The sequence below is a fragment of the Primulina tabacum genome, chromosome 15 (genome assembly GCF_025594145.1).
Source record: "Primulina tabacum isolate GXHZ01 chromosome 15, ASM2559414v2, whole genome shotgun sequence".
In the NCBI taxonomy this organism is placed as follows: domain Eukaryota; kingdom Viridiplantae; phylum Streptophyta; class Magnoliopsida; order Lamiales; family Gesneriaceae; genus Primulina; species Primulina tabacum.
Window position 1 is genome coordinate 3,212,458 of NC_134564.1, and position 60,985 is coordinate 3,273,442.

A 60,985-nucleotide genomic window follows, 5' to 3' on the forward strand; every position below is an offset into this window, starting at 1 on the left:
GATCCTTATTTGGATTACTTGTAAACCTACTTAACTTATTTACGGAATGTGCAAGATCTGGTCGGGTACAATTAGTCAAGTACATTAGACTACCGATTATCCTTGCATATTCCAGTTGATCAATAGGTTCTCCTCGATTCTTTGCTAAATGAACTCCTAAATCTATAGGTGTTCTTGCCGAATGATTGTCGAGTGCCTTGAATCTTTCAAGAACCTTTTTAACATAGTGAGTTTGTGACAATATAGTTCCTTCATAATTCCTAGAGATTTTAATCTCCAATATTATATCACATAACCCCAAATCTTTCATATCAAAATATTATTTCAACATTTTCTTAGTATTCATGATCAATTCATGATTATTTCACATGATTAACATGTCATCTACATAAAGGCAAATAATTACATATACATTTTCATTTCCTTTAATGTAGACGCACTTGTCACATTCGCTGATTTTGAAACCATTTGATATCATTGTAGTATCAAATTTTTCATGCCATTGTTTAGGTGCTTGTTTGAGTCCGTATAGAGACTTGACAAGTTTACACACCTTTTTCTCTTGTCCGGGGACAACAAACCTCTCGAGTTGTTCAATATAGATTTCCTCTTCCAATACTCCATTTAGAAATGCTGTTTTAACATCCATTTGATGAATCTCAAGGTCATGCAATGCTGCAATGGCTATGAGAACACGAATGGATGTGATCCTCGTAACTGGAGAGTAGATGTCAAAGAAATCATAACCCTCCTTTTGTCTAAACCTTTTGTCAACCAATCGAGCTTTATATTTATCTATAGATCCATCTTCTTTATATTTCATTTTAAGGATCCACTTGCATCCTAAAGGTTTACAACCCGGAGGAAGATCAACTAACTCTCATGTGTGGTTGTACATTATGGAATCTATTTCACTTTTGATTGCTTCTTTCCAGAAAGGAGCTGTTGGATTTGATAGAGCCTCTTGAAGAGTTCTTGGTTCATTATCTAACATGTACGTTAGAAAATCGGGACCAAATGACTTTTCAACCTTTGCTCTCTTACTGTGCCTTATAGCTTCATTGCCTTGAAAAGGTGCAATCGTAGTTTCATAAAGTCTTTTGTTTAGACGGGATTCTTTCCTTTCTTTACAAGGAAACATATTTTCAAAGAATATAGCATTCCTTGATTCAATTATCGTTCCCTCATTTATATCAGGTATTTCAGATTTGTGCACTAAGAATCGATATGCACTACTATTAGTTGCATATCCAATGAAAATGCAGTCAATTATTTTAGGCCCAATCTTAACTTGCTTTGGCTTTGGTATTTCTACTTTAGCCAAACACTCCCACACTTTGAGGTATTTGTAAGATGGTTTACGTTTTTTCCATTTTTCATATGGAGTCTCAATGTTTCCTTTGAGTGGTATTTTATTGAGAATGCTGTTGGCTGAGAGAATCGCTTCCCCCCACAAGTTTTGAGGTAAGCCTGAATTTATCAACAACGCATTCATCATCTCCTTAAGAGTACGATTCTTGCGTTCTGCTACTCCATTTGATTGAGGTGAGTATGGGGCTGTAGTTTGATGAATTATGCCAGATATTGTGCAAAATTCTTCAATGGAGCAACATATTCTCCACCTCGATCACTTCTAATCATTTTGATTTTTGAACTGAGTTGATTCTCGACTTCATTCTTATAAACTTTGAATGTTTCTATAGCTTCATCTTTGCTTTTCAACAAATAGACATAGCAAAAACCTTGTGCAGTCATCAATGAATGTTATGAAATACTTTTTCCCACCTCGAGTTTGTACATATTTTAAATCACATATATCAGTATGGATTAACTCAAGCGGCGTAGTACTTCTCGTTACCGAATGGAAAGGGACCTTAGCCATTTTTGCTTCAACACAGATCTCACACTTGTGTTGTGGATCCTTTTTAAATGTAGGTATTACATTTTGGTTTGCAAGTCTTTGCAATGTGTTAAAGTTAACATGTCCCAATCTTTCATGCCATAAATTTGAACTTTCAATCAAGTACGCAGAATTTATATCTTTATTTTTCGCCTCTTGGCGGATAACATTCATTACATTCATCTTAAAGGGACCATTATCTTGGTACCCTTTGCCTATAAAAACACCACTCTTTGTTAATACCAATTTGTTCTATTCGAACACAAGCCTAAAACCGGCCTTACTCAACAAAGAGCCAGAAACCAAATTCTTCCGAATGCCCGGCACATGCAGTACATTTTTGAGCGTTACTTCTTTGCCTGAAGTCATCTTCAGCACTACTTCTCCAACTCCTACGACATCAGACGTTGTAGAGTTTCCCATAAACAGTTTCTTTTTACTGATGGGAGAGTAGGATGAGAACATCTTCTTGTCGGCACAAATGTGGCTAGTAGATCCGGTGTCTATCCACCACTCTCTTGGATTGTCCACCAAGTTGGCTTCAAATACAACAGCAGATAAATCAAGTTGCGAAATATCAACCGGTACATACCGTTCTTCGATGACATTTTCTTGCCTTTGCTTCTGCTTTTTATTGTCTCTCTTTGGAAGACGACAATAATTGGCCATGTGGTTTGGTTTGCCACAATTGAAGCAATCCCCTTTGAATTTCTTGGATTTTCCTTGTTTCTTTTCATTGATCGGTCGCTTACTTTTGTGACTCGTACTTGATTCCGCTAGGTTTGCTTTAGCCTCAGTTTCCATCGCCCTTTTATATGTCTTGGCCTCAGAATTTCGGTTGTCTTCCTCGATTCTAAGTCTCACGATTAGATCTTCGAGTTTCACCTCCTTGCGCTTGTGCTTGAGATAGTTTTTGAAGTCCTTCCACATAGGCGGCAACTTCTCGATGAGTGCTGCTACTTGGAAAGGCTCATTCAATAACATTCCCTCAGAAATCAAGTCATGAAAAATAATTTGAAATTACTGCACTTGGCTAATCATGGTTTTGGAGTCGGTCATTTTGAAGTCCAGGAATTTACCAACAACGAACTTCTTGATGCCTGCATCCTCCGTCTTGTACTTTTTATCCAAAGAGTCCTATAGTTCCTTCGCAATCTTGACTGAATAGTAGACACTATAAAGTGTGTCATCAAGTCCATTCAAAATATAATTTCTGCACAAGAAATCACTGTGGTTCCATGCTTCCACAGCGTTTCTTCGTTGTGTGTCGGTATCATCTTCTGCATCTGTAGGTGGATCCTCATTCAAAAAACGAGACAGGCTCAGGGTAGTGAGATAGAACAACATTTTCTGTTGCCAACGTTTGAAGTCGGCACCGGTGAACTTCGATGGCTTTTCACCATGAGCGGGAGCAGTAGCCATAGGAGTGAATGATGTGCTTGACATTTTCAGAATTCAGAGATGTAGAACACGAAATATCGTCTTGCGCTTGTTTGAGTCGGGGTGTGTTCTTCTCGAAATTCTAGTACAGCAACAATTTTTTCAGTCGAGGCAAGGATAAATCCTTTATCCGCAAGATGATATTGCCCGTATACAAGTGTTTTACGTTAACGGCAATCGTCTCTAAGATACAACGATTTTTATCAAGAGTAGCAGCACAACAAACTCTTGATTACAACGAACAAAAAATGCAATAACTTTCAAGTGAGCAGAAACGAAATTTTGCAGCAATATGGAGGAAGAAAATCGATGCAAAAAACGTGCCAAATGAATGCAGGTAAGGGATATTTATAGAGCATCAAAGATTACCTCGAATGGGCACAACCTTTCGTACAAAGGTGCAATCTTTGGTGAATAGACGTGTTGTTTCGATGAAAGAATGCAACCATTAGTGTAAGGACACACCCTATGTATGAATGGACACCCATTCATGTATGCAGTGGCTTGGATAACACCAACTAAGGCCAAGGGACGCGTATGGTGTTTGGAGCATTCAGAACCAGAGGCGCGCGCGCACCCGCGCGACAATACGTGCGGCCGCGCGCATGGTTCTGTTTTGCGCACACAGAAACCAGTGATGCGCGCGCATCCGCGCACCATCATGCGCGGCCGCGCGTTGGCTTCTGTTCGCGTGCACTGAAATGCGCGCATCCGCGCAAGAACACGTGCAGGGGCGCGCCAGCTTCTGTGTTGCATTGAGAGCTTCTGTTCGGACACCAACAAGATTTATTCTTAAAATAAATTTGGTCCAAAAAGATTAATACTGGTCAAAGACCACACCACACCACACCTCACCTCACCGCGCCGGGTCGAGCGGGCGCGCACGTGTGTATTTAATTCACCGAGACCTAGCCTAGTAGCGTCTCCCCCCTTCTAAAAACTTCAGTACCCCTTGGGGCCCAAACCCATAGTCCATATTAGAACTAATAAGGATGAATAACTTTCTCTAGACTTCCAATGTGGGACAACCACATTTCCATTTTATTCACATTTTCTCTAACATCTATTTAATTATCGGTTTCTAAAGTATTAAATACATTGATATGGTCCACTTTATTTGTAGAAACCCAACTCAATTAAGTCTTCTATAGTGGGTCGAACATTTCTTAGGTTATATAAGGTTATGGTCTCTGAGACACAGAGAATAACACATAATATGTATGTCACACGTATTCTAGATCTCTTTCTTTCTCCCATCTCGGGCAAGAATAAAGTGGTCGATTCTATGTTGCTTTTGAAGATTTATAACTCCAATACTATATCAATCAATGCATTCTGACACCCATTTACTGTTATTTATATTTTATGATATTTCGACATGGATTTCTGGCGTGTTGTGATATATGAAATTAATAACAAGATTTATAGATTTATTTTATTCAATTTCCAACAATTGGTATCAGAAACACGTTCAAGTTGAATTACGAAGAAATTTTTTTAGATTGATTGTGGAAATTTGAATTATTTAAGATCTTTGAATAATTCTAATCAATCTTGTGGGAAAATCAAAATCTGAAAAATATGGTCAAATTTCGAAAATCCCCAAAATTGAATTGATCCAAACCCGAGCTTTGAAATTAATCGCGCATAGGGAACCAACTTTGGAAATTGGCCTTTGTTTATTTCCGTAAAATATTTATGGATGAATAATTATGAGATACAAAAATTTTATTTGTTGCATATTTGGCCTCTAAATTTTTTTATTTGGCCCAATTAAATTAAATTAATTTTCTTGTGAAAATTTTGAATTCAATTAATATCTTGTATCTCAAATTTGGTTAAATTTAAATTACATGTTAATAATATTATTTTTTGATATATGTAGATATTGTTAAAGTTCAAAATAAATTGTGTTTCAACTTATGCGAAAAATAGTAGGCCCAAAAGAATATTATTTTTTGGGCAAATTGCAAACAAAATAGATGATTTTAAAGTGCATATAGATTTATGCGAAAAATAATCGGCCCAAAAAAATATTATTTTCTAACCAGATTTTAGGTATAATATATCTTCTTCAAGTGTATTTATATCTATGCAAAAATAGTTAGCTCAAAAGAAGGCTATTTTTTGCCAGATTGCAGACTTAATAAATAACCAAAAAAATTATTTATATCTATACATAAAATAATCGGTCCAAAGTAATATTATTTTTTGACTAGATTATAAACACATAATTATATGGTCTTGAATTGTGTTAAATTTATGCGAAAAATGATTGATCCAAGGGAATTTCATTTTCTTGCCAAATTATAACACACTATGTGATACTAAATATGTGATAATTTGGATTTATCCATGTGTGCAATTGTCGTTCCAAAGAAAAACATATTGTTGGCCGGATTTATTATCAATATTTAATAATCATGATATTTAAATGTATCACTTACAAATTATTATTTTTGTTCAAATATTAAATATAAATGTTGTGCTAGGTATCTTTTATGGGTCCACCACATGCATGTGTATATTTTTGTGATTTATTTAATTTAAATATATGCATAGATTATAATTTATTGTGAGTTTTTGTTTTCTTTTGTTATAACATCATCTATATCTGTCAATATGAATAACATTCCAATGTTTAATGGTTCAAACTTCAAGAAATAGAAATAACATGTTATGATAGTGCACGGCTGCATGGATTTTGACTATGCCCTAAGAGAAGATCGTCTCGCACCTCTGACCAGTTCAGGAACCTGCTGATAAAAAATGTTCTTTGGAAAACTGGCAGTCAAATCACACGAGTCTGATGATTATGAAACATTCTATTCCACATAATATAATGGGCGCAATTCCTGAAGAAAATTATACCAAAAAGTTCCTTACTCAAATAGCAAATCGTTTTGCGGAAAATGAATGGTCGAAACAAGTACTATTCTAACTAAACTTGTCTCATGCGGTACGAAGAGAAAGGGAGCATAAGGGAGAGAAATGTCAAATCTCGTGACTCGACTAAAAGCATTCAAGTTGAAATTATCGGAAGTACATACTCGAACATTTAGTCCTGCCTGCGCAATTTAATCAATTCAAAATAAATTATAATACCCAGAAGGAAAAGTCGACTTTGAATGATCTTACTGTGCAGTTCGTTCAAGAGGAAGGGATATTGCAACAAGATGTGATTGCAAGTGCTCACTTGACATCTAACTATCAAGGTAATTGCATCAATAAGAAAAAGAAATGTATCAATAAGGAATGAAACTCTGGGACTTCATAGCATAGAGAGCAACGTAAACAAGATAAATTGATTATTTGTTTCTTTTGCAAAAGGACTGATGGGCAGGTGAAAAGAATTGTCCCAAATACTACCTATTCACGTTCAAATAAAGGGTTGCCTAAGGAGTCGGTTTCCAACTGATGGTGAAAGATACATCTTACAGAAAATGACCATAAGATTGTTGGTGTTTTTAAAGCTTTATTTAGGAATTAGTTTTTTATTTTCTAGTATTTGATTTTGAAAAACACTTTTGTTTGCATCATTTTTAGACGGAATTTGAATTTAGTTTCATATTTGGACAAATTAATTTTTTTTATCCATATGATAATAAAACTTTTCAATTTTTCGAAATTTAAATATGTCTTATATTGGTTCCTTGATTGATAAGCTTCATGAATTGAACATCAATATTTTAAATGACATCGATGATATGTATAGATGTAATTATGAAATTAAATGCAAATTAAATTTGTTGGTTAAAAATGAGTAAATTTCAACACTGAAATAAAGTGAGTTTTAAGCAACTTGTCCTTAAGTAAAATCATTATAAATTACTAAAAAAAATTGTTATTTTGCCTCCCGACCCCACCAAGGCAAACCCAATCTGGTACACCCCCAGTTTCCAGCTTATAAAATCGCACCATTTCCACTCCTTTTATCCGGCACTCCGCACCTCCAGGTGCAAGTTAGCACATACCACCGTAAGACTGGTATTATCGTTATTTTAAAATGGCGGCTTCACCTTCGTTAACGAACATTAAACTTCCGCCGCAGTCCATCGTCGTCTCATGGCTAGGCCACCGGGCCCTCTCCTCCACTTTCCTCATCAACTCCTTTTCCTTCTCCCGCCGCCGTCGCCACCATCAACCTCGCCGGTTCTCTGTTCTCTCCATGGATGCCAAGCCGACGATTCTCGTTGCTGATAAGCTCGGCGACGCGGGGTTGAAGCTGCTCAAAGAATTCTCCAACGTGGACTGCTCGTACAACCTCAGCCTCGAGGAGCTTTGCACCAAGATTTCGCTATGTGACGCGCTGATTGTGAGGAGTGGCACCAGGGTGAGCCGTGAGGTATTCGAAGCCTCGGCCGGGAGGCTGAAGGTTGTTGGAAGAGCTGGAGTTGGAATCGATAACGTGGATCTGGCAGCGGCGACTGAGCATGGGTGTTTAGTGGTGAACGCGCCAACGGCTAACACAGTGGCCGCAGCGGAGCATGGGATTGCTCTCCTAACGGCCATGGCCAGGAATATTGCTCAAGCGGACGCATCGATCAAAGCTGGTAAGTAATCGACGTAATTTTTGCACAGTCATCAAATTATGTGAGTGCACCATACCCGTGTTTGATTTGGAAGCATTTCTTCAAATCGTTGATCATATAGAATTTTTTTGTTTCAAGTGATTGGAGTAAGGTAGATGCTGTCATAGACAAGCTTCAAACATAATGGTTATAAAAACAGAAGATGCTAATTTCATATAAGAATTACATTTTCATGAATACATATTGATGCTGCACGAAATTCAGGTGACCAATTTATTACGAGAGAATATCCACTATTTTTGCGTCCACATCAGTAACTCTCGAGGTCGCCACCTACGTCACGATATGAGGTTAGAGCTGTCGGGAGATACTCGGCGAAAAATCCTCCAACACTCAAGTTAGCAAACGCCTCAAATATGTACTCATAAAAGCTAGAAACTTTTGGAGCATATAATGAGATAATGGGTATTAATCTAGAAAATTTCTTATTTTTATGAATATTAGTTTGGCATAATTAAAAATTGATTAAGGTTGTAAAGATTGGTATCGGCCATTAATTAAGGGAAATAGGCTCAACAGAGAGCCCATGAGGTTCAAGCCCATGGCCCATCATGGAAGTCTATAAATAGAAGCTATCTCTCCATTTAACAGGGACATTCACATTATCTCATTATATGCTCCAAAAGTCTCTATCTTTTGTGAGTACATATTTGAGGCGTTTGCTAACTTGAGTGTTTGGAGGATTTTTCGCCGGGTATCTCCCGACACCTCTAACCTCATATCGTGACGTAGGTGGCGACCCCGAGATTTACTGGTGTGGACGCAAAAGTAGTGGATATTCTCTCATAATAACTTGGTCACCCGAATTTCGTGGAGCATCACATATCATTGCCGTTCCCAAATCCTTTAGGCATATTTTCATCTTGGCATCAAGGTTAATCAGTTTCATTTTGCCAATTCCATTATGGTGTATCCATCCAACCCACCTGACTCTGCATTGTACCACTCAATATAGCTTCTGTTTCCAGCATTCCTGTAAATAATTTTTGTGTCCAATGCTTAAGCATGTTTGTTAGTTGTTGACTCTGTCTTGGAATTTTCTTAATATTTCATTTTGTGACCAATCCAGGGAAATGGGAGAGAAGTAAATATGTTGGTGTGTCTCTTGTGGGAAAGACACTTGCAGTAATGGGGTTTGGGAAGGTGGGGTCTGAAGTTTCCAGGCGTGCTAAGGGACTTGGAATGCATGTCATCGCACATGATCCATATGCCCCTGCTGACCGTGCACGGGCCATAGGTGTACAACTTGTGAGCTTCGAAGAAGCTATTATGTCAGCCGACTTTATCTCACTTCACATGCCACTGACAGCTTCCACTGCCAAAATTTTAAATGATGAAACTTTTGCTATGATGAAAAAAGGAGTCCGGATTGTCAACATTGCACGAGGGGCAGTGATTGACGAAGAAGCATTAGTTAGAGCCCTGGATGCCGGCATTGTAGCCCAGGTTCTTGCTTCATCTGCGAATAACAAATGATCAATGATGTGGTAATTATTGTTAGAAGTCACTTTTCTGAAAAGCTCGAAGTCATGGAAAGTGGCCCGAGTATAATATTTATACTTTACAATACACTCACATCTTAGCTTACGATTGGGAAATATATGTGCAAATTAATATTCAAGGCGTGCTCCTACATGTGTTTGGGTGTTCGGCAACAAGAGCCCTAAAATAATCACTTAAGACCACTTAAATGAAATATGATGGGGATTGTGTCTGCTGGTTTCGAACTCGTGATCTAATGTCATATTAGAAACTATTTTTCTTAGAAGTTCAAGCTCATAAGAGGTTATCTTAAATAAAAATTTTCTCAAAAGTGTCGTTGCAGGCAGCACTTGATGTCTTTACGGAAGAGCCGCCGCCCAGGGGCAGCAAGTTGGTACAGCATGAGAATGTAACTGCTAGTCCACATCTTGGTGCCAGTACAATGGAAGCTCAGGTTTGCACAATGCTGCTTGATCTTTCTTGATTTCTGAATCTCCCCAATTTTAGTTTTTCATAACTCTTCCTGTTTGAATTAAATATAGGAAGGAGTGGCCATTGAAATAGCTGAAGCTGTTTTAGGAGCCTTGAACGGGGAGCTTGCTGCAACTGCTGTCAATGCTCCCATGGTTCCTGCACAGGTACTCTTATTAAGCACGGTTACTACAAAATTTAGCCCTTTGTTTTTCCAAAGGGACACAGCCACTATCTGATTGAGCTGTGATCCTAATTTATGGTGCTTGTCATGCTTTGTTATTATTTTGTTGTACAAGGAAATGTATTTTGGCCATTGATGGAGATTTTATGATATCGACCTGTCGCTAGTTTTTAATGAAGTGAGAGAGAGAGAGAGTACAACTCTTACTGTGGAAAACAGGACTGCCTTTGTAAACTGTCGAAGTTTCTATCTACATAAATTTTTTGATTGCAGGTTCTCTCAGAGCTGAAGCCTTATGTTACTCTTTCAGAAAAACTCGGTCGCCTTGCTGTCCAGTTAGTGGCAGGTGGTAGTGGCGTAACCAATGTAAAAATCACATATGCTTCCGCTAGGGCCCCAGATGATCTCGACACACGCGTGCTTCGTGCCATGATCATCAAGGGTCTGATTGAGCCTATCTCAAGCGTTTTTGTAAATCTGGTGAACGCTGATTTCAATGCTAAACAAAGAGGACTACACATAGTTGAAGAACGTATTATACTTGATGGTTCACCAGAAAGCCCACTTGATTCAATCCAAGTTCAAATCTTCAGCGTGGAATCAAGATTTGCCAGTGCAATATCTGATTTTGGCGAAATCAATGTCGAAGGTCGGGTTAAAGATGGAATCCCACACTTGACAAAAGTAGGATCTTTTGGGGTAGATGTTAGCTTAGAAGGCAATATCATACTCTGCCGGCAAGTTGATCAGCCTGGAATGATAGGAAAAGTTGGTAGCATTCTGGGCGAGGAGAACGTGAATGTGAGCTTTATGAGTGTTGGAAGGATAGCTCCGAGGAAGCAAGCTATAATGGCTATTGGAGTCGATGAGGAACCAAGCAGACAGTCATTGAGAAGGATTGGAGAAATCTCAGCTGTTGAGGAATTTGTCTACCTTAAGTTGTAAAGATTCATTATTCTTTTGTTGTACAGCACCCAATTTTTGTGAAATACAACACAAGGAAAAATCAACTTCCAATCCAGTGTATCAACAAATTTTGCAAGTATTCCTTGTATCCTTCTTTCTGCTTTCAAGTTTCCATATATCTGCAAAAAGCAAACAGCATGCAATCTTTTATTTAAAACAATTCGCCCTTTTAGTGGTTCGAACTTTTCCTATCCATCGTCAGTCATCACTTATAGCTGGCATGAATAGCCTATCTTTTGAACCACATACTAGTTTCAGTGGCACAGTTCAAGTGTTTCTGCGCATTATTCAGTGCAGGATCATTACGTCCTTGTAACTGCCATCAGTAAAAATTAAACGTATGAGATATTTAGTTTAGAAAATGAAATGGCGCTTAACTAAAAGTTAGGACAACTACATTGTCTTGAACTATAAAACAGGTCAGACATCATGTTTTGATTCATTCAAAACAGTTGGCCATTAACTTCGTTACTTCATATTTCACTGGTAATAAGAAATTACAATATCTTTTGCAACTTCCTAATCACAAAAGCATTATTAAGATACAGTGGCTAAATGTTACCAAGAAGTCAATGACAAACAATAGTTCCCTACTGATGAACCAGAAAGGAATGGGACATGAGCAAGAGTAGTCGGAAGGGACACGGGGCGATGGTGAACAGCCAAATACGCAGCAATACCAGCCGCATAACCAGCAAAAGCAAAGCCACTTACCTGAGGAAAAGAAAAAATAGAGTGGCTCAGTTTAAGGTATGAAAAATTCATTTAGTCTCGTAGATGATACTTGTCTTGCAAAATATACGTTCCGCAGGTACCGAAAGAATTGGACATTCTCCATCCCCATAAATGCAACACCAGCAGCAGATCAGATGACTAACATGGATCCACCTGTACCAGCACAATATGCTACGAGCTGCCAGAATTCAGAATCTTGAACTTATTTTTTTAATAGAGTATTCGGTTTTGCTTGAGCCTCCCTCCCAATTTGGTCTCCCACTTGTCTAAATCTTGAATTACCAAGAAAAGTTAATTAGTTGGTGCCTTAAGCACGGTTTTTCAAATGCGCTTTCCGTTTCAGAAGAATCCCTTTCATAACTGAATTCCATCATCATTTTAACCAAAGCTCTTTTTCCAAGCTTCGATATATAACTACTTCAACTGAACACAATCAAGACACATAACCATGTACCTTCAAATTAAAAAAATTAACCCTAATTTCCATGGATTTTCTTTCAAATTTCAAATTACCGAATAAATAAATAACTCATAAATCAGTTTCCTCGCCACACAAACGTGAGCAAAATTAATTATAACTAGTTACTCTGCATACGTGTGCGCATGTGTGTACAATTTTTTTATAATTATTAAAATGCTATTTGAATGATTGAAATTAAAAAAAAATAAAAATTTAAGTGTTTGTTGAAATTTAAAAAAAAAAACAAAAAATAAAAGTGTAACATTTGTATCATGTCACGCCCCGAAAATCGGGATTGACACCGGCGTTGTTTAACAATCACACAATCGAAACAACAAGCATTTCGTAGCACGGTATAAACCAAACCAGTTTATATATCATAATTTAAACGTAACAACTGTCTTTACAATAACGAAATCCAACGAAAAAGTGATCAATGCGGAAGCGTCTTACAATTCGTTTAAATCAGAATATTCGAAATAAAATCTACTACTATTCTTGCGAATCACCAACCCCAAAACTGTTCGAACTTCTCATCATCGACCTGTTCTTCGGACTTATCTGGGACATATTGTAAGGGGGGTGAGTATTTGGGAATACTCAGCAAGCGGGGGAATATCGAACACAATAAAAACAACATGCATAGATTTCGAACATAAACATGAGTTGCATACATATTTCATAACACATGCATAATTTTTACCAGCCACTGTGATTTATCTAACTTTCTATGGTTTACTGACGTCAGTCCCTAATTTTTACTCCTCTAAGGGGGCGAGGCCGTATAACGGTTATATCCCTCACCGCGTAAGGGTACGTCATGGTTGGGATTCCCACCCATATACAGTCGACTCCTCACAGTGCTTAAAACAGTATGACAATTCGACACAAGAAAAGGAGTAGGAAAGGACATGTACTCGACTGTATTTTCAAAAACCGAAAAATTCACATATGCATAAAATTCGAAACTTTGAGTTTTAAAAACAGCCCCCTTACCGTGTTTGGATGTACTAAAACGTGAATGCTCGGCTCGGAAATAGGGTCGCTTCTCGTTCTTGCTCGGACGGCGCTTCGACTCGATTTCTTGGATGATTTTGAGACGATTTTTGTGCAAAGTTTCGGCTAGGATGGCTGCTGGATTTTCGAGTTTCTTAGCAGGGAATTTCGAAATCTTGTGTAGGGAATGAGTGGGGAATGGTGGAGTATTTATAGGTGGAGGGAAGGGTATTAATTTTGGTATTCAAATCATACCAAAAACCATGACAAATCTCACAATTTTCCTATAATATTCTTTGCTAATTTCGAAAATTCAGCTACTTAATTGGTGAGATTTATTTCTTGATCTCTTTCCTCAATTTCGAATCTAGGTGTAAGGGTGGGGAGGATTTGCTGAATCATGGTCAACCTTGCCGATTCCTTGTGCACGATTGTTGATTTGCTTCCATGTTCAAGGCTTCCTTATTCGTGCATGGATATGCTCTTGTATCAATATGCCATGGCATCCCTAAATTTCGAGATTTAGGCCACAATCCATCATGCATGTAATTATTTTCTTTCCTTACTACCTAGGCTTGCATATCTCTTCCATGATCTTGTATTACTCCTCCCTCAAATTTCGAATTTGTATGCACAAGTGTAGGTATTATATATTGACTTAAATATTCCCAACAATTAATCTCCCAATGTACATATCTCATTATAATATACAAAAATCAAGTCCTACCATTTCCTTACAATTATTTAATCATATGGGAAAAATCAATTATCACATATCACATAAGAGCAAAATTGGAAGAGAAAGTTGATGTCTATTTTTATCTCGCTCAAACTTTATATATAGTATATATATATATTTTATTATGTAATATACAACACGTATGCGTAACACGTGTTCGTAGTCCGCTGTGAGGCCATCAACATTGGGGTTCCTCTCTCCATTGTGAGTGAGCATTATAATACCCACTCACAAAAGAGAGAGAGGTAACGCCTCTCTCTCTTATTTTTTTTAATTTTATTGTGAGCCCACACATTTCATCATCTTTTATTTTTTTTAGGTTTCTTTTAGATTTTTTTATTATTTTTTTAACTTTTTAAATTAATTTTTTTTCTATTGTATTTTTATTTTTTTAGATTATTTTTTTGGATTTTTTTTATAATTTTTAATTTTTTAATTTTAAATTAATCATTTTTTATTTTTTATTTATCTTTTATTTTTATTTTTTAACTTTTTATACTAACAATTGAAAACTAGCCGTTACAAAATATTTAAATAATATTAATATTATTTTTTAAAATTAATAAAATTATTTTATTAAAAGTACATTATTTTTAAAAATTAGAATAATAATTTAAATATTATAAAACATATTTATTTAATATGAAAAAAATTTAAGATGATTAAGTGGAATGTGTGATCTATAAATAATGAGTTTTAATGTTAAAAAAAATGCAAGTAAAATAGATACGTTGTTATAATAAATATGTGACAGTAAACATACGATTTTTTATAAATTGATAAATGTTACGAGTTGACATTTCCTTTCCCTACTTGAATAAATTCCCAAATCCTGATAGCCATTGGGAGGCTTACAGTGAGATGGCGGCAGCAACGCAGATTTCTTCTCCTCTCCGCTGCTACGCTTCAATTCGCGGTAGATTTGATATCATATAGTTTTCGATGCTCCTTGTGCTACCTACCATTCTTACTGTCCCTGGTTACTCGCATTTTGCAGATGGCGGTGGGATGATTCCAGCACAAACTCTTGCCTTTTCTCGTGTCCCGCGCAAAATCGTAACCGTATTTGCTACTGGCTGTCCTCTCTGTAAGATGTATTTGCTTCTTTTTGTCCCCAACAAGTTTTGATTGTAATGTATGCTTGCTGTAACTTTCACAATTCGTATTTGTGTTTGTTGAGGAGAAACGGCAACGATTCTGCTTATCTTTCTCTCGCTGCTTGGTTCAGTTTATCGTTTCGCTACCTTATTTTTAATTTTTTTTGGTTATTTCAAATGCCAATCTTAAATAGAACGGAACTGAATTTTCGAATAGGACCGCTATGATGTATTGCGTGGCTCTTTAATTTAATGTATTTGTTTTGTGGAGAGATAAGAGTAATGGTTTTGGAAAAGTTTTGGCATAAAATGTCAAACAATGTTCCTTTTGAGGTTAATGGTGAAGTTGGAAATAGAACTGTTGGTCGTGGAGCGAGAAATCGCAAGGAGTGATAAAGAACTCGAAAAAAATCTTTGCCGCTGGGTGGATGGTTCGATTTCTTTGTTGACATAGGCCACAGTGGAAGTTTTTTAGAAAAATTTAGACTATTTTTAATTTCTTTTTTGTTTTTCGGTCCGGGGTTCTCTCATGAACACGTAGCTAAATTATTTAGCTTATTAGGGCTATTGTCATGTGCTTCAGTTCAAGTATTATCATAAGAGATTGTGATAGTTTTAGAAAACTCAAGACATAAATCTGGCAGTGGCTACCGCCACTAGCTCCTGCTTAGGCCATGGTGAAGATGGACTTGGTTCAAGGAATTTGAGTGTAATCTTGCTATTGTTTATTTTCTTTTACAGTGATTCAGAAACCATTTTACCAGAGATTTACAGCACAAAATTCAAAATCTGTTTCCATTAGATGTGAGCAGAACACTAAGGAGGGGAATGGTTTAGATATATGGATTGGGAGACTGGCAATGGTAGGCTTTACTGCAGCTATTAGCATCGAAATCGCGACAGGAAAAGGACTCCTAGAGGTATTCCATCTTTACAAATGCTTTTGTTGAGATTTTGAATCTTCTATTGACAATTGCTTGAGTTCGAATTTTCCAATTCCTCTTAGTTATTCTTGGGCACAGAAGGTAGCGGGGCTATTGGCATACTTTGACCATCCTTAAATTTTATATGTAATTTTTTCTATAAAAAATTCATGTGCCATCCCCTCTTCCAGATCTCGGGTCTGCCCTGGTTATGTGGTCTGTATTTTGGTACGAGTAGCATCATATATACTCCATGTAAGGCATTTCTCATGATGTACCTAGTTGGACGGGAGGATGCACACGGTCTTTCAAGTTCATGATGTGAGATTCACTTTTCATTATGTTCTAAGTGACTTTAATTTGTTCTTTACCCTAAAAGAAGGGAAATACTAATAATATCATTTGGCTTTAATCATCAGTATAGCATAGAGTAAAAAGAAACCATAGCTGAGGAGGGTATTTGAAAAGACCAAAGGAAAAGGAAGAGTTGGCATTTTGTTCGGGTATTTACACACCACAACAAGCTTTTGTTCAGGCACATGCAACGCATGATTCTGCGCCTTGTGCCCTTGATGTCTCATTCTCCTCCCCAATCTTAGGAAGCCTAATCTGGGAGAGGCTTTTGTGGAGATTGGGAACTTTTGCTGGTATTATGTATCACAATCTAGGTCACTTGAGCATGCAAAAAAAAACTTTAGATACGGACTCCGCTAGAAACTACTAGTTGTCCTTATTCATTTCGCAATAATAGACTAAAATTGCTGGAAGAGTCCGTTGTGTAGTTTTATAAAACCATGTCCACCTCTTCCATAATCAAAGAAAGGGTGGGAAACTTTTTATGATGGATTGAAGTTCGGTCTCGCTCCCCCAAGTGGCGAATTATAGTGAAATATTGACTCTTCCTATTTTCAGAATGTTGGGCTGATAACACCATTGCCCATAGCAGCATTGACAGTTACAGCACTGGTGGGAGTTCTACTCGCAGTCTTCATCTTCCAATCTGCATCCAACAATTGATCAGTTATATTTCTCTCCCCACTTCCATTTTCAAATCTTTTTCTGTTGAGTTACTATTTTTTGTCCATGTATAATTTACCATGTACTTGCCCATTGAATATGTAAATTCTGTCATATTTGTTTCCCACGTTTATATGGCATTTGTGCGCATGCTCGGGCAGATTATATTTCAAAGTGAAATTTGAAATATTTTTATAGAAAAACTGCATTTAAAATTTGAAATAGTCAGTTAATGTTTTTATATAGATTATTTGTTTATATAGAACACCACCAAAACGTCTACTATTACATTATGAAATTATCCATGTGCTTCAAATCCCAAAGGATATTGTTTCTTCACCTATGTAAGAAACGTTTTGAGACTTAAAATTTAATTCAAGAACAAAAACTAACTCAAAAGAGAGAATTGTTTAAATTTATATATAATCTTTCAATGACTTGATTCAATCGATGTGAGAAATTTAAAACTTCTTGTTCCTAGAAATAAATAATTAGAACGTGAAGTTTATATTATCGGATGGTTCATAAGATATTTCAACATGTAATGGGGGATAGTGGCAGAGCCAGAAATATGGTTCCGTCTAGGTTGGAATTTTAAACTCTAAAATTTTTTAATATTTTAAATTGATCTACTCGAGCTAATATTATATTATTTTAGAATTATACAAAATTTACATATATATTTTTTTAAAAAAAAAATATTAGGCCAAAAGTTCGGGTAAACAACCAGGTGGCTCCGCCTCTCATGGGATGTGATATCATGTTAAAATTAAGAATTAAATTTAAATTAACTCCAAAAATAACTCAAACAATAGTATTGTCCAAGTCCTATATGTCAATTCCCAATGACTTGAATATAAATATTTTTAAAAATTAAATTGGTGATTACACTTAACCCACCTTGGAGGTTCATCAAACTTTTAATTCACCCTTAAATTGAGTGGAAGACGAGGCGGGTCCACCTGAAAATGGTAGGGAAATGTTCGCTGCTCCAATGGCCTTGCAATTGCACCAAATTTGTCATTGCAATGATATACATTTTTAAAATTTTTTACTCATTTTTCAGTGATAACATATAATTAAGAAAATAGTTTAATTTGATAAATAATAATCGAATTGAATTTACAAATTTGTAATATATATTGAAGTTAATTTTATAATGATTTAAAAAATATTTAATTAGCGAAAAAATTATTTAGCCCATATAATAAATACAATATTATAATTCCTAATTCAACATTCAAAAACATTAACTTAACTGTGACTATATAATTGAGTTGGTAATTATATGTCTAATTCTTTAAACATTAATTAATATATCAATTCAAATGATTTATATTTTAATAAATATATAATAATTAAAATAAAATTTTAAATGTTATTATAATTGCATTTATTAATTATATAATATTAATATCGTGTAAATATATTAAATAGATATTAAATATATCATAAGAAAAATGTAAGTAAAATTTAAAAAATATTCTACGAATATTCCTTTTAGTGTGACATTTGAAATAAATGGGTAAAGACAAATGTTGTATTTGGTGAAAAAATAAAATTATTTTAATGTAACATCTGCACTAAAATAGAAAAATCGCAAATGAGGTTGTTCTCTGGCTGGGGAAATCAGTAGGTTAGTGCAAGTTTCAGCCTTTCGGACATTAGAGGAACAATTATCTAAAAAGTGAATACCAAAACATTGTATCGGATTTTCAAATATTAAGCTCCAATTTTTTTAGTTAAATGTGCATGAACTGAGAGTAATAATGGTGATAAGTGACCTCCTAGAAAGTTCTCGTGCGTCAAGCTGTTAACGTTATGTAGTTTTATCTGGTTGATTAAGTATGTCGTAAAAGAGTGACTTCAGATTTTAACGGATAATATTTACTCTCACTTGATGACATGACCGATGGTAAAAAAAATAAAATTGATCACTAAGGGATGCGAGACATCACCAATAGATAGAAACATGTCTCCTTGGACTGATGGGTCTGACAGTACGACCCATTAGCACTTAAGTAGATGCAATCTGCATTGCCAGAAATATAATAAAATAAAGTTGCATCTTGGCTAACAACTATAGGTTTTTGTCTAGTTGTATGCGCTTGATCCTAACAATTGATATCCGAGCGAGGTCATGAGTTCAAGTATCTCAAGAAGCATCTTTATATATTTTTTGGGGGTGAAAGTTGAGTTAAGTGTACACGAGAGAGAATAGTACTACGATGTGCGACTTCCTAGGAAGTTCTCGTGCATCAAAATACTGACATTGTGTCACTTGATCTGGTCGGCTAAGTGGACCGTAAAAGAGCGAACCGGACCTTAACGGGTAAAGAGAGCCGGCGGTAAGAAACAAGATAAGACTGATCTATAATGAATGTGAGACAACACCAACAAATTGACACATATTCCATATACTCACGGGCCTAATAACCCGGTCTATTAATAATTAATTAGGTGCACTCTGTATCATCACATGTATAAAAAAAATAAAATTATTCATTGATTATCAACTATAATTTTTGTTCTTGTGATGAGCGTTTCATCCTAACATATATTTTCAAAATATGAACAACATAGTAAAATGAAACAAATAAAAAGAAAATTGTTTATTTCTTTTAGGATGGTTATGTTATGCTTATGCATTGAAGATATATAAAATTAATTGAAAATTAAATTATTATGGTTTACAAACAGAGCAACAATATCGGTATTATATATATTTTCTGATATACATATGATGACACAGTTATCTTGACACTTACTTTATGAATTTTTCTTGGATTCCTGTGAACCTCCGACATCCCTTGACCAATTTGCAACTTTAATTTTAATTTTTATAAAATTCATTTATTTGAAAACAGCTTTCCTCCCACCATCCTTTTATATTGTGCAATTAATTTCTAGTGAATACTTACTTGATTTGATTTAATTCATATCATGCCATGCGCATGTTATATTATGATATCAACCCGTTTTAAATATAAAAGAAATTTACGTATTTTGAACTAATTGAAATTTCGTATCATGTCAATTGTCTAAACATATTTAATCCTATGTATCATAAACCAAACATTTCGATTCGTTGTACGAGTATTCAAGAAATAACACTTGGAGAGACTTTACTCAAGGATGTGGATTAAGGGTGGTCACGACTCGGATATTTTGAGACTTTTCAAGTATTTATTTTCGAATAAGAGTGTTTCTTGTGAGACAGTCTCACGAATCTTTACATGTGAAACATGTCAACTCCACTGATATTAACAATAAAAAATAATACTTTTAACATAAAAAGTAATATTTTTCATAGATGATCTAAATAAGAGATCTGTTTCACAAAATACGACTCGCGAGACCGTCTTACACAAGTTTTTGCCTTCGAATAATAGTGCGGATAGCTAACGGATATGTTCTAATATTTCGAGTTGAAGTGGAACTGAGATAAATAATATTAATTTCCGAACTTGTTGTTTGAAGGAAAGATTCTATTAGGAAGGGGACAAACTGGGCGATTCATCTTTATTTTTGTTTTCTAGAGATAATAATAAACGATCCGTTTAATTTATTTTAAAATGAATCCAATAATACAAAAAGACTGAAAAATAATTGTAATTAATAATATCTCTACTCAGTACTTACACGACAGATATTTATATATAAAATATAAATAAAAATCTAAAGACATTGACTTTAACTGACCCTCTATACTTTGTGTTTCCCACCATAAGCCTGCTGGCATACTGACTTAGGTTTCTGCAATTTCGAGCATAGTTCCGAAGAAACCGGGCAATTCACCAGGCAATTATCTCCCAGACTACCGGAAACCGGTCCCCCGCCAGCGAAAAGCGCCGCCGGAGGAGACCCATTCAGATAATTCCCGTCCAGATATAGCCTCTGCAAATATTCCATCCTGCTGAACTGCTTCGGAATCGGCCCTCTGAAATGGTTGTGGCTCAATGCCAGTGACCGCAGCATCGGGTATTCCGTAAAATTCACTGGCAGAAGCCCCTCGATTTTATTGAAATTCAGATCAACGGCCACGAGATCGCTACTGAAGCCCGATGGAGGCTTGGCGACGAAGGCAATTGTGAAGGAATTGTTTGATAAATTTACTTGCTGCAAAGAAGGCAAGAGGAAGAGCCAAGAATCCAGCGTCCCGGAGAACAAGTTATTGCTCAGCTCCAACACCATTAACAAGGCCAGCCCGGAGAAAGAATATATGGGTAAGTACCCGGACAATGAATTGGATTTCATTGCTAACTCCTTGAGATTTGGCGGAAGTATGGGGATATTTTCGGTGAGATTATTGTAGCTGACGTCGAGGTTGGCTAACCCGGTCAGAGAATTCATATCCGGCAACGTGCCGGAAAGCGAGTTGCGGGAAACATCCAGGGTTTCGAGGGATTTAAGATTCGTGAGGGAAGAAGGGATTGAACCCTCGAAGTAATTAGCTCGAAGGATCAAACTTTTCAAGTTGAGAAGGGAAGAAATGGAGGAGGGAATGGTGCCGTAGAAAGCGTTATCGCTGAGGTCGAGTGTGATGAGTCGAGTGAGCTTGGATACGAGCGGGCTGAGGGTTCCTGAGTAAGATTGCGAATCAAGGGTGAGCTGGATCACTCGGTAGCCGGAGCAGGTGACGCCGCAGGTGAAGTGCGTGGTTCTGGGGGCCGAGCATGGGTCGGTAGAGAAGTTCCAGGTGGCGAGGCAGGAGGTGGGCGGGATGGAGGCTGGTTTTACGGCGGACTTGAAGGCCATTAGGGCGGCGATGTCTCCGGGGGAGGTGGTTGAGTCAACGGTGAAAATGGAGAAGATGAAGAAAAAAGGGAGGATAAAATGGTTAGGCATGGTGAAAATGGAGAGGTTTGGCCAAGTGAGGAGTGCCATTTCTGGTTTAACCTTTTGGAGTTGGCATTGGTTCAAAGATTTTCATCAAAAGATTTCATATTATATATATTCATATTATATAATATGAAATCTTATCATGCTTTTTAAAATTAACATCATGATAATTTTAGCAACAATTATTAAATTTCATATTTCAAAAACCGTACAGTGTATCTTTCACATGAATGTTTCTTAAGAAACCGAGAATAGCGAGTTTTTGGTTTCCCAAGTAAGACCTTATACTAAATTATTATTATTGTTCAATGATTTTAGTGTTAATAAAAATATTGTTAAGATTGAGATCTGAACTTAATATAATCTCAAAAATTAACTCAAGAAAGAAGATTATACAAGTCCATATATGTAACTCTAAAAAATTTTATCCAACCGACGTAGGACAACTAACAAATATGAACAATATAATTATGATAAGTTTTAATATAGAACCGAGACGAAATCAAATGTTTTTTCGTGATTTGTTTTACTTTATTTATATATAATGTTTGATATGTTTAATTTTTATTAATTCGTGCAAACGTGACTTGTTTGAACAAAATATAACACTATTTGAAATATCAAATATAGCAGAAAATTTCGTAACAAGATCTTGGTAGAATCCAAAATTAGGTTTCTATGATTATGAGATATCTAAATTTCAATGACCCTTTTATGATCAAAGTGTGACAGCAACAGTTTGGTGTGACGATCAAAAAATTTTCACATGCTTAGAATTAATAATTTTGACATGTGAAGTTTATAATTGAAAATTTACTATTCTACAATTAAATCCCTTTCAACTCAACTTTTTTGGAAGCAAAACAAATGTTTCCCTATTACTTGGCGTGACCAATATTTGAAAAAATTTCAAGTTGTCCATTCCCCACTTCAATGGATGTATCTTATCCTTTAAAATGTAATTGGAACCCTTGTCTATGAGGATGTTCAAACGATTAATAAAAATTAACCAAGATGTGCAGAAAAGATATATTCCAATTATTAGCCAAATTGAGATAGTCAAAATTTTATATAAATGTTGGAAATTAATCATAAATGAAGAAGACATCACTTTAAGCCAAAAAGCATCTAGCTTGTGGTTGTCGATTCAATTATTTGACCTTTTATAACTAGAGTATGTTTTTTGTGATACACTATCTTTATCTGTGAGATGAGTCAACCATACCGATATTCACAATAAAAAGTAATACTCATAGCATAACAAGTAATATTTTTTCATAGATGACCCAAATAAGATATATGTTTCATAAAATACCACCGGTGAGACCGTCTCACACAAGTTTTTGTCTTATAACTTTGATTTTAGTAAAATGATTGATGATCCACCTGATAACGTGAAGTTTAATTCGTGTTATCCGATGGTATCCAATGATTTTCAGACAAATCCTTCACACGGTAAGATCTCATTGTATACATATCGACCAGTTCATAAATGTCCTGCTGAAGAAATATATTAGTAGCATTTTGAAGCCTACTAAATTCTCTTGAGTCAATCATTCAAGAAATTACATAAGGTGTGTAGATTAATATCAAAGTAGAGCATTCAAAACGGGTCAACGAGACATGACGGATCACCATTTGGGCTGGTTGAGAAATTGTCAACCCATCAATGTTTAGTCATAACATGTGGGATGAGGTGGGACGTTTTCTATTTGGGAGGGTCGGGAAATTGTCAATCCAACTCGTTTATTGATGGGACGTGTCAATTTTACGAGCTCAATCTATTTTGGCAACTCTAATTAAAATTGAAAAATGAATCTTCCATGAAGCGCAATGAAATCACATCTTCGTCCAACAAAAATGGTAACTTTTTTTTTTCTTTCTAAATATATTTTGGAATTATTATATGTATTAGTGATCTTGAGCACGTTTTGCATGTTTGTATAATTGATTTTTTTGTATATGAGTATTCCTGTTTTTAAAATCTATAAATTAATTTAAGATACTAAAAAATAAATAGGGAATATTTTAGAGATTCTAAAAAACATACCAAGTCACTAATTTGTATCTATTAAATCCAACTTTAATATACAGTATAAGATGAAAATGATAATATGAATATTTGAGATAGAATCAATTCCTTTAATTGATATTGTGCACACTTGAACGCATTGAGTAAAATTGCAATTTCAACAATGTAAGTTTGCGTTTTTGCAATTTATGTTATTTGACAATTATATTATTATATTTGTGTTTTGTGTGTGTGTTTTTGTTTGAAAATTTTAGTATTATTCCCAACATGGCAATTGGCGCTGACATGATATCGACGTAACCTATACACAACATCGATAAGACATTGACATGAAAAAATCCCATGGAAAAAATGAAAAAATTGTAAAAATATATATATTTTGAAATTTGATGATATCGATAATCATCGTTTAAAGAAAAAAACGTACATGACCAAAATTATAAAATTTCATAATATATTGGTTAAAAATCAAATGATAATTCTTCAATCTTAAACCTATACGATATGTAAAACTCATTTTAGAGTGCAATATTCAAATGTATTCTAGTTTTTTTTTAAGTACCAAGAGTACATTATTTTTAATTTTTTATACAATATCGTGTTTTTTTAAAACGATAAATGTTTAATTTAATATGTACATTATATAAATAAAAAAGATAAAACATATAAATTAATACTATAAGAATTTTGTTTGGTTAAACGTGGATGAGTGATAATTCTTCAATCTTAAACCTATCGGCTGATATTGCGCTACTTGATTTGGTTTGCTAGATGAGCTGATTTTCTTATATGACAGGCGAAATCACATACTGGAAATTTGAATGTAGGGAAAGGAGTTATGCTAATTTTTAGCGGGTAATACTGTCTTTTCTGGGGATAAGACTGGCGGTAGAGAAATGACAATTTTGATACCTAAGGGATATAAGAAGCACTAGTAGATAGAACCACACGTCTCCAAACTCATGAACCTAACAACTTAAGTCATTAGCACCCAAGTAGGTGCACTCTGCGCTATCATGAGCATAAGCAAATAAAGTTGTGTTTTGGTTAAAAATTATAGCTTTGGTTTAATGGTAAATGATTATCCTAACAATTGGTATCAGAACGACGTTATGAGTTCAAGTCTCCTAAGAAGCATATTTTTTATACTTCTTGGGGTGAGTGTTGGATTAAACAAGCATGATTGAGACTGAGATGGATGAACTTCTGAGAAATTTTCGTGCGTCAAACTACTAATTTTGCGCTGCTTGATCTAGTTGGCTGGTTGGGCTGACTAGATGTTAACGAGTAATAGTGTATTTGTAAGGACAAGGCTGACGATGTGGAAATTATAAGAATGATATCTAAGGGATATGTGACAACACCATCAGATAAACACGCACATCTCTTGACTCATGAGCCTAACATTCTGATCCATTATCACCAAGTAGGTGTAATTTGTAATGATACTAGTATAAGAAAAAAAATTACGTCTTGACTAACAATTATAAATTTTGACCTAATGATAAGTGTTCGATCTGGTGTTATTTAGTTTATTTTTGTTATTGTTGATTGATCATCTCATAAATTATAAAATAATTTCAACATAAAGTGTACTATATTAAAAATTCTTAATGGGTAATCCAATATTAAAATTTTAAAATTTAATACATTTATATTTGTGTGTATATATATTTATATATAAAATTTATTAATCATGATCAATAGGAAAAGAATATTTAAAACTCATAACTCGTGAGAAGCATCCTTATCCAAGTAGGAAGAAAAGCAAATGATTCTTGATTCCATTTATTTAGTTCTATTTCGTCCACAAAATTAGTGAAACAGAACAAACATATCGGCACCACACAGACCAACAATGCTATCCAGCCTACTCCAAATTTGGAGTTTATATCTTTATGAAAAATTGAATATTTATATCGTAATCATAACAATAGAAAAGGTTAAAAAATTTGAATTTATTCCAATTTATTACCCTCAAAAGTGAGTTATTATTTTCAAATTATAAATTTAAACAGCTTTGACGATTTGAATTTTGATGTATAAAAGTTTTCCTTTTCATGGAATCTAAAATTTATGTTCATCTTACTCAAACAACAGATATTAAGTTATATGGATAAACATCTCATAAATATGATTTCAAAATAAAATTCACAAGTTTAAACTGCATCTAAGGCCAAAATCTACATGTTCTTGAAATTAATATCCTGTCCTTTTTTTTTTATCCGTCTGTCATTTAATATCTAAACTATATGAACAAAATTTGTTTGGGACTTCATTTGAAATTAACCGTTTTCGTTGAGTGATCCCTTGCTCTCATGTTCGAGTATTTGCTCGTTGTTTAGGCCCGTGAGTGAGATTTCTGCTCGTTGCAGTCCTCTCCAGGCTGGGGCATAGCCAAGATTCAAAATTACCTGGGGCTGGCTACGTCTCATGCTTATAAAATAAACAATTAACTAAAATTTTAAATAAAAAATATGTAAACATTGCCTTTATGAAAATATAGAACAAGAATATTTAATATTTAATACCTTCAAAAACATGGAGCTAAAACACTACTGAAGTTATGCATTTCGATTCTTTTTAGAATAAAACTCATTAATTATTAAATCGTTATCAATTTTTTCAACCAAATCTCGTTCGATGTAGATTACCATAGAATCTCCGAAAAACTCTGCTTCCATCTTGTTACAAAGAGCTATTTTAATAAGTTTCATTGCTGAAAATGCTCGTTCTGTTGTTGATGTAGAAACGGGAAAAGTTAAAACAAGACGAATCAACATGTCAATTAAATAAATATATAAGATTCGATAAATAAGTAAACGATGTAGATTAAAATGTATAAATCACCTGTCAATCAAATCGTAGGTTCCTGAATTATTTGTCTCAATTAATCTTCGACATAATTCAGAAATAGTTGTTAAATTCTGAAATCTTCCATGGCCAGCAATATCAAGTCTATAGTGACCAATTGCATTCTCAAGTGATGCAAATATTGTGAATCGAAATCAAGATAATAGAATTTCTCATCAAGTCGATAGATATGATCAACATCAAGAAGCTTAAAATTTTCTTTAGGTTCCAAAGCACAACTAAGTTTAAGAATTCAATTGTCTCATCCTTGAATATATTATTAAGCTCTTCAACTTGAAAATCTATTGCAGCTGTAAATACATCAAATCGATAGTGGTGCTCAACTGTGATTGAATCATTATGTTGACAAGAACGGCCTGTACCGGATTTATAACAAGCTTCCACGTGAGGTATCTCAATGTCATACTTGACACAAACTTCTTTCACATGACTAAGTGGGAGATCAAATCCTTAAATTTTTAGTCATTGAAATATAATCTATTCCACTTAAAATATCTAGAGATTTCTCTTGCAATGCTCGATAAAGCAGATTTGTTATCCTCATTATCTTATTCATCAAGTGTAATATGAATATGAAATCAAAAGACTTTATCGCAATCAATGCACCACTAGCTTCACCACGAATGTAATTAAAAGCTCCATCATTCACCATATTTTCTAACACGGTAATCACATAGCTATACATATTAATCATGCTACAAAATGAGTCGAAATTAGAACTCCAACGAGTCTTTCCAGGTCGTAATAAATTTCCAATTTGATTACATCCTCTATCTGTATCACGTTCACCAGTAGCGCTACCATATGCACAACTTCAATTCTTTGAGCAGAATGTAACTCACCGTGTCGTTTAGGAGATGCATTGATGAGATTACAAATGGAATTCAATTTTGAAAAGAATAACCAAATGGAGACCTCCTTTTCAGCAGCAGCAGTTAATGCTAGTTAAACCATATGAATATATATATTTCACTATCTCAAATGACGGAATTCAAAATCTTCGCTAACGGCTTTTTTAGTGCGATCTATGGATAAAAATTTCTTAGTATAATTTTCGAGCTACATATAAATTTTAATTACATGCAATAATTGACTAGATCAACATACACAAGTACTATATGGATGTACATAATATGCACACGAGCAATCTTTCAAGAAAAGAGCCTGCAATCCATTCCAAGAATCACACATATTGCTTGCACCATCATATCTCTGTCTATGCATGTTGTGGATATGCAAGTCATAACGACCAAGTGCATCAGATATTTCTTTCTTAAGTATTGCAGCAATTGTATCTGTCACGTGTACAATGGCAAAGAACCGCTCTCGTAAAAAGCCTTCAGTATCTACAAATCTTAATACAATAGCCATCTGCTTCTTGTTAGATGCATCTCTTGCTTCATCAACTAAAATGCAGAATTTTGCATCCCCAATTTCTTTACGAATCTTGGCTCTCACTTGGTTGGAAATGATATTCAAGACATCTTTCTGAATATCTGGTGAAGTATACTTTGCATTATTAGGAGCTTTCTCTAAGACGATGTCCCCAATACTCATTCATTTTTCCTATAAAATCTATCTGCTCGATAAAATTTCCATGATTATTAGAAGATGCAGATTCATCATGCACTCTAAATACGCATGCTTGCAAAGTGAGCCATCAAATGCTTACAATAGTTGTTGTAAGCCGCAACTTGTTATTCTGTTTTTCTTCTGAAGATTGTGCATTTATCACTTTGTCAATATGACGAGGTATATTCATCAAATTATCAAGATATTTCACAGCATTGTTATGTGGTGAAGTATTGCATTTTATATGCTTAAAAAATGTGTATCTATCGTCATCATTAACTCGCTTCCAATATTTGAATCCTTCCATTATAAATGCAGGATTACGAGGATGCTTATGTTCAAACAAGAAGCTCGGAAAACAAAATGCAGTATCTTTCGAATGAGAGTACTCTAACCAAGTAAATTTTTTAAACAAGTGACTTTGGAATTGTCGATTTTGACTTCCAAATTTGGTCGGTGGATACTCTTTCTTAATTGGTTGATATGACCTCATCTTGATATAAGCTCGTCTAATTTCATCCATTTGATTAACAGGATATTTCCATATCGGAGTACGTAATGCCAGATCAGGTTCAAGAAAACTCACATCAACATCAATTCTAGGAGATTTGTTAAGTTGTTGATCACTGGGATTTGAAACATCAATATTGTATGGAGAATGGTCCTGACTTGTCGATGTCTGCTCTTGTTGTTTAAAAAATGAGTCGATTTTCCTTTTCTTCATTGTCGAGTTTCTTTTCTCCTTGGTGCCGTCTATACCATAAAATATCACTTTAGGTTAACTTATTATGGCTAATTGAATCAGATCAACATTACCTACACTAAAAAATTGTTATTTTAATCCAATAAATCTCGAACAATTATAATTATTTCAAAACAATTCCGAAGTTAACATTTGACAATCTTAGGAATAACACATTTAAATATAAAATTTTTACAGCCTTATAAATTCGAAAATCTCATTTACATAATTCTGAATTTTTCAAAAGTTTCTACAAAATTCCATAAATTCGCGTTTATATTTTCTATAGCATGTAAACATCCAAATAATAAATAATCAACACTAAAAATCGACAATCCCCAATATAAAAGCTGGAAATTTGAAATAAGGCTCAAATACATTCCAAAAAATTATCAATACCACCAATCGGCTCAAATATAGTACCTACAATCAACAATTTAATATATATCAATTATCGGAAATCAAAAAAACCAAAATACCCAAATTTCGAAACACAAAAATCTGAAATTACCTTTAAAATTTGAAATTTAACTTAGAACAATAAGAACGAGTTGTAGAAAGTCTAACACTAAGATTTTCTCATGATTTTCGGTGAAAACGGCGACCAATGGGCGATTACTGATTTCAAGACGACAGAGAAATTTCGAAAATTTGGTATTAAAAAAAAGCTTAAGCCGTGGGATTTCCAAATCTACAATCGATTTTTCAAACTGGTGGCGACCGACGATGAAATTATGGCCATTTCAAGTAATGAAAATTGTGATGGTTTGAGAAAAATAGAGATGACGCAGACAAGTGAAAGAGGGAGAAAACCAGTGTTTTCTTATAGTGCATATTTTCCCTAAATATCAGGCTTACATGTAAAAGGCATAACTAGGGATAACTCGAAAAAGATAATTAGATGTGACATTAAATACATAATATATATCAATCTGAAAAATTGATAGGAAAAAAAAAAACACACGTTTTTCTCAAATTTCAGGAACTTCCACTAAATTTAGTTTCACCAGAAGCCAATATTCTTTCAAAAAAATAAATGAGTAGTATTGCTTTCGAAAAAAATTTCCTCGAGGATTTAATGTCAGTTCAAAGAACCAATTGCTACTTTTACAATATGATTTTACATTTTTACTTTTTACAATGTCCTTGCAACATTAACAACTTCGAAAAACAAAAGACGAAAAAATATAATAGAATCCGACCTACCGAATACTCCAGATGGTGAAATAATTGAGGAAAAAATTACAATACTTTTAACAACAAAGCACAACACAAATTCTTTGGCTAAGCAGAACCAGATCAACGAGCAAAAGCTTGTCTTAGTAAGGTGGTGGAGGATAAGGTGGCGGAGGATACAACCCTGTCATAAAAAACCATAAATTCCATTACGTTTACGCTTTTTCAAAGGAACGCGATTCTGCACAAGTGAAGAGCGGAGAAATCTTACCAGGAGGATGATGATGTGGAATGTGCGGTGGTGGAGGATACATTGAATGCGATGGCCCAGGGGGATAATTTGGAGGATAAGTAACAGGTTGATGATACGGGGATGGGGGATATCCAGTTGGATTAGGAGGGTAAGATTGATAAGAAGCTGGTTCTGGGATACTTGTTGGAGGATATGGTGGCACATGTGCAGGGTAATGAGGGGCTTGAGGTGCTGGCATACCCGGGTAAGGAGGAGCTGATGGTGCCGGGGTTTTGGCTGGTTTCTGAAAACATAAAACATGATCATAAGCTTCAGATACTGCAATAATTTCCGGGTACTTGCACGAAACAAAATGGAATATAGCTTACATTGGCAGTAGAATAGTGCATTATTAACTTAATTTCTCCAGCATGTCTGAAAAGGAGAGATTACATGCATCAGGTGTCCAGAAATTCATTCCAAATACATGATAAATAATCATGTAGATGCAAGCATCTATAGGTTCTTGTTTTACATATCATATTACAATCATAATTTAACAGATTTTGAAAGATAGAGATTAGAGTGGCAATATCACATCGATAAAGATCGAAGGCCAAGAACAACGTAATAAGTGGAGCATATTGTAAACCTGCAAGCACTAAAAACAAAGCGAGCCTCCGCCAGAAACTTCCGATGAAAGTTTATCCGAATAATGAAAATCAAATTTCACACTTTAGCTTTAAAGAAGTCAAAAATTTCTGAAAAAGATACATCCATCTCACGGGCTGGTGGCACTGGATGGAGGTGGCAACTATATACAAGCAGTGCTAAACATGATCAACATAACATTCTTGGAGAAAAATCAAATCTTCATTCTAAAAAGATTCACGAGGATACTCGGACATATGAGAATGGAGGATGTTGGTAAAGAAGGAAAAATATTCTTTCACACTCCGGCCTCGGCTTGAGACTCGAACAAATTGTAAAGTAAAAATGGGAGTCACGCATGTGGACAGCAAGTATAATGTTAATGAGTTTATGGAAGAGAATAATCACCCACTCCATCTTCAAGAGACAATTCACATGTTGGCTTCCCAACGTAAAGTTACAGAAGTTCTGCCTATGAGATTCATTTGGCAGAGGATAATGGGCTTAAACAGAAATCAACTTTTCAGTTGACGAGTAGGCATGTAGGGAGGAAGAGATGCTCTTGGTTGTACATTTTGGATGCTAAAAACTATATTCAATCCAAAAGACAAAAGAAGTATGGTATATGGGGAAGTTGGTTGTCTGATGCGGTATTTTCAACAATAATTATCTAAAAATTCATCATTTTACCATGCTTAATAAGACGAATATAAAAGAACAGATAATTAATGTTTTGTGTGCCGATACAATAATGATAATCGACTATGAGTACTTTGGAGATGTTGTGTCATTATGCAGATGCAAGATTCCTAATTATACAGATTCACCACAATGCTGCAAATGCAAGTTTCAATATAGTCTTAAAGAACAAACACAAGCAAAAATTTTACATGAATATAATAAGCTCAGACAAAGTTCTTTCAACCAGTTCATAAAATACACAAGCTCACTCGCAATGCAGCAAACACGTCTCATAAAGCAGCCTCAAAAAGCCAACACCAAACACGAGCAAACAAACGATTACATGGACACAAGATCACACAAAATGCTTAAGACATAAATCGAAATGCTGCAGTTTGTTTAGTGGGAATTATACCTGCCTTTCTTGTCCTGAAGAGGCCATGAGCTGTCGTCATAACCATTGGATAGAACTTTCTGTAACAGAATCCTAAACACACCCAATTCAAGATCAAGCTAAGAAAAAGACTTCACAGATATTCAAAAGAATCATAATCAGACCCACACAAGCCATAAAAAAGAGAAAAAAATTTACTTTCCGCTGCCGATAAAATCATCATAAGTCAGAGTATTGCTGTTCCATACAGAAACATTGATCTCCCGCAAACCTTCTATCAGCGTAAGCACGAATTTCTCTTGAAAAGTCGGACTTTTCCCTCCATCTACATAAAATTTCGCCAAAATTAAAACAAAAAATAGCAAGCTAGCTGTATGTATTACACGAAATCGGTGATGTACCTGTACAAGTACGAGTACGAAACTTGGTGCTAGCATATTCGACACAGACGTAGGGATCTTGCCTCGAAATCCATTCAGTATCTTTCAACTTGGTACAAGCAACAACTGCCATCCGAAACATACCCATAAAGCAAGCAATTTTTTTTACAAGAAAACCTCGGATAAAGAAGAGAAACAGTACCGGTGACCTCCAGGGGTTGACCTTGGATCCCAGAAATCGACATCGAAGAAGAGATGATGATGGTGGATTCTGAGTTTAGAACACGAACTTGGCGTCACCGCTTCTGACTTTATAGATATTTTACTTACTATTTGTTGAAGAATTCAGAAATCAGTAGCTGACCATGAAATGAAACATTATTACATTGTTACATGCGTACAAATGGTACAATGCTGCGTGGAAACGTACTCAATTCAGACCAAAAATTATGTTTTTTCCCGGATAATTGTTTTCGGAGACGACTAAATTTTGGATTTTGATTTTCTACTGTGTTGATCTAGTTTAATTTGATAATTTTTTAAATTTATCTCATATGATATGATGTCCACAAGATGATCATGTGATCGATCTTCTGTAAAAAGTGCACATCATCAAGTATTGTATTTTAACAAACAGATGATATATATATATATATATATAAATTCTTATATAAGCAATCGTTAAAGAAAGCTATAAATTCTAAGTTTTGTCAAATATTATAATTTGATATCTACTTGTTTCTGAATAGTTAGGGTACCACGTCGGAAGTTGGTCTCCTTATTTTAAGCGTTTATACCCAGTAATGCTACAAAATTTTAGTCTCTAGATCATCAACAAATCATATCAACTTCTATTAATATGTTAAACATTTATATGATCTAATTATATTGAGGGCAAAAATTTGTGTGAGACGATTTCACGGATCGTATTTTGTGAGACGAATCTTTTATCTGGGTCATCCATGAAAAAATATTATTTTTTATGCTAAGAATATTACTTTTTATTGTGACTATCGGTAGTGTTGACATGTCTCACAGATAAAAATTCGTAAGATCGTCTCATAAGAGACATAATCTTATATTGAGTTATGTGAGAATTTTAAAAAACATATAATTTAAAATATTAAAAAGGAAAAGAACAAGCTTTAGGACGAAACGAGTTACGCGTATTGTAGTTGCACACGTTATTGGCATTTAAATAATTTCCTTGTAGGGCAGTAGAAGAAAGTATCTCCACTCGGTATTGTATCTTGTTCTTGCATTTGAATTTCCAGAGATTTTAAACGTTTATTTTTTAAATGAGTTGTTTGTCTATTCGTGTGAATTGTGAAAATGTTTTTGATATCGTGCGCTTTATTATACTAATTTCAATAACAAACTCTTGTGAGATGATCTAATCAGTCAATTTTGTGAGATGAATTTTTTATTTGAGTTACCATAAAAAAATATTTTTTATTGTAGATATAAGGTAATACAGGGAGCCACAAATATTGGGCTACCCCGATTAAAATTTTAAATTCTGAAATCATTTAATGTTTTAAATAGAGCCAGCTGAGTTAATATCAAATTAATACAAAAAATTTCTAAAATTAATAGTTAAAAATTTTAAAAATTTTGGGCCACCCGAGCTTAATAGCTCCGTCTCTAAATATGAGCAATGTTGATCTGTATCACGGATAAAGATATGTGATATTGTCTCATAAAAAATTTATTCAAAAATAAACTGTACGGAAGAATATTTATTATTTTAGTTCAATTAAAGGAACAATGTAACATCTCTGACCGATTTTATAAAATAACACAGCGAAAAATTAAAAATTTACTTAGAGTGAAGAAGGATTTAAAATTCTCTTACCATAAAACATTTACAATCAAAAGTATATACATGATCAATCAAGTGTTACACCAAAATACGAAATATCATTTTTGATCATGTCAAAATGCTAGCAAAATAGCCTTCTTCCTTCTATCTCTATGCATATGACCTCGGCTCCAATCAACGTCCTGGTCCGTCACTCTTATCTACATCATATGAATAACTGAAATGAGTATAAAACTCAGCAAGTGGAACTCTTACATAGCAATGGATACATATCATACTCTGTAAAACATGGCTTTGAAACCATTAAATACCATCAACTCTGAAACATAAATATCATAACATGAATAACAATAACGATAGTATTTCTCTTTTCTCTGATGGATTGATATCTAAATAGTATCTCTGTCTCTGTATCTATATCCCACCGATATAAATCGATACTCTGTTGGGATATAAGCCTATGGTCGTTGATCAACTAATTGCATGCAATCTCTGACTATGTATCTATCAATCCATAAATCATTTGAACTCTCTCTTTGGCATTAAAACAAACACTTTGCATACTCTTTTCTTTTGTATTCCCTTTGACATAATTGAGACATAAAAATGCCTCTAATATACAACAAAGTGTATTAATACATAGCATGAATCAAATGGAAGTGAATAACATGTTAAAATCATTGAAACACCATACATATATTATCATGTGAGCACAAAGAAATGAATTCCACTTACAACCAACAAGAAGCTTGATTCTAATCTCTTGGTACAAAACCTACAACAATAAACCATGTATTGCACCATCAATAACCCAAATAATCAGACAACCAAACCATTAAATCCATAAAACCAACACCATCAACAAACCCATGATTTCTCCAACACCAAAATCCAAGAATAAACAAAACCACAAGCTTACCTTAGCTCTTAAACCCAAAATAACCTTGTTCTAACTTCAAAACCCAACAAAAAGCTTGAATCAAAGGCACCAAATGAAAGGAAATGGAACCCTAGCTTTCCCTAGAGCCAAGAAATCGAGAGTAAGGAGAGAAATGAGGACAACTCTTGTATGTATAATACTTAAATCTCGGAAACACGCTTTCACTGTTCATCTACCGCGGGTGCGCTGCGCCTTGCACCGCGGGTGCGCTGAGCTTACTGAACTACTTCCGAAAATTCAAAGGCGACGACCGCGGGTGCGCTGCTCAAATGACCGCGGGTGCGCTGAAGGCTCTGCCCAAACACCGCGGGTGCGGTCTCTTTTCCAGTGCGGGTGCACTGACCCTTCTGTCCAATCATCGCGGGTGCACTGAAAAATGGAGTGCGGGTACACTCTCTCCGTTCACCAAGCTTGGCTATTACAAACAGTGTGTTTAAATTGACTTTGAAAATTATTATTATTATTATTATTATTTAGATTTAAATATTTAAACTTAAGTATTAGTCTTTCGTTGGCGTTGTGGTGGTTTTTGTTTTTGATTTGTTATTTAATGTTGACTAGGCACGATCAGTTGACTATATATGTATTGTTCGACACAATGCCACCAAATTAAGGAAAGATGGTGGAAAAAATATCGAATTTTCGGTATACCAAGATTATTGTATCGAATAAATATCGAATTTTCGGTATATCGAAGATTTCGATACGATACGGTAACAATACCGAATTTTCGGTACAGTAAAGATATACAATTAGAAAATTTCGGTATATACCTGGAAAACCGAAAAAATATATAAATTTTTAAAATATATAATATTTTAAAACAATAAATTCATAAAATTTTAAAAATATAAGGTTTTTTTTGATATGAAACGCTATATACTAATATCGTATCGAAATATTCGATATACCGTACAATTTCGATATAATCTGTATATCGAAAATTTCGGTACGCTATCTATATGAATTTTTTTGTACCGTAATTTTCGTTACGATATATTATATATAATTTTCGGTAAAATACGAAAAAATGGGTTATTCAAGATGGCGGCCATTTCATTTCTCGTTCAGCACCATTGATTTTTGTGAACTTACAATAAAAAAGTAAAAGGACAGAGAATAAAATGTATAAGAATAAAATATCACTTAATTCAAAAAATTACAAGTAAAACATAAATTAAGATGAAATAAAGACAAAAATTATTTTAGTGAATAATAATTTTAAATTGATCAATAGTTCATATACCAAGATGACTTTATTTTAATAAATAAAAATAAAATATTTTTAATGAAAACGGAGCAAACAAATAATACTCTCCTTACTAGCATAGTGGGTTAATTTTTTCTTTCATTCTTATTTCGTCAAATTACTATAATGACGTCAGAAAATGTTTACATTGTCACGCCCCGAAACTCGGGAATGACACCGGCGTTGTTTAACAATCACACGATCGCAACAACAAGCCTCTTGTAGCACAGTATAAACCGAACCAGTTTATATATCATAATCTCAAATTAAATAACCGATGTCTTTACAATTACCAAAATAAATAAGACGACAGAGTTTTATTGCGGAAACGTAAATCTAATCAATAATAACTTAAACTAAATTCCTTGAGCGTTCACCATCCCCAGAACTGTTCGGACTCCTCATCCTCGAGTTCTTCTTCGGGCTTATCTGGGAAGGGTTGTAAGGGGGGGGGGGGGGGTGAGTATTTTGGGAATACTCAGTAAATGGGGGAAAATCGAGCACAATAAAGAAAACATGCATAAATTTCGAGAATAAAACATGACTTGAATACATACTTCATAAACATGCATAACATTGACACAGCACTGCGACTCATCTACTTTCTACGGTTTACTGACGTCAGTCCCTAATTTTTACTCCTCTAAGGGGGCGAGGCCGTATAGCGGTTATGACCCCCACCGCGTAAGGGTACGTCGTGGTTGGGATTCCCTCTTGTATACAGTCGACTCCTCACAGTGCTTTTGAAATCGTATGACAATTACACGAAAAGAGTAGAAAGAAGATTGTACTCGACTATTTATTTTTCTTGTAAAAATCGAAAACATGTATGCATAAATTCGAGATTTTTAAAGTTAAAAAAAAAAATAGCCCACTTACCGTATATTTTGATGCTAAAAATGTGGGTGCTTGGCTTGGAAATAGGATCGCTCCTTGCTCCTACTTCGGACAGAACTTCGGTTTAATTTCTAGGATGATTTTCGGCAGAGTTTCGGCTTGGGAGAGCTGCTGAATTTCGAAATTTTAAGTGTGAGAATGAGTGGGTATGGTGTGGTATTTATAGGCCAAGGGGTGGGAGTTTGATATGACATTCAAATCATGCCCAAGATTGGCCTCAATCTCCACGTTTTTGGCTTCAATTCTTCATCCCATATTGAGTTATTTGGCTACCTAAATTGGTGAGATTACATTCTTGATTCCTTCCCTTCTTGCTTGGCTCGAGATTTGATGCTATGCTAAGGGATTTGAACAAATCTTTGGTTATTTGTTTCCAAGTATCCGTGTATCTATCCATCACAAAATCTTGGCATATCAACTAAGGGAATTTTCGAAATCCCCATGCACTATCTTGCCTAAATTCTTTAACTTGTGTAATATTCAACTCTTGCAAGAAAAATCCCCTTCCTAATTTCGAAAATTGCATGCTTAAACACAATATATCAAATCTCATATGGTATGTCCAAGAGTATCTCTACATATCCCATATAAAATATTCTCCATTATGCAAGTCTTATTTTCACACAACACAAAAATCTTATGTTAAAATTTCCTTTACAATTATTTAATTATATGGTGAGAAAAAAAATCCTGGTTCTTACATCCCTCCCTCCTTATGAGAAGTTTCGTCCTCGAAACTTGAGTTGACCTGGTCTTCAAATAGGTAGGGATAATCTTTTCGCATCTTCTCTTCGACTTCCCAAGTTGCCTCTCGCTCGGTGTGGTTGGACCACTGCACCTTGACGTAGGGAATGATACGTCGTCTAAGAACTTGTTCTTTGATGTCCACAATTCTGATAGGAACTTCTTCGTATTTCAGTTCTTCTCCCAAGTTTCCTTCGGTCAAGAGTGGTTCTACTTCCAAAACGTGACTTGGGTCTGGAATGTACTTCCTTAGTTGGGACACGTGGAACACGTTGTGGATTCTTGACATGCTTGGTGGCAGTGCCAGTCTGCATGCTAGCGTGCCAACTCTTTCCAGGATTTCGAAGGATCTAACATATCGAGGATTCAGTTTCCCTGCCCTACTGAATCGGACAACGCCTCTCATAGGTGAGACTTTCACATACGCCTTCTCGCCCACGTTGAACTCTACCGGCCTTCTTTTCAGATCTGCCCAGCTCTTTTGTCGGTCTTGAGCTGCTTTGAGCTTTTCTCGGACAATTTTAACCTTGTCCACTGTCATCTGTACTAGCTCGGGTCCCACTATGGCTTTCTCTCCCACTTCATCCAAATAAAGTGGTGACCGACATTTCCTTCCATAAAGAGCTTCATATGGGGCCATCCCAATGCTGCTGTGATAGCTGTTGTTATAAGCAAACTCAATTAAGGGCAAATGGGTGCTCCAATTGCTACTGAATTCAAGAGTGCATGCTCGCAGCATATCCTCTAAAGTTTGTATGGTCCTCTCTGTTTGCCCATCAGTTTGAGGATGATAGGCCGTACTTAGGGTCACTTTCGTTCCCATGGCCTCTTGAAAGCTCTTCCAAAAGCGCGAGACGAACCTCGGATCTCTATCGGATAGAATGCTCACTGGCACTCCATGCAGCCTCACAATGTTGTCCATGTACAGAGAAGCCAACTTATCGAGATTGTAATTCATGCGGACGGGTAGGAAGTGCGCAGTCTTTGTGAGTCTGTCCACGATTACCCATATACCGTCGTGGCTTTGCCTAGACTTTGGCAATCCTACCACAAAGTCCATGGAAATATGTTCCCATTTCCACTCGGGAATTTCCAGAGGTTGCAGTAATCCTCCAGGTCGCTGGTGTTCTGCTTTGACCTGCTGGCATACCTGACATCTGGAGACGAATCCAGCTACATCTCTTTTCATGCCATTCCACCAGAAACTATTCTTGAGGTCCCTGTACATTTTCGTACTGCCTGGATGGACTGCGAATTTTGACTTGTGCGCCTCCGCCATTATCTCTTGGCGAAGGTTGTCGCTGTCGGGCACACACAGCCTTCCTTTCATCCACAAAATTCCCTTGTCATCAATCTGATGATCCTGAGTCTTCCCTTCTCTGACCTGCTCCTTAAGTTTAGTCAGTACCGGGTCTCGATCCTGGTTTAATTTGACGGTCTCCTGCAGACATGGCTGGGCCGAGAGGGACGCTAGAGTTACCTTGCCACGGCCCTTCCGACTTAGCGCATCAGCCACCTTGTTTGCTTTACCCGGATGGTAACTTATGGTCAAGTCATAATCTTTCAGAAGTTCGATCCATCGCCTTTGCCTCATATTAAGTTCCTTTTGGGTGAACAAGTACTTGAGGCTCTGATGATCTGTGAAGATTTCACATTTAGCACCATAGAGGTAGTGCCTCCAAATATTTAAGGCGAAGACAACCGCTGCTAGTTCCAGATCATGCGTAGGGTAGTTCTGTTCGTGTGGTTACAACTGCCTTGATGCGTAGGCGATCACTCTTCCCTCTTGCATCAGTACGCATCCTAGACCATCCTTAGAGGCGTCACTGTAAATAGTGAAATCTTTATTTTCTGCGGGCAGGATCAATACTGGCGTGGATGCGAGTTTCTCTTTCAGTGACTGGAAACTCTTCTCACAATCGTCATTCCAGCTGAATTTAGAATTCTTCTGTGTGAGTCTCGTCAGTGGCACGGCTATCGAGGAGAACCCTTCGACGAACTTCCGGTAGTAACCTGCCAATCCAAGAAAGCTTCTGATATCGGCGGCGTTCTTCGGTCTCGGCCACTCAGTAATCGCCTCTACCTTCCTTGGGTCCACTGACACTCCTTCTCTCGAAATCACGTGTCCCAAAAATGACACACTCCTTAGCCAGAATTCACACTTGCTGAACTTAGCATAGAGCTTATTCTCTCTTAAGGTCTGCAGAGCAAGGTGAAGGTGCTCTTCATGGCTCGTCTCGTCAGGAGAATAGACGAGGATATCGTCGATGAATACCACTATGAACTGATCCAGGAATGGCTTGAATACTCTGTTCATCAGGTCCTTGAATGCTGCCGGTGCATTGGTCAGACCAAAAGGCATCACTGTGAATTCGTAATGCCCATACCTGGTTCGAAAGGCTGTCTTGGGGATATCTTCAGCCCTGAACTTCAACTGGTGATAACCTGTCCTCAGATCCAGTTTAGAAAAGATGGCGGCTCCTTTAAGCTGATCGAACAGATCGTCTATCCGAGGTAGAGGGTACCTGTTCTTGATTGTGATCTTGTTCAATTCTCTGTAGTCGATGCATAATCTCATACTACCGTCCTTTTTCTTTACGAAGAGTACTGGAGATCCCCACGGGGACACACTCGGTCGAATCTGCCTTTTATCTAGCAATTCTTGGAGTTGTTCTTTTAACTCCTAGTAATGGGGAAAGGTAACTAAGAACTCTAATCATCTATCTCTCCATCTCCTATGGCAGCTATAGGCTCGTCGATCTCTATCGGCTCCTCTTCTTCCGGCTCCTCCTCCGGCTCCTCCTCTTGCAGTAGTTCCACCATGTGGGTGAGCTAGGCATTCTCTGCATTAAGCTGGGCATTCTCTGCATTAAGCTGAGCCACCTGTGCCTTCCACTCTTGAACATCTGCCTCTGCCTCATCCAACAGATCTATGGTGCTCTGGTGGCGTAGTTCGTACCCCTTCTTATTCTCCTTGATCTTGTTCTTCAGCGCTTCACCCTGTTGAGTTAGCTGATGGTTCATTTTGGCAATGCAGCTTATAGCCTCGCTTAGATTTTCGAGTCTCTTTTTGCTCCTGTCATTCAGCTGTCTTTCTTCCTCCAATTCTTTGCAATAGCGTTCCACATCCTCTCGTAACTTTCCATTTTGATATTTGCACTGCTCTATGAAGTCCCGTAGGTCCATGTTATCTCCCCTAACTAGTTCACCCTGATAGATAAGACTGATTAAGGCGGACCTGAATCTCTTCATTCTCAGCGGTTAAGGTTTTGACCTCACTCCTCCTCTCACTCAATCGGGCTCTAAGTCGTCGAATTTGACGGGACTGATAGTGAAGGGCAAGCTCCTTCAAACGAAGGGCAGCTTGGACACGAGTACGGGGTCGCATGGGAGTAGATGGAGCCATTTCCTGAAAAGAGAACGAGGAAGAAAAAATTAGAAGAAGAAGAGCAGATCCAGTTCTGGGGCTGGTGAAGATGATTATTGTTCTCAGTTTATTTTTATGTTAATTTCGCTGTATCTGTTAAGACACTGTTATGTCTGGTTTTACATTTCCGCTGTAAAGCGTCAGTATTCGATTTGTAACAGACAATTAATTTATTTCGTATTATGAATAAAAGACTGATTTCTGAGTTCTGTACTCTGAGGCTGGTTGTTTTCGAATGCAAATTTGAGATCAATGCTGGTGTCAACCAACCCCCGTCCCGGGGCGTGACATTGAAGTGGTATCTCAGCAAACCAGGTTTCATAATCTGGGGAGGAGGAACTAGAAATAATAAGTTCTAATAGACTTCTGAAAATAAGTTCTGAAAACTACTGTAATAGACTACTGAAAATAAACTACTGTAATAGACTACTGAAATGATAGACTGACTACGTACAGTTAGGAAAATCAGTAGGGAAACAAATCAAAATACAGTAGAGCTCTGAGTGTTTCAGCAGTATGTATAATAATAATAAAAAAAAAATTTCAAAAGACCCAAAACCAGTAGCCCGAAACCACAACAAGTAGATGGGAACCAGTAGATCTGAATGCAGAAGACTGGGTCAGTAGACTCGGAATGCAGCAGACTGGTTCTAACAGTACTGGAAAGCAGCAGACAATGCTGGAAATGCAGCATACTGATTGCAGAAGCATCAGAATTGCAGTAGATAGTGTATTCCAGCAAGCGCATGCAGTAGACCTTGCAGATGGCATGGAAGTTGAGGTGTTTTTCGCGCAAACTTCAAACGGCTATAACTTTTGATCCAGGAGGAATTTTTACTATTAAAAGTAGGCGTTGGAAAGCTCTCGACGAGGAGAACCTAACCTAGAACCATTCAATTGTTTTAGCACCGCCGACGAACCTCAAAATCCTTCATTTAGATAGGGATATCATCATTTCCGTAAAATTTTACAGATTTTTGAAATTTTGAGGAATTTTCATTTCCAAACAGCTCAGTATTTTTGCACCAAATTTGGTACACTTCATGTTTTGATGTGAAGGATTTTTAATAAAATTTTCACGCCATTCTGAGACTGAAAAATTTTTGAGTCATTTTCTTCTACTAAATGTTATAGGCATACTGATTCTGTTCATTCCAGTAATTGTCTATAGTCCGACTTGTATTCTTGATATCGTTTCTGAACCTTCACTCTCATGTTTTGGATGTAGGATATGGCTGACCAGAGTAGCTACATTAAAAGCTTAGAAAGGAAGCTAGAGAAACTCAAGGAACATAACTATTGTCTAGAGCTGGACAAAGACGAATTAGAGCGTCGAACAGAACACTTGAGAAGTGATGTTCAACGTTATGCTCATTATCTGCATGAAGCAGAAGAGAGGAGTAGGAAGGCTCAAGAAGAGTTTGAAACTTCCCAAGAGACTGTCGCAGAATTCATCGAGTTACGTGATACATTAGTGGAGAAGATCCAAATACTTAAGGATCAAAATCACCAACTCGTGCACCAGCATGATCAGTACAGTGAACAGACTGATGCTTAGATTCAAGAGTTGCAGAGTACTGTTGAAGTTCTTAGTGACCAGAATGCAGTTCTGCTTGGTCATATTGAACACCTACAAGCAGTAATAGCCAACCAAGACGAACCTGAGGAGGATCCCGAAGAAGAAGAAGAAATTGAAGAGGATCCTATGGATTTGGGATTATGAGAAGTGATAGATTAGAACATCAGTAGTAGTTTTTTTTGTAATAACACTTGTTCCATTTACATTTCTGTTCTAATTTTCGAAGTTCAGTTGTAATTGCACTTTTGTGGAAATCAATAAAATTTATTATATCCATTGGTTTCATATTTAAATTTTGAGCAATTACTCTATCATCGTGCTTCCTTTGTGTAGTCCTATTCTGCCACCAACCTTAGATCTTTTGTATTGTAGGAAATGGACGGAATACCAGTGAGAAACAACCGCAACCCTCATTACAACAACCGTAACAACAACCGTAATGACGAAGATGCACAACAACCCCCACAGCAACCACCAGCAGTTGGCCTCAATCAAGTGGACTTGATGGCTATAGCCACGATTGTGGCTACCACGCTACAAGGGTTAGTGAACCCTAATGATAACCAGCCACCACCACCACCTCCAGCTCAGAATGGGACCAAGCAGGACTACGAGTCTCTCCGAAGAGCAAGAGTTCCAAACTTCGATGGAAGCTCCGATCCTGAGGTCGGGCAGAATTGGATGAAGGAGGTGGAGAATCATCTTCGACTACTTGAGGTTCCACAAGCGATCAAGGTAGATGTGATTACACCTTTTCTTGTGGATAGAGCAGCCAAATGGTGGGAAGGAGTCTCACCAGCTATGCGAGGAACGGGACCTATCACCTGGCAAAGATTCCGAGAGGCATTCATGAGGCAGTACTTTCCGACAGCAGTTCAAGTGCAGAAACTGTCAGAATTTGAAAGCTTGGTTCAGGAACCAAATATGACAGTGGTGGAGTATTCATCCAAGTTCCACTCATTGGGAACTTACTCCCCAACCATCATGGGAGACGAGGCCTTGAAGATGGATCGCTTTAAGAAGGGATTGAACAGCCGTATTCAATCTGCCCTTGCCGTTATCGAGCCCAATAGTTTTGATGAATTGATGGGAGCCGCCATCAGGGCTGAGAATGACATTAAGAGGCGTGAAGGTGAGAACAAACTCAAACGTCCTCAGCCAAGTCAATACCAACCGGGCCAGCAATTCAAGAGGCCTAGGTTTCCAATCAATCAATTTACCAGTGCTCCATCCAAAGGAAGCATTTCGTCTCAATCAAACAAAGAGGGAGTCAAGTGCCAAACTTGCGGATTCACACACACTGGTGAATGTCATAGGAATTCTGGAGCGTGTTTCCGTTGTGGAAAGATGGACCATCGCATTGCTCAATGTCCTCTTCTAGATCTAAGGAATGGACCAGCAGGAGGAACAACTCCAAACAAGCATAAGGAGAACAAGCCAAATGCTCGAGTTTATGCTATCACTCAAGAAGAGGCCGACAACTCAAATGATGTCGTAGCTGGTACCATTCTAATCAATAATATACCTGCTTATGTGTTATTTGATTGTGGTGCTACGCATTCATTCATGTCTAAGAGATTTGCCAAGAAGTTAGGAGCTAAGCCTGATAACTTAGAAAAACCATATAGAATAGCAACTCCTGCAAATCGAATTTTAGAAACTCGCACTCTATATCGGGATATTAGTGTTCTCATAGAAGATCAGAACTTCAAGGCAAACCTGATTCAACTAAACATGGTGGAATTCGATGTAATTCTTGGAATGGATTGGTTAGCCAAGAATCATGCTTTAGTAGACTGTCATGGAAAGACGGTAACTATCCAAGCTCCACGCGAAGAGAAACTTTTATTTCATGGCAAGACAAAAGAACGAAAGACTCTTCTTTCTGCTTCTCAAACTTGGAAAGCCATGAAAAGTGGAGAAGAAGTTTACCTGGCTATGTTAAGCGAGGTAAAGAAAAAAACCACACGTACGCTAGAAGAGATTCCGGTAGTACAAGAATTTCCGGATGTCTTTCCTGAAGAACTCCCTGGCGAACTTCCCGACCGCGAAATGGAATTTGAGATTAATTTAGTGCCCAATGCTGCACCAATCTCAAAAGCACCATACCGAATGGCTCCGACAGAGTTGAAAGAACTCAAAGAGCAACTTCAAGAATTGTTGGATAAGAAGCAAATCCGACCAAGCGCATCCCCGTGGGGAGCTCCTGTCCTATTTTTAAAGAAGAATGACGGAAGCATGAGGATGTGTATTGATTACAGAGAGCTGAATAAGATCACAATCAAAAATAAGTATCCGCTTCCAAGGATAGATGACTTGTTTGACCAACTCAAGGGAGCTATGGTCTTTTCCAAACTCGACTTAAGGTCAGGCTACCACCAACTCAAGGTCAAGACGGACGATATTCCAAAGACAGCCTTCCGAACAAGATATGGACATTATGAGTTCATGGTGATGCCGTTCGGATTAATAAATGCTCCGACAGTATTCATGGATCTCATGAATAGAGTGTTTAAACCGTTTCTTGACAAGTTTGTTGTGGTATTCATCGACGATATTCTAGTGTATTCGTCAAGTGAAGAAGACCACAAGGAACATCTTCGCCTCACCCTCCAGACGCTGAGAGAAAAGGAACTGTACGCCAAGTTCAAGAAATGCGAATTTTGGCTAGAGAGCGTCACATTCTTGGGACACATAATATCAGCAGCAGGAGTATCTGTGGACCCTAAGAAAGTAGAGGCAATCTCAGATCGGCCTAGACCAAAGCATGTGACAGAAATTCGAAGCTTCTTGGGACTAGCAGGCTATTATCGAAAATTTATTGAAGGATTCTCTTCAATAGCAATACCCCTCACCAAATTCACACAGAAGAACTCTAAATTTCAATGGAGTGAAAATTGTGAGAAAAGCTTCGAGACTTTGAAGAGGAAGCTTACCTCTACACCAGTGTTGGTATTGCCAACTGAAGGCAAAAACTTCACCATCTACAGTGATGCATCTAAAGAAGGTTTAGGATGTGTACTCATGCAAGAGGGAAGAGTGATTGCATACGCGTCGAGGCAATTGAAGCCATATGAACAGAATTACCCAACACACGACCTCGAACTAGCTGCAGTGGTATTCGCACTAAAAATTTGGAGACATTATCTTTATGGAGCCAAGTGCGAGATTTTCACCGATCATCAAAGTCTCAAGTATTTGTTCACTCAAAAAGAACTAAATATGAGACAAAGACGGTGGATTGAACTCCTAAGGATTATGACTTGACGATAAGCTACCATCCAGGCAAAGCCAACAAGGTAGCAGATGCTTTAAGTCGAAAGAATATGAGTAAGGCGATCCTGACCTCACTTTCAGCACAACCATGTCTTCGAGAGACAATCAAGATAAGTCAGGATAGAGATTCCGCTTTGGTGAAACTAAAAGAGCAAGTTAAAGAACGGAAAGCACCAGATTTCAAGACGGATAACAAAGAATCTTGTGGATGAAAGGACGATTGTGCGTACCAGAAATCGATAACCTTCGACAAGAAGTAATGTCTGAGGCACATAAGTCGAAATTTTCAGTCCATCCTGGCAGTGCCAAGATCTACAGAGATTTGAAGAAAAGTTTTTGGTGGAGTGGAATGAAGAAAAACATGGCAATGTTTGTTTCCAAGTGTCACGTGTGCCAGCAAGTCAAGGCAGAGCACCAAAGACCTGGAGGAGTTTTGCAACCTCTAGAAATTCCAGAATGGAAATGAGAACACATTTCCATGGACTTTGTTGTCGGGTTACCAAAGTCTAGACAAAGTCATGACGGCATCTGGGTAATCGTAGATAGACTCACAAAATCTGCGCATTTCTTACCTGTCCGCATGAACTATAATTTGGACAAGCTAGCCATATTGTACATGAAGGAGATCGTACGATTGCATGGAGTTCCAGCCAGCATACTATCCGACAGAGATCCTAGGTTTACATCTCGATTTTGGAAGAGCTTTCAACAAGCTATGTGGACAAAAGTTACTCTTTGTACGGCGTACCACCCTCAAACTGATGGCCAAACTGAGAGGACAATTCAAACTCTGGAAGATATGCTGAGAGCATGTGCTCTAGACTTCAGTGGTAATTGGAGTGAGCACCTACCTTTAATCGAGTTCGCCTACAATAATAGTTACCACAGCAGTATTGGGATGGCACCATACGAAACTCTGTATGGACGAAAATGTCGATCACCACTGTATTGGGATGAAGTAGGGGAAAAAGCCATCGTTGGACCCGAACTAATCCAAGAAACAGTGGATAAAGTTGCTATGATCAAAGAGCGACTAAAAGCTGCACAAGATCGACAGAAAAGCTGGGCTGACATGAAAAGAAGGCCCGTGGAATTTGAAGTTGGAGAGAAGGCATATGTGAAAGTGTCACCCATGAAGGGTGTAATCCGATTCAATAAGGCTGGGAAACTGAATCCCAGATACGTCGGACCATTCGAAATTCTTGAGAAGGTGGGAACACTTGCTTATAGATTAGCACTCCACCCGACATGTCAAGAATTCACAATGTATTCCACGTCTCGCAGCTGAGGAGATATATTTCTGATCCAAGTCACATTCTGGAAGCTGGACCACTTCTGGTTGAGAACAATCTAAATGAAGAGCTGAAGTATGAAGAAATTCCGATTTGAATTGTGGATTTCAAAGACCAAGTACTGAGGCGACAAACTATTCCATAGTGTGAGACCTTGGAATTCCAGCAGTAGCACAGCAGTAGCAGCAGCAGCAGCTAGCAGATTTCAGTAGAAGCTATCAATTTCAGCAGCAACTCATATTTCAGAAGATGGTATTTTCCAGCAGACAAAATCCACATACAAAATCCAGCAGCAGAAGAGTTCAGTAGCGAGATTCCAGCAGATAGCTACTGGTTCTGCTCAGGACTGGTAACTGAAGCATTTAACATGGAATAAAGGTTGTTAATGGCATATTATGGTCATTAATTGGAAGGCTAACAGTCAGATTTTTGGCCTATAAATAGCACCCTCAATCCCTGAAATTGATGTTACCAAAACCTTGAGTTATCACTTGAAATTAGAGCTAAGAGAGTGCATATTTCGATGCTGTAAAATCCAGTAGCGAGGCAACCAGATTCCAGAAGACTGCAACCGAAATCCTTCAAGCAAAATACGGTAAGTGGGCTTATATATAAATATCTTGAAATCCGTTTGATAATTCTGTTTTAAAGTTCAGTTCTGTATGTTTGATTTCTGATATATGATTTTGAAGCACTGAAACTCCCTAGTGAACTAATGGTAGGAATATATATTCTGAACACTTCTGAATTCTGATTCTGATTCTGGCCTCACCCCTTAGAGGAGAGAACATATAGGGGACTGATATCAGTTTAGCCATGAAATTCACTAACATGCTCAATGCTTACTAATTCTGATTTATGTTCCGAAACCCGTGATTTCAGAATTCTGATTTCTGTTCTGAAAATAAGAGTTTTCTGCATATTACTGTTTTACTGTCTTGTTGAAAATGATTTCGAAAATTGGGAGTTATTCCCGCCCCTGCTTACTGAGTGACAATCATATCACTCACCCACCAAACTCATCTCAGATAAGAACGAGGAAGAAAAATTAGAAGAAGAAGAGCAGATCCAGTTCTGGGGCTGGTGAAAATGATTATTGTTCTCAGTTTATTTTTATGTTAATTTCGCTGTATCTGTTAAGACACTGTTATGTCTGGTTTTACATTTCCGCTGTAAAACGTTAGTATTCGATTTGTAACAGACAATTAATTTATTTCGTATTATGAATAAAAGACTGGTTTCTGAATTCTGTACTCTGAGGCTGGTTGTTTTCGAATGCAAATTTGAGAGCAACGCCGGTGTCAACCAACCCCCGTCTCGGGGCGTGACATATAGGGTGTCCAAATATTAGATTGCCCAAAATACACGGGGTGTCGAATGGGACGAGGGCGGGTTCGTCAAATTGGGACCCGAGACTCCCGACGAATTCGCATGCCATTATGCCCATATTGGTGCAGTCACCAACGTCTTGATGCTACCCAGGTGAGATCGATGCTTGACAGGATCAAGGACTAGAATTGAGCAAATAAAGTGTGATCGTTGAATATCTAGTGTTATATTTTGGTATGTGTTTCATTCTCGGGCTCGTTTTATATATGATTATTGTCACAAGCAATTTTAATTAATTGAAAGAAACTTTAATTATGTTTTTCACTCATTTACTTATACATGTAATAGGAGACATATATAACGTCGAAAAAATAACTATTTATATCACTAATGTAGCATAGATATGGAGATAGGCATAACCGTGATTGCAAAATCGACGGTTCCGGAACCATTCTGGTTCCAATAAAAGGTAAAATCAGAACCAAACTGCTTGGCTATAGTTTGCTAAAATCCGTTCTTTTAGTGTTGAATGCATAAATTGTAAGGCCAGGTTTACTGCACTCAAATGCATGCAAGAATTTATAGAAATTTATGTTAAAATACTGATAACTCGTAGAATCAACGCATATGCCTAAAAATTTGAAAGAACCATAATCTATTTATTGGAAGAATCATTGAGTAAATCTCTCAGTCAAATCAATGAATAAATAAATTAGTCTCACTGAACGGGGGCGGATCTAAAATTTCGACTCTTTGAGGGCCGCTTATAAAATAATGACAAAATATTAAAAGAAGAAAGACAAAATATTACATCGGTTATATTCAAATAAACATAAACCGTACGTTTTAAAAAGAAAATTTCTAAATAAAAAGAATTCGACGTTGTTTAAAATTTTCAAACTCTTCCATAATAACATCTATACAAATATTTTAAGCAATTTTTCTTTCAATAAATATCATCAATACATCCGACAGAAAATCATCATCCATTTTGCTCCGAAGCCTAGTTTTGACGATATTCATAGTTGATAATGATCGTCCCGTAGTAACGGTAGAAACTGAAAGAGTCAGCAAACTCAGCACCTGATAGTAGAAAATGCTTTTTATAGATGATAATTTTAAAAATAATAAAGTATTAAAAAAATTAAAAGTAAATCAATTATTTAACAAAGGAAAAAAAAACCTAAGATTCGAACCTGGGTTTACACCTACAAAAACTCTTGCCTTGCAATGGAGATACATGTTCTTTAATTTATTGTGGTCGGCCATTTATTTATATATATATATAAATATATAAATAAATAAATAAATATATATATATATATATATATATATATATATATATAATTTTTCAAGAATTAATATCAACTAAAAAAATTTAAAAAATTTGTGGGGCGGTGGTCCTCATGGGCCCTAATGTAAATCCGCCCCTGTCACTGAAGACTAGCCTGAATATTTGAAAAGAAATAATCTAGGAATTCTAAAAAAAAAAAATCAAAATGAAAGAACTCATTCTCCAATAGCTCTACGAATCTTCTTCCACGCCATTTTCATCCTCAATGATCTCTTGTAAATATTATATGTATTCACCTCTTTTATCTATATTATTACTTGAAACCAAAATTATTTACTGCACTCCTCAATCCAACAAATAAATTGATTTTAAGGATTACGACAAAAGCTTTCACAATAATAAATAATAAATACAGATGCAGAAAAGATGTAAGAATTGAGAAAGAAAAGAATGATAGTTTCCAGATAAGAATCCCTACCATGCAACACTTTGACCAAAAGAAAACAAGAGACGACTTACATGCATCTCATATGAAGTATTTTGACTCATAGGAACCAAGAAGTAACTATCAACATAACATAACAATTTCTACAACAGGATTTCATCATGCAACATCTCGACCCTTGGTAAACAAGAGGCGCAACTCACATGCATTGCCACATGTTATGCTTTGACCAGCACATACCAAGAGATGACTCGCATGAAACAAATCAACCAGAACATCACCGAGCACAATAGAATATCTTATTATAGTTGGTAAAGTCTTGATATTTTATTGATATAATATAAATATATATTAAATAAATAGATTTCTAGCATTTCTATTATTATTAATTTCGAGCAATAGTCGAATAGTTCGCGAACATGTTTGAATCTTTCAAGCCGAACTCGAATATGAGTTTAAGTTTTTTAAGATTCGAATCGAACTTGAACTCGAATATATCTATTTGAACTGAATTTCAACCTTAAATTTCAAATTAAGCATATTTAACTCAATTCAATTCGTTCACACCCAACTCTCCAGCCCATAAGTCTTACTCGTGATCAGTTTGTCCTTTGGGACAAGTAGAAACTCTATGACAAAACTTTACAGGTAACATATTCTGTTGCCCGTGACAAAAGGCCACTCTATAACCAGGCATCCTGCTAGATTACAATTATCCACTCCTTTCCACATAAACCAAACAAAAATCCAATCATTTTTTGCAAAGTATTGTTTTGTGTATGCCAAATTAGTAGAGATGAAGTTCTATTTTGCTTTCGTCTTGGCCAATTTTTTGTGTCAAGTAAGTTGCTTTCACAATGTTACCAATGATCAAATTGTGGGAAATAATAGGGAAGCATTGGAGATCATCATTGGCGGCGGCGGCAGCTGTAGTGGATGTGACTCTCCTCCTCCGCCACTGCCACCGCTTCCGTGTCCTCCTCCATCATCACCTCCCCCTCTCCTGTTTGAAAGCAAGAGACTCGAATTAGTATACCCTGTAATACAAAATTTCAAGAAAAAGATCAAACACGACCCGTTCGGCATCACCAATACATGGGTCGGCCCGGATATTTGCAACAATTACAAAGGCTTCATTTGCGACGTCCTCCTCGATTATGAAGAGAAGGCGCTCGCCGGAGTGACGTTCAACGGCTTCAACTTCGACGGCCCTCAACTCACCCTGGATGGATTCATCGATCAACTTCCGGATATAATCCTTTTCCATGCAAATTCCAACAATTTCAAGGGTACATTTCCTTCCAAAATTTCCAAGCTCAAGTACTTATTCGAACTTGATCTGAGCAATAACAAGTACACTTGTGAGTTTCCATATCAAGTACTTGGTGCCACCAAGTTAACTTTCTTGGATCTTCGGTTCAACAGTTTCTCGGGCTTGGTTCCCCCCCAACTTTTCATGCTAGATGTCGACGTGCTCTTCATCAATAATAATTATTTAAATCAGCAACTGCCTGATAATTTGGGCTCGACTCCGGCTCTCTACATAACCCTAGCCAACAACAACTTCACCGGCCCGATCCCGGTAAGCATCGGCCAAGCATCCAAGACTTTGATCGAGATCCTCTTACTTAACAACCAACTATCTGGATGTCTACCACGCGAAATCGGGCTTCTAGAAAAGATGACACTCTTTGACGCGAGCCTAAACGGTTTGACCGGCCCAATTCCTCAATCTTTTGCACGCTTGAATCAGATTCAGATTTTGAACTTGGCGCAGAACCAGTTATATGGGCCTGTTCCGGATCTTGTTTGCAAACTGCCCAACTTGGGAAACTTCTCATTATCCTACAATTATTTTACAGAGGTAGGCCCGGAATGTTTGAAATTGATCAAAGAAAACGTGCTTGATGTGAGAATGAATTGCATATCGGGCTTGCCGTGCCAGAGATCAGAAGCAGAATGTCATGTTTTCTTATCCAAAGCCCAATCTTGTGGTGATGAAAGACATTTAAATCAGATTTCCAGTACTAGTAATGGTGTTTTTCATCAAAATTTTTTGAAGTCATCACGCTATGTTGGTGTGGGTCGAGTCGAATCGAAACGATCATATGATGCTTTGAATCCTCATCGATTGTAACAAGAAGAATAAGTGATCTTCCTAGTATTTTATTTGAATATTGGCTAAATTTTATTTTTATTTTTTTATGATGGATTTGATAAGATATCAAGGTGAACATAAATAAGTGGTTCGCATTATTTGGAAATACGTTAAGTTCATTATTCTTATTATTATTTTTTTTGGAAATACATTGAGTTCATCATTCATCATCTTTAGACTTAAATATAGAAAATGATTGGTGGTCATTATTTCCACAGTTGGCCTTTATTTTTGGGTGGAGATACGAAGTTGTCGTGTTAACAAAAAAAATATATGATTCATTTTAAATTTAATTAAATAAAAGATATTTTGATTTTTTTAAATGGAGAAAAGGGATTTGACTGTTGTTAGTTAGGTGTGGTTGTTTATTATCTCATTAATTAGTTAATTAGATTTTACTTTTTTAAAATATATTTTTTAATTGATAATGTTCTCTCTTCGATTTCAGGTTTCATTTAGTTATTTTTTTATTTTTCACAGCAAATATTCAAAAATCATTTGAAAATTTGTAAGAGAAGTAAGTATATCTCGAATGCAATGTTGTAGTAACTAAATTTGTTTCAGTTTAGTTCTGGTTGTTTTTTGTTAGAATTTTTGTGGGTGGAGTTAGTGTGAATATTTACAGTCGAGCAACATAATATGAGTTGATTGTGTGGGTCGAACAGGTGGATGTAGTGTGCTGGTGTGGGTCGTGTGTTGGTCGAGCACGTGTGGGTCGATCTTTCCCATATCTCGACCCACCTCGACCCACGGGTGGGTCAAGGTGCACGTCACACCTCGACCCAGGTGTGAAGAGTGGGTCGAGCTCTTCACACCTCATGTGTGGATCAAGGTGCAAGTCACACTCGACTTGACCCAGGTGTGAAGAGTGGGTCGAGCTCTTCACACCTCGTGTGTGTGGGTCGAGTGATGTGTTGGTGGAGTGATGTGTTGGTTGAGTGATGTGTGGGTCGAGTATGGTCGTGTCTGCGTCGTGAGTGATATGTTGGTCGAGGTTGCAAATGTGTTTGATGAGCTTGCAATTCATGGGTTGAGTGATGTGTATATGTTACAATTCATGGGTCGAGTGTTGCATATTTTGATCTTAGCGTTGCGACGCTGTATATGTAGCGCCTAGGCGCTTGAGCTTCGCAAATTCAGGCGCTGCGGCGCTAGTTTGTAGCGCCTAAACACTCATCTATTTCACATAGCATATTCTTGTAAATAAATAATGTTGTCTATAATATAATATTCTTATCTATATTTGGTAGGTTATGCCAACCGTTATTCTCTTTGAGTACAACGACGAATGAGAAATTAAAGAAGATAATATATTTAAATGGCGTTCATGGCCGAGTGGTAAGTGGACAACGATTCCTTTGGATTTTGATATTTGTTATATGGAATATATAGAAAGTGAGATATACAGAATTATGAATCTAGTTGGCACAGAAAAATTGAAATTAAGTTATCTTCCTGATGTGAAGTATTGCAATATTCATCCTGATAGTGAAGTATTGCAATATTCGTCCAATTTATATTGAGGATGATAATGATTTGAAAGCATACTTATATTTTGGATGTGCAAAAGAAAGACATGTACTTCATGTCGAATTTGAACTCAGTGTTTTTTCTCTTGATATTGTTGAAAATGAAAATATCATGTCATCGGATTTAAATGTGACTCATTTGGATGATGAGTGTGTCGATGATGAAACAAATCTGTATGATCACTATTTTAATAGAACTTTTGTTTCAAATGACCATTGTACCAATAATAATGTATCAGAAGATATAAACACTTCAGCTGAAAATATGGAAGAGAATGATGTGAAAAGTACAAAAAATGATGTGGAGGATATAGATGTAGTGCATATGGATGATAATGATGTCATCATCCACCACATCAGTGTAACTCATGATACTGAGACTCATGTTCAAGCTAACAATGATACATATTCATTTACCGATGGTTCCAACTTATTTATTGGTAAAAGATTTTCAAGCAAGACCGAAGTGAAGAAAGTCCTATCCAAAATTAATTTGAACTCGTCTTTTGAGTTTGAAAGTGTCAAAGTGTCAAATCTTCTCGAAATATCTATTCGGTTCGTTGTGTGACTAAAGGTTGCAGCTGGAGAATTTAGACTTCAAAACTTGAGAAATCAACAGATTTTGTGATCGTACATACTGCAACACACATTGACAGGAATGCGTAAAAGGCATCGACAAGCCAGCTCATCTGTCGTTTGTGATATGTCGGTAGAGAACTTTCGGGGACAATAGAAAACACCTCATCCAAAATCAATTATAACAATGATGCGGAATAAGGGGGTTGACATTACCTATTACAGTCTTGAAAGGCAAAAAACTTGCTCAAAATATCTTCAGAGGTGATCCTGAAAGAAGTTTTGCTCTTCTACCTTCATATTTGAAAATGGCCGAGAGAATGAACCCTGGTAGTATAATAGATTTAGTATTAAATGAGCATAATAGATTCAAGTATTTGTTTTTAGCATATGACGATGTGCAAGAGGATTTAGATGCACGAGAAAAGTTGTATCTATTGATGATATATGGTTGAAAGGAAAGTACGACGGTACTTTACTTGTGGCCTCAGCCCAAGATGGATATTTTCATCAATATCCTTTGGCTTGGGCTGTTGTTGATGTAGAATCTATTGCTTCATGGAGTTGGTTTTTGACGAAGCTCTTGGAAGTAGTGGTTGATGAGGAAGAGTTGGTGATTATCTCAGACAGACATCCGAGCATCATTGCTGCAGTTGCCGACGTTTACAAAATGCACATCATAATCATCGTCTATGGCACTTGTCACAAAATATGAAAATTCGTTGAAAAGAAGGGTTGTACCGAAATGTTTATGTGGTTAGCAAAAATTTATAAGTAAACCGACTTTGACTTGAAGTACGAAAAGTTTAAGAAAATGTATCTCGATGCTGCAAACTTTTTGGATGAAAGTGATTCACTGGATCGATGAACTCGAGCATATAGCCCAAGATCTTGGTATAAAATTATGACAATGAATGGTGTTGAATCAATAAATGTAAGATTGCGTGAAGAAAGACAATTTCCAATCATTACACTACTAAATTCTTTGCAGACATTGACTACATCTTAGATTCAATGTATCGAAATGCATCCGTCGCATCAACAACAAATTTCACTCGAACTATTGAGTCGATTCCGCGTGAAAGATTTAATATTGGTCGGGGATATCAAGTTTATGAGCTGTGCCATCTTGAGTTCGATGTTCGAAGTACTACAAACTGTGACATTGTGGATTTGGTATCGAAGATATGTAACTGTAGAGAATTTGATATTGACAAGATTCCATGTTCTAATGCAATTGCAGCGAGTTACTTTGTTATGTTAATTTTTATTCTTTGTGCTCAAAGTATTATTCTGTTATGATATGGTCCTTAGCCTATTTTGAGCCAATTTATCCTGTTTTGAATCAGAACGAGTGGCCACTTGATGGCAGGCCACTACAAGAAAAATGATTTTCCCCAGCACGTCATCAACAGCGTGCATTAAAAGCATGCTGCGAATATTACTTTTAACGGCGTGCACCCATATGTGCGCTGTTAATATTGTTGCACTTGACAAAAATAACGGCGTGCATTAAAAGCACGCTGCAGATAGTAATATCCGTAGCATGCATTTATGTGTGCTGTTAATAAATTATATAAACGACAGCGTGCAGTTATATGTGAGCTGTTAATAACCTATGCAATTTTCGCAGCGCACAATAAAGGCACGCCGTTAATAGTATTATTAACAGCGTGCATGTTTATGTGCGCTGTTAAAAGTAAATCATTTAAAAAAATATCATGTTTAGAAATTAACGGCGTACATTAATCGCATGCCGTCAATATTATTCACGGCATGAAAATTAGCAGGCTGTGGTTTTAAATTAGCGACGGTTTACCTAATTTAAAAGTTGGGACGGTTTAAAACAAACCGTCACTAATTTTAAATCAGCGACGGTTTAATAAACAACAATCGCTAATCAACCGTCACTAATAATCATATTAACAACTGCCGCTAATTTAAATCAGTGACGGTTTAATATAAAACCTAACAAAAAACTGTCGCAAATTGTCTATAAATATCCGTATTTTCGATCCATTTTCCTCCACACTACTTCACAATACTTAAAATTTTTCTCTCAAACAATTTTCGTTTCAATTTAGGGTACGTTTTTTCGTTTCAATTTTTTGTTAATTTTTAAGTGTTAGTTAAGATCATGAGTATTGTTACCGTAGTCAGATTGTAATTTTTTTTAAAAAAAATTATTACATTATAAAAGTAATTTTTTTATTTTTACAAAAAAAGTAGCGAACGGTTTTTGAACTGTCGCTAATTATGGATTTTAAACCATCACTAATTAAAATGTCGTTAATTAGCGACGGTTTTGTCAAAAACCGTCGTTAATTTTAGATGTTTTATGAATATTAACGGCGTACAATGCACGCTGCGGATAATTGTATTAACTGTGTGCATATGCACGCCGCGGATAATAGTATTAACAACGTGCACATGTACGCCGCGGATAATCTTGAACTTTCAACAGCTTGCAGTTGTGCAGCGTGCAATATGCACCGCAGAAAGAGAATTTGCGCGCTGCGAAAAGTCATTTTTGTTGTAGTGTGCCACTGTGATCCAGAGAAGACGTGGAAGAAAAAAAAAATATTTCCATCCGTTGGAGAATTTGGTAGAAGATAGAGTTGAATGATATGTAATTTGTTTGAATTGAAAGGCAATCGATTTGATTTTATGAATATGTAATGTGTTTGTGGTGCATTTTTAACTTTGGGTCGAGTGGGTGGTGAGTGGGTCGAGTGCACAAGATTGTCATGTGCGGTCGATTTTAAGTTTGGGTTGAGTGGGTGGTAAGTGGTTTGATTTTGGGTTGAGTGGATCGAGTGGTGGTGTTTGGGGTTTGGTTTAGGGTCTAGGGTTTGGGTCGAGTTTGGATCGAGTGGGTGGAGAGTGGGTCGAGTGATGATGTTTGGAGTTTGGTTTAGGGTTTAGGGTTTGGTCGAATTTGGGTCGATTTGGGTGGAGTGGGTAGATGGATTTTGAGTTTTGATCATGTTATAATATATAATTCACTTTATATATAATTAGAATGTAAATATATATAAAAAAATTTATTTGCGTAAACATTTTAATATGAGCTATATATTATAATTTAAGTAAGTTAAAAAATTCATAACAATAGTAGAAGAATGTATCTCTTGTTCTAGCAATGTGGGTTGAATTTCTATTCGACTAAAATTATTAATAAATTTTATAATTCCACTTGAATTCTTAACAAATTTCATAACAATAGAACCTTAAAAATTCATAACAAATTTTATTACATGTTCACTTCATTAAATGTATCTCGAAGCATATGAACTGAATGTTTATTGTATATCAATGGGTCGAGCCTCCATATTAGTCGTGCACCGAACACGGGTTGAGCCTTCATGACAGGTCTCGACCCACTTAGGCTCGCGACCCAAATTGGGTCGCAGGGTCGAGCCTAAGAGATATTGTGTGGCTCGACCCACACGACCCCGTGAATTGGTTTCATTATTTAAAATAGATAACCACACGACCCCGTCCTTGACCCAATGAATTGTTTTCATTGATTAAAATAGATTGAGTGTACAGAAACTACAAAACTATAAAACTCTAATCAAAATTCAATTCAAAACTTCTTAAATGGATCACATAAATTAACTAAAAATCAATATAAAGTATCATATAATTGTTTTAATCAAATGACAATAATTTATCTCAAATACAACAACAACAATAATGCCTAATATCCACAATCTTTTCATCGTTCAGTTGATAGGCATTTTCTTTGAACATGGTATAAGCTGCTGCCGCTAAACAGTAAACTCCACATTCACCGTTGTAATAAAAAAAACAAACATAAAATGTACATTGATATACACTAAACAATAATGAAATAATAATTTTAAAATAAAAAAATTAACTTGATTTTTTGAGTAGGAAAATTATCTGGCCTAACTATACTTTATCTTTCAGAAGCATCACTGACACCCAACATATTTGGAAGCATAAGCGACAAAGGGTTAATAAGTTTAAGCAATGTCTTGCCCGACCTATCTATGCTGCGGTATGAATCCATGATTGTGATCTTCTTAATGTTAGATAATAATTTTAACAAAACCCAATGTCCGGGAAGATGAAATGGTATAAAAATTATTTTGGCTTTATTCCATGAAATAGCTGGTCACTCACCAATTTCTGCTCTCACATAGGGTATCAAACATTCTATATTATTTTGTCCGCCTTCATTCAAAGCACTTGAAACAAGCTGATGAAAATCGATGTCAATCAATGACAACTCTTGTGTCATTAAATGTGAGTACGTCCTTTGTAATTGGAGTAATCCTCGACAACATTCTTGAATATGCTGCAAGTGATAAAGTGAAATATGTTAATTACTAACTCAATGTAATTGTTGCGTGTTTTCTTGATTGCTCGCAAGCGCACGACGTCAAGTTATAGTAAAATGTATTTTCGAGTACAAGTGTCGATTCCACGAGGAATGTGCATATAAATGTATATTAGTACTTGTGATTAAAATAGTCTCGACTTTATTTAGAATAATCGATTAAAAGAATCGTTTGCAAGAATAACTAAATTACAAATGGATTTAAATGTAACACCAATTTATAACAATTAACAATGGAATAAAAGATCTAGAGGTCCGATTTCAGGCAAGTGTCCACCATGTGTAAATTCTTGTAACTAGGTTATAAAAATCCTTCTTATTCATTAGCCAAAAATCCTATAATTATCTACTCCCTCTCCCGAGTGCTAAGTAGATAGTAGTTATATAAAAATAGATTGCAACGTTCCCATCAACAGTCTACAATTAAATAACACATCAAGCACTAGATTCTCTATGGGCTTCGATAGCATTATAGGAATTCCCGAACTCTATAAATACCATTGATGTATTTTTCTCTTTTCTTGTTTATAATTTCCTCTTCCGAGTGATAAATTGTAAACATATAAATCATTCAAATTATGGCCAATAAATTGAAAGCATTAAGATTAGAGCAATACAAATGAACAATATGAAAAACTTAAATAGATTAGTTCATAGATTCTAACACATGGTTTCTGGTTTTGTTCCATCTTTCCTCTAGAAATAACAATTAGTTCATAATAACACAAACAAAACAACAAAACAAGGTTTTGAAACAAGACATATCAACTGAAAAATAAAAGAAAGAAGAACTTTGAACAAGAGTTCGAAGAGCTGGTTCCGTCCCCGGAGTTGTGCAAAAGAGTTCCCAAAAACTTGATGAACTTGGATCTTCAATCCTCTAGCAGCAGCCTCTACTCCTTCCTTGGCTCCCAATACCCTAGATGGTAAGTAAATGATGCCTTTTTATAGTCCAGACAAGCCTCAATTCGCAGCACACCAATATATTGGACTTCCATGCGCAACACACCAAATTACATATTTTCCGGATTCTGTCTTGCGAGGACCGCGGGTGCGATGCAGAACCTACCGTGGGTGCGCTGCTGCTTCTGGTGTGTGAGCGCAGGTGCGGTGCTTGTATAAGCGCGGGTGCGCTGCTGCTTCTGTATTTTTTTTTATCTTTTGCACTTTCCAATTCAACACTTTAATACTCCACACTCTCATTCTAAGCTTCCAAACTATAAAAACAAAAACAACAACAAATCACATAAAACCTGCTCAAGAATCATAGAATTCCAAGTTAAAAACAAGTAATAAAAGTACAATAAATTGCATTTATCAAACTCCCCCAAACTTAGAATTTTGCTAGTCCCGAGCAAAATAAAAACACACAAACAAACAAGTCATGATATATTTTTAAAAGAACTTGGCCTCAAGATAATTTAACTAACTCTTCATGCATTCACAAGTCAAATCAATCAAACCAATTTTTCATCCGGATA

General features: G+C 36.3%; 7 protein-coding genes across 8 annotated transcripts; 3 read left to right on the forward strand and 4 right to left on the reverse strand.

Moving 5' to 3' along the window:
• Positions 1 to 7,269: 7,269 nt before the first annotated feature.
• On the forward strand, positions 7,270 to 11,142 carry LOC142526952 (D-3-phosphoglycerate dehydrogenase 3, chloroplastic-like). Its single transcript, XM_075631643.1, has 5 exons — positions 7,270 to 7,893; positions 9,002 to 9,378; positions 9,758 to 9,868; positions 9,957 to 10,052; positions 10,343 to 11,142. The coding sequence occupies exons 1-5, from the start codon at positions 7,347 to 7,349 to the stop codon at positions 11,012 to 11,014; spliced, it is 1,803 nt and encodes a 600-aa protein (XP_075487758.1). The 5' UTR covers positions 7,270 to 7,346; the 3' UTR covers positions 11,015 to 11,142.
• A 3,607-nt stretch (positions 11,143 to 14,749) lies between these two features.
• Positions 14,750 to 17,142, forward strand: LOC142527542 (stress enhanced protein 1, chloroplastic). 2 transcript variants are annotated; one of them, XM_075632377.1, is made up of 5 exons: positions 14,750 to 14,881; positions 14,963 to 15,052; positions 15,804 to 15,982; positions 16,177 to 16,306; positions 16,405 to 16,716. In XM_075632377.1, exons 1-4 carry the CDS (start codon positions 14,827 to 14,829, stop codon positions 16,303 to 16,305), a joined length of 453 nt encoding a protein of 150 aa, XP_075488492.1. In that variant the 5' UTR covers positions 14,750 to 14,826; the 3' UTR covers position 16,306; positions 16,405 to 16,716. The 2 variants fall into 2 exon arrangements, with proteins under 2 accessions (XP_075488492.1, XP_075488494.1); XM_075632379.1 differs by lacking the exons at positions 16,177 to 16,306; positions 16,405 to 16,716 and adding an exon at positions 16,898 to 17,142.
• A 3,402-nt stretch (positions 17,143 to 20,544) lies between these two features.
• LOC142527866 (uncharacterized) lies at positions 20,545 to 21,939 on the reverse strand. The gene has a single exon (XM_075632843.1). It carries the CDS (start codon positions 21,887 to 21,889, stop codon positions 20,708 to 20,710), a length of 1,182 nt encoding a protein of 393 aa, XP_075488958.1. The 5' UTR covers positions 21,890 to 21,939; the 3' UTR covers positions 20,545 to 20,707.
• Positions 21,940 to 27,192: 5,253 nt separating this feature from the next.
• On the reverse strand, positions 27,193 to 28,307 carry LOC142525793 (uncharacterized). The gene is made up of 2 exons (XM_075630082.1): positions 27,892 to 28,307; positions 27,193 to 27,547 (listed from the first exon to the last, which is right to left on the reverse strand). Exons 1-2 carry the CDS (start codon positions 28,305 to 28,307, stop codon positions 27,193 to 27,195), a joined length of 771 nt encoding a protein of 256 aa, XP_075486197.1.
• Positions 28,308 to 28,410: 103 nt separating this feature from the next.
• Positions 28,411 to 29,046, reverse strand: LOC142525794 (uncharacterized). The gene has a single exon (XM_075630083.1). The coding sequence runs from the start codon at positions 29,044 to 29,046 to the stop codon at positions 28,411 to 28,413; it is 636 nt and encodes a 211-aa protein (XP_075486198.1).
• Positions 29,047 to 30,131: 1,085 nt separating this feature from the next.
• LOC142527439 (elicitor-responsive protein 3-like) lies at positions 30,132 to 32,947 on the reverse strand. The gene is made up of 7 exons (XM_075632247.1): positions 32,781 to 32,947; positions 32,600 to 32,704; positions 32,397 to 32,523; positions 32,220 to 32,291; positions 30,862 to 30,907; positions 30,512 to 30,776; positions 30,132 to 30,424 (listed from the first exon to the last, which is right to left on the reverse strand). Exons 1-7 carry the CDS (start codon positions 32,821 to 32,823, stop codon positions 30,384 to 30,386), a joined length of 699 nt encoding a protein of 232 aa, XP_075488362.1. The 5' UTR covers positions 32,824 to 32,947; the 3' UTR covers positions 30,132 to 30,383.
• An 18,519-nt stretch (positions 32,948 to 51,466) lies between these two features.
• Positions 51,467 to 53,128, forward strand: LOC142527424 (uncharacterized protein At4g06744-like). The gene has a single exon (XM_075632228.1). It carries the CDS (start codon positions 51,669 to 51,671, stop codon positions 53,007 to 53,009), a length of 1,341 nt encoding a protein of 446 aa, XP_075488343.1. The 5' UTR covers positions 51,467 to 51,668; the 3' UTR covers positions 53,010 to 53,128.
• Positions 53,129 to 60,985: the final 7,857 nt, after the last annotated feature.

Bases quoted from the DNA above. Each gene is read 5' to 3' on its own strand.
- LOC142525794 (XM_075630083.1), bottom strand. From the start codon at position 29,046: ATGAAGAAAAGGAAAATCGACTCATTTTTTAAACAACAAGAGCAGACA.
- LOC142527866 (XM_075632843.1), bottom strand. From the start codon at position 21,889: ATGGCACTCCTCACTTGGCCAAACCTCTCCATTTTCACCATGCCTAAC.
- LOC142527424 (XM_075632228.1), top strand. From the start codon at position 51,669: ATGAAGTTCTATTTTGCTTTCGTCTTGGCCAATTTTTTGTGTCAAGTA.
- LOC142526952 (XM_075631643.1), top strand. From the start codon at position 7,347: ATGGCGGCTTCACCTTCGTTAACGAACATTAAACTTCCGCCGCAGTCC. The intron at 7,894-9,001 runs GTAAGTAATCGA...TGACCAATCCAG, and splicing joins GGACGCATCGATCAAAGCTG to GGAAATGGGAGAGAAGTAAA. The intron at 10,053-10,342 runs GTACTCTTATTA...TTTTGATTGCAG, and splicing joins CTCCCATGGTTCCTGCACAG to GTTCTCTCAGAGCTGAAGCC.
- LOC142525793 (XM_075630082.1), bottom strand. From the start codon at position 28,307: ATGAGTATTGGGGACATCGTCTTAGAGAAAGCTCCTAATAATGCAAAG. The intron at 27,548-27,891 runs GTGTGCATATTA...TGCATATGGTAG, and splicing joins CTTTTCTTGAAAGATTGCTC to CGCTACTGGTGAACGTGATA.
- LOC142527439 (XM_075632247.1), bottom strand. From the start codon at position 32,823: ATGTCGATTTCTGGGATCCAAGGTCAACCCCTGGAGGTCACCG. The intron at 32,524-32,599 runs GTACATCACCGA...AATTTTATGTAG, and splicing joins TCGTACTCGTACTTGTACAG to ATGGAGGGAAAAGTCCGACT. The intron at 32,292-32,396 runs GTAAATTTTTTT...GGGTGTGTTTAG, and splicing joins GATTTTATCGGCAGCGGAAA to GATTCTGTTACAGAAAGTTC.
- LOC142527542 (XM_075632377.1), top strand. From the start codon at position 14,827: ATGGCGGCAGCAACGCAGATTTCTTCTCCTCTCCGCTGCTACGCTTCA. The intron at 14,882-14,962 runs GTAGATTTGATA...CGCATTTTGCAG, and splicing joins CTGCTACGCTTCAATTCGCG to ATGGCGGTGGGATGATTCCA. The intron at 15,983-16,176 runs GTATTCCATCTT...CCCCTCTTCCAG, and splicing joins CAGGAAAAGGACTCCTAGAG to ATCTCGGGTCTGCCCTGGTT.